Source organism: Narcine bancroftii, chromosome 8 (assembly GCF_036971445.1).
Source record: "Narcine bancroftii isolate sNarBan1 chromosome 8, sNarBan1.hap1, whole genome shotgun sequence".
NCBI lineage: Eukaryota > Metazoa > Chordata > Chondrichthyes > Torpediniformes > Narcinidae > Narcine > Narcine bancroftii.
In genome coordinates, this window is record NC_091476.1 from 148,564,954 (window position 1) to 148,637,042 (window position 72,089).

General features: G+C 40.7%; 2 protein-coding genes across 10 annotated transcripts in view; both read right to left on the bottom strand.

Moving 5' to 3' along the window:
• Nucleotides 1-4,525: 4,525 nt before the first annotated feature.
• On the bottom strand, nucleotides 4,526-50,429 carry stx12 (syntaxin 12). 6 transcript variants are annotated; one of them, XM_069895283.1, is made up of 10 exons: nucleotides 49,704-49,784; nucleotides 46,129-46,306; nucleotides 44,364-44,433; nucleotides 42,625-42,718; nucleotides 41,460-41,597; nucleotides 40,071-40,123; nucleotides 38,417-38,522; nucleotides 37,426-37,498; nucleotides 31,733-31,815; nucleotides 4,526-4,587 (listed from the first exon to the last, which is right to left on the bottom strand). In XM_069895283.1, the coding sequence occupies exons 2-10, from the start codon at nucleotides 46,238-46,240 to the stop codon at nucleotides 4,531-4,533; spliced, it is 786 nt and encodes a 261-aa protein (XP_069751384.1). In that variant the 5' UTR covers nucleotides 46,241-46,306; nucleotides 49,704-49,784; the 3' UTR covers nucleotides 4,526-4,530. The 6 variants fall into 6 exon arrangements, with proteins under 6 accessions (XP_069751384.1, XP_069751383.1, XP_069751379.1 ...); XM_069895282.1 differs by lacking the exons at nucleotides 4,526-4,587; nucleotides 49,704-49,784 and adding exons at nucleotides 28,915-31,046; nucleotides 50,337-50,429; XM_069895278.1 differs by lacking the exon at nucleotides 4,526-4,587 and adding an exon at nucleotides 28,915-31,046.
• Nucleotides 50,430-56,541: 6,112 nt separating this feature from the next.
• LOC138741354 (tRNA selenocysteine 1-associated protein 1-like) overlaps nucleotides 56,542-72,089 on the bottom strand; it is a 22,905-nt gene continuing 7,357 nt past the window's right edge. For 2 of the 4 annotated variants that reach the window (XM_069895285.1, XM_069895284.1), the window contains exons 6-9: nucleotides 69,968-70,087; nucleotides 68,262-68,427; nucleotides 66,937-66,970; nucleotides 56,542-57,366 (exon numbers count right to left, since the gene is read on the bottom strand). In XM_069895285.1, coding sequence (XP_069751386.1) covers nucleotides 57,200-57,366; nucleotides 66,937-66,970; nucleotides 68,262-68,427; nucleotides 69,968-70,087 — 487 coding nt within the window. In that variant the 3' untranslated portion in view covers nucleotides 56,542-57,199. Of the gene's footprint in view, nucleotides 57,367-58,593; nucleotides 60,119-66,936; nucleotides 66,971-68,261; nucleotides 68,428-69,967; nucleotides 70,088-72,089 lie in introns of those variants that run through there. The other 2 variants (XM_069895288.1, XM_069895286.1) reach the window with 1 other exon arrangement.

The following is a 72,089-nucleotide window of genomic DNA, read 5'->3' on the forward strand; positions in this document are numbered from 1 at the left end:
CAAATACAAGTCTACTTTTTCATTTGGAAACATCATGAGAGTTTGAAATAGTGAAATGTAGCTGCCATATTGGACATAACAAGATCCCATATAAGGCATTGGGAAAAATGACAAGATAAACTCTTCGAATGATATTGTTTTAAGAACATCAGTAGAATTTCTGCATTATTCTTCAGTACTGCTGCAGAATCCTTAGGATAGGCAGATATTCAGGTTAATAGTTCAATAAAAAACAGTTCCCCAAACTCCCTCAGTGCTGCATTGAAGTGCCATTCTGCATTTATGGTCCTGGAGTGGGTCTAGAACTAACAGATCAATCTAGGTGGCAGATCGAGTTAACAACCAGATCGGATATTGATTTTTTTTTTGTCACATGTACCGAAGGTTGTCAAGGGTTGAAAACAGGATATAGACAGGATGCAGAATTGGGCGGAAAAGTGGCAGATGGAGTTCAATCTGGATAAGTGTGAAGTGATGCATTTTGGAAGGTCAAACTTGAAGGTGGAGTACATGGTTAATGGGAAGATCCTTAACAGCGTGGAAGAATTGAGGGCCTTGTGGTCCAAATCCATAGATCTCTCAAGGTTGCCGCGGTAATAAAGAAGGCTTATGGTCACCCTATCTAAGGAAGGATGTTCTTGCAGAGGCGATTCACCAGTCTGATTCACCTGAAATGGCAGGAATGACTTATGAGGAAAGATTGCGCAAATTGGGATTGTTTAGAAGATTGAGAGGGGATCTCATAGAGACCTATAAAATTCTGGCAGGACTGGACAGAGTGGATGCAGATGGGATATTTCCAATGATGGGAAAATCCAGAACCCGGGGCCATGTTTTGAGGATAATAGGCAAACCATTTAGGACCGAGAGGAGGAAGAATTTCTTTACCCAGAGGGTGGTGAATCTGTGGAATTCATTGCCACAGAGGGCAGTAGAGGCAGGTTCATTAAATATATTTAAGAGGGAATTAGATCTATTTCTTCAGTATAAGGGTATTAAAGGTTACGGAGAGAAGGCGGGGACGGGGTACTGAACTTTAAGATCAGCCATGATCTCGTTGAATGGCGGAGCAGGCTCGAAGGGTCGAATGACCTACTCCTGCTCCTATCTTCTATGTTTCTATGTTTCTATGTTAAACAGTTTATTCTTAATGCTGGTGTATTAATCAAGCATTGTAAGAGTGAGTCTCGAGCAACCGGAAAATACACATCTGGCATCTTTCAATCCCCATATATGCCAGATACTAGGGTTTTTACTGTACAACAACAACAACATGGGCCAAAGGGGCTGTAGTGTGCTGTAGTGTTCTATGTTCACCTTTGCCTCTGGTGGGATGTAAACTGCTGGCAATACAGCTGATATGGAATCCATGGCAGGCAGTAGGTTCATCACTTCCTAGATTGGTTAAGAATTATTATTATTCAATCAGGATGTGTGGATGTCCTTAGCAAGCCTGGCATTTATTCTTTCTTGAACTTTTCTTGGCAGGTCAGAGGCTATCCATTCTCCTTGCTGCTAACTCCCCAAAGCTGTTAAATCACCTGTCAGGCATACCAGAAGGGTGAGGAAGTCTGCTTGCTGGATGAGTGCAGTTTCAATTATACTCGAGAAAGTCATTAGTGAGAAAACTAATTACAAGAACAGAAATACTGAAGATGGCAGATGCCGGAAATATGAAACAAAAGACTATGTATGGAGGATACCATTCAGGTCAGGAAGCATCTAATCTTCTGACGAGGTCGTCAAGATTCAACAGTGAGCTTAAGAATTTCAGATATCTTGCTTTGCAAGTTTCCTGTCCTGATGGAAGGTCATTGACCCATATCATTAACTCTGTTTTTCTCTCTTCACAGACATTGTTTGGTATTTCTAGCTTATTTTTTTTTATTTCCAACTTCTCACCACAACACTCGTCCAACCATACCCTCCCTTCTTTGCAACACAAAATGCATTCATTTCCTAGTTTTGCACAGTATTGATGGAAAGTCATCAATCTAAAGCATTAACTCTGATATTCTCTCTCCATAGGCGCTGTCTGACTTGCTGAGAAAGTTCTTTGAACTTTGTACTGAACTTTAAGATCAGCCATGATCTCGTTGAATGGCGAAGCAGGCTCGAAGGCTCGAATGACCTACTCCTGCTCCTATCTTCTATGTTTCTATGTTTCTATGTATATTGTTGGGTGATTGAGTTCAAGAGTGTTGAGGTAATGTTACAGCTCTATAAAACTCTGGTTAGAGCACAGTTAGAATATTGTGTTCATTTCTGGTCACCTCATTACAGGAAGGATGTGGAAGCTATGGAGGGGGAGCAGAGGAGAATTAACAGGATGTTGCCTGGATTGGAGAACGTGTCTCATGAGGCAAGGTTACAGTGCTTGGGCATTTCTCTTTGGAGCAAGGAAGGATGAGAGGTGACTTAATAGAAGTGTACAAGATTATGAGAGGCATAGATAGGGTGGACAGCGTATACCTTTTCCCCAGGGCAAGAGTAAAAAACATCAGAGAGAACATCAGTACAAGGTGAGGGGAGGAATGTTTAGGGAAGACATCAAGGGTAAGTATTTTACACAGATAGTATTGGGTGCCTGGAATGCTTGGCCAGGGGTAGTGGTAGAGGTTGCTACAATTTAAAAGACCCTTAGACTAGTACATGGATGCAAGAAAAATAGAGGGTAATGTGTGTGAGGTAGGGAAGGTTTAGTTTGTTGAACAGATCGGTATGGATCGGCACAACATCACGGGCCAAAGGATCTGCACTGTGCTGTAATGTTCTATGTAAAAAGCTTTGTTTTGCATGCCATCCAGGCAAGTCAACTCATATAGCATGTAGTGCAATAACACAATTAAACAAGGAAATTGATATCCAAGTAAACTAGACAACAGTGTCGGAAGTAGTGACACAATTGTCAAATAACATGGGGTATGCAAAATAAGTCCAAAAACAAAATGCAACATAAAGAGAAACCTCTAGTTTAAAAAAAAACAGTGTAAGGGCATCATATTTTGCCAGTACTCCTCTCAGCAGTTCAGAAACTATCTTTGAATCTGGCAGTTTGCGCTTTGAAACACATGCATCTTTTTTCCAATATTGATATAGTGATGAGATGAAGTTTCAACAACTGAACAACAAAGAAAAGTTTTGACCCTCTGACTGGTCCCTGAAACACATGCTGGCAGGTGATGATAACATAACTTTTTTTTAGACTGAACCATGTTCCAGTCACTGACTGGCCAAGCACATATTTCAGACAGCATGCAACACCTCAAGTAACCCATCTGCCTTTTGGCTATTGATGGAGAATCAGCAAGTTCCATCTTTCATCACTCAGGGCTGCAATGTGTACTGCTGCCCTGAAATCTCTATGCTAAATGTAGTCGCCCATGCTGATCTCTGCTTGGTACAAAGAACTCAGTATTCTCCCCATGTCACATCACCAGGAGGTACCATAGGCATCTGGTTTGCAGGTGCAGGTAGGCTCAATTAGGACTAACTCATCCTCCTTCACAGTCATATTTTTAACTTTCCATCTCTCTCTCACTCTCTCCCTTTCTTCCTCTCACTCCCCCTCTCAATTTCCTGGCAACTATTTTGATTGAACAGTTTCTTGCTCAAAAAAACATACAGGATCCTTTTTGAATGATGGGTCTAATCTCATATAAGCTCCCATGGTTCAAATAGCAGCGCTCGCTTATGAAAGGCTTCCAGATATAGCAAAGTATTGCAAGCATGGAAAGCAATAGGTGGTTGCAGTGTAATTACTTCTTGACAAGAAATTATATAACTGTGACAGTATTTTTGATCTATAAACAGTAGGCCATTTACTCTCAGCAACGCAAGTACATTCTTAGCAGCAAAGTAGCAGAATATAAATATTCAGCAAAGACCACGCAAACCTCAAATATCTGACATATTTTATGCTACATTTGAACTGCTTCCTCCTCTTTCCACCTGATGGAAGAGCAAAGAACGCTACGATTCTTTTATGAAAATGTTAAAATAGTATATATTCTCTTGAAGTTTTTTCATATTTTGTCTGTTTAAAAAAAAACCATTCAAATAACTGGCAAGATAGAAGAAAAGTGTTCAGTGAATTCCCTTGAAGACCCTTAGTAAGTGGGATCATGCAACTAGGAACACAGAAATGTTGGAAAAGCGATTGGATCTTTAGAGCCATATCTCCATGAAACAAATATTTGGTTGACCATAAACATCCGACACAGAGGCCACAATGAGCTGATGCCAACGGTTGACATCCTGAAATGTTGAGGCTCAAAATGCTTCCAATTGATGGAAAGAGGGTGTATCCAATTCCTTCTTTCAACCAATCCTGAATGTTGTGCTGCATAGTTTTATTTCTGATGTGAAAAGTAACAAGTGACATTAAATGCATCTTTCCTGACTAGGAAAATTCTTCCAAGTTGGACGCTCTTCTGATTTGGAAAATCATTGACTAATCCTGCAATTCCATCCTCAATAACACTGCGGCAATATCTCCACAGCAATGGAAGTTGACTCACCATTACCTTTTCAAGAAGACTTAACGGATGGACAATAAATTCCATCTTTGCCAGTGACACATGGATCCTGTAAAATGAACACACATGTCCAATTAAGCATCCTTGAAGACACAAACAAAAGTTTCTGCAATTAGGTTGGCACAGTTGACGTAGCAGTTAGCACAACACCTTTACAGCGCCAGCGATTGGGACCGGGGTTCAAATCTGCCATTCTCCCTGGGGGCTCCGGTATGTTAGACATACAGTACGGACTCGTAGGACGAAATGGCCAGTTACCATGCTGTATGTCTAAATCAGTGGGTTTCAAACTGCCCTCCTAAACTCACATTTCACCTTAAACAATCCCTATGCCATAAGTGTTCTGTGATTAGTAAGGAATTGCTTAAGGTGGTACGTGAATGGAAAGAAAAAATTTGAAAACCACTGTTTTAATCGTACCTAATTGAGTCATTATGTGCCCGGTTTCATAACTCCAAAGGAAATGAGTCAATGACAATTTTTCTCCAGCAAAATAATTAGGTCTAGAGCAGTGATTCTCAACCTTCCCTTCCCTTTCACATACCACCTTAAGCAATCCTTTACTAATCACAGAGCACTTATGGCATAGGGATTGCTTAAGGTGGAATGTGAGTTTAGGGGGGCAGTTTGAAAACCGCTGGTCTAAATTTAAATTTAAAAATAAAAAAAAAATACCCTGGAGATTAGATAGTGGCTGTGAGGAGAAAAGACACTCTTTCACCACAGAGGTTACCGGATTGGTTGAGATTTCTCCACATTTTCAGGTTTTGTTACACTCTCCAGTATTTGTCACATTTTGGAAATATTTTGAGGTTCAGTCACTTTTGCATAGTCGTCAAGTTTATTGTCATCTGATTGTACAAGTACAAACAGTGTTCTCTGGTTCAAGTATTTAATCTATACAAATAAATGAATGAATATTGTTTCATGAATATGAGAATCTCGAAGGGTCAGTGTGAGCAGTTCAACATTCTCACTTCCCGTGGGAAGAAGCTGTTCCTCAGCCTGGTGGCGCTGGCTCTGATCCTCCTGAATCTCTTCCCCAATGGGAGCAGCTGAAAGATGCTGTGTACAGGGTGGATGGTATCCTCAAAGATTTTGCACACCCTCTTCAGACAATGATCCCAGTAGATCATGTCGATGGGAGGGAGGGAAACAGGATGGGGAGGTGGGGGGGGGAGAAGATCCTCTTTGCAACTCCTGTAGATTGACCTCTGATCCATTTTTCCATGAGAATGTGCAAACAGTTGGATCCTACAAACAAGATGAATCAACAGATTGTTGATTGGTGAAGAATACACGAACTTGAATTGGTGCAATGAGTGAAGGGGATAACACTGACAAGAAGTATACTGAACTAGGAATCAACTAGCTATGTACTCATGTACTGCATTTTTCATTATTCCTTTCCATTCAGAATGCCATTCATTACCATTTAGGTTTGTTTGTAACCAGATCTGATCAAGCTGACTCTATCCCATCCATAAATATGCTTTAGAAAATATTCCAGGCTGGCTGCCATTAGAGACCCCAGTCATGTTAGATGTTCTTATTTTTGAAGCAGAAATACTTCTAAAACACACCCAGAACACATCATCAGGTGTGGATAAAAAAAATCTCATGAAACACTAAAGTCTGCAGACGCTGTGATTGCCATAAAAACATTGAAATGTGGAAGGAACTCAGCAAGTCAAGTTCAAAATTCAGATTTCAGATTTATTGTCAGAGTACATACAAGACATCACATACAACCCTGAGATTCTTTATTTTGCAGGTGAGACAGAAAAATGTGCTCAAGAAGATATATACACAAGTACACAAAGAAATGTAAAACTGTGTAGTACAGAGAGAGAAAAATTAATAAAGTGCAAAAGTAAGAATCCTTAAATGAGTCTCTAAGTTTGTTGTTGAGGAGTCTGATGCAGAAGGGGGAGCAGCTGTTCCTGAACCTGGTGGTGTGAGTCTTGTGGCACCTATACCTCTTTCCTGATGGTAGCAGCAAGAATAGAGCATGTGCTGGGTGGTGTGGATCCTTGATGATTGCTGCTATTCTCCGAAGGTAGCGTTCCCTGTAGATGTTCTCGATAGTGGAGAGGGTTTTGCCTGTGATGTCTTGGGCTACGTCCACTACCTTTTGCAGGGCTTTATGCTCAGGGGTATTGGTGTCCCCATACCAGACCATGATGCAACCGGTAAGCACACTTTCCACCACACATCTGTAGAAATTTGCTGGGGTTTCTGGTGTAATACTGAACTTCTGAAAACTCCTGACATGCTTTCTTCATGATGCCATTGGCGTGTTGGGTCCAGGAAAGATCCTCCGAGAGAGTGACTCCCAAAAACTTAAATTTGTTCACCCTCTCCACCTCTGATCCCACAATCATCACTGGATTGTAGACCTCTGTCTTTCCCTTCCTGAAGTCAACAATCAGCTCCTTAGTTTTGGTGACATTGAGCACAAAGTTATTGATGAGGCACCATCCAGCCAAGTTTCCAATCTCCCTCCTGTATCCTGGCTCATCCCCTTTCTTTATAAACCCACGACCATGGTATCATTGGCGAATTTGTAGATGGTTTTATTGTCGTACTGAGCCAAGTAGTTGTAGGCGTAAAGTGAGCAGAGCAGGGGGGCTAAGAACACAGCCCTGTGATGCTCCGGTACTGATGGAGATTTTCTTACCAATCCTCAATGATCGTGGTCTGGAGGTGAGAAAATCCAGGATCCAATTACACAGTGGGGTGTTGAGGCCCAGGTCTTGGAGTTTGCTGATCAGTTTTGAGGAAATCATGGTGTTGAATGCCAAACTGTAGTCAATAAAGTCAATTAATGCATCTTTACTGTCCAGGTGTTCCATGGCTTTGTGTAGAGCCAATGAGATGGCATCTGCAGTAGACCTGTTGCTATGATAGGCAAATTGGAACAGATCCATTTCACCACTCAGACAGGAGCTGATCTGCTTCATCATTAGCCTTTCAAGATGATCTTCTTCAAGAAGGATTCAGGCCCAAAACGTCGGTTATACATCTTTACCTCCTGTTGGTGCTGCGAGACCTGCTGAGTTCCTCTAACATTTTTGTTTTTATAAAAAACCCAGATCGATGGAATATTACAATGACATTTTTGATGTAACCAAAGTCTGAGACATTTTTCTTTAACTTTTATTAAAACCAGATCTATGTCTTTATTACAATCAATGCTCAATAAATAACAGATCCAGTAAAATCTTGTGTCTCAGTCAGAGCACAAGTTTGTATGTCTTTATTACAATCAATGCTCAATAAATAACAGATCCAGTAAAATCTTGTGTCTCAGTCAGAGCACAAGTTTGAAAAGAAAAGGAAAAGTTGTGAATAATGAACAATTTAACCTCCTGTCATTGTCACTCATGACGTGGTGAAGTCCGTGAGTATTTGAACTAGCTGGAAAAGCTTAGCATTTCGCAGTTATAATGTAAAATTAATTGGACAGAACATAAAGGCAACTTGAAAGAAACAGTCTACTGATCAATAAAACAAGTTATTTTATTTTAAAGCCGTGGCTGGTGGTTGAAGGACTCACTCCACGCTTCGGGCTGCTGGAGATTGGCTCATGGAAATGAGGTAAAAGGATTGGGATTTGAGAAAGTGCTGAGGGCAAGAAGGGCTCCCGATTCATAGGAGCATGATTATAGTGTGGACCATTGTGTCTTGACACCCTACCTCAATCGGTGCATTTGGGGGGGGGGGGGGTGGGGGTGGTGGTCCCATCCCATCCAGGAAAAGTCAAGAGAAGAAAACCGCCTGAGCACTGGCTGCCATGCCGTGACAAACCCATAAACCCCCGATATATGTTTCATACCTTTGTTGTGAGTGTCTTCAATGTCGTGTGTAACTGTGGTTAGTTAAGTGTTAAATGTTGAGGGTGTGAGGGTGTGTGGAAAGAGCTTTGAACTATGCAGAAAACTTTGTATAGAATTGATAATTGTAAACTGTAGTCAATGCTGATACTGTTAACGTTGACATTGATAACGTTGATAACTGAGTTTGTTTGGAAAATCATAAATAAAAATATTAAAGAAAAGAAGGGCTCCCGACAGGGCCTCAGGCACTGAACGCTTCCTGATAGATTTGGAGGTTTCAATCTGGGAGCTCAGGTTCACCAATGGATCGAACGGGAGGCCATGTGGCGAACCCACGGGCGCTCAGTATCTCTGAAGGGAGTCTCTATGCAAGAGCAAGTTGCAATGGTAGTGACACTTCCTTGTGTGTCTTTCAGGCAGGCAAAGGTTGATTAATTTTGTATATTATTACATATTGTTTATTAGTACATGACAAGAAAGCAATTTTGAAACGTAGTTCAAGCTATTAGTAAAGATTAACATATTCAATATTTGATGAGCAGGTGGCGTGATTAGTGTAGCGGTTAGTGCCACACTTTCACAGCGCCAGTGACCAGGGTTCGGATCTGGTGCTGTCTGTAAGGAGTTTGTATGTACTCCCCATATCTGGATTTCCTCTGGATGCTCTGGTTTCCTCCCACCATTCCAAACATACTGGGATTGTAGGGTTAATTGGGCGCAGGGGGTCATGGGCCTGTTAACATGCAGTATGTCTAAATTTAAATTTAATGATACTTTTGAGAATATTTACATTCAATAAGGTAAGTGAGGGACCTTCACTCTGTAGGATTATAGTGTGGAATGTTTTCTGTTTTTCTACTTTGAGTGACTGCCATCAAGAACTCTGGAGACATGTTCCTAGAATTCCATGGCATCTCAAGCCAAAATCTGTGGTAAAAGCCAATCGTGCTGCAGCAGAATGAGAGTTCCGCTTTACTACACTACTGAGTGGGCAGCATCATGAAATTTAAGTTTATTTATCACAAAATAGCTAGATCAGTGAGAAAGGTTCTTCTGTGCGCAGACTGACATGTTGTTTCTGACATGCTTACAACTGTGTAAAGGGCACAATTTCCACAGTGTAGCATGGTGAATGAAAGTTTTAAAGTAGAAGCCAAAATAATATCGTAGAGAACATTCCATGGTTTGTTTGGATAACTCTGCAAGGTCGAAGATCAACAATAATTCCTTATTTGGTAAGGTTGTAAAAGACTATTAACCACTGGGCAAGGGATACAGCCCTGATTAACAAAGCCCAAGAGAGACTCAAAGAAAAGGTGAGATGAGGACCAGGAGACACAGCCTCAAGATTAGGAGATGAGGAGGAATTGCTTTTTCCCCCAGAGAATAGTAAATCTGTGGAATTCTCTAGCCCAGAAAACAGTCAAGGCTACTTCATTAAATATACTTGAGCTGGTACACCACCGGCCTACTACAGGGGGCAATCTGTACCTGGAGGAGTGTAAGGGGGACAGGACAACACCTGCATTCAGCCTGAATGGATCAAGCCCCACCCAGTCGGGTGTCAATCACCCTCTGGGATATAAGCCTGCGCCAGCCTCCGAAGTCTCACTCAGTGTTACTGCAGCTACAGCCAGCCTGACTCTATGGAAGTCTTTATGGATTAAAGCCTGTTGTACAGTCTTTACCTTGTGTGTGTCTGATTCTGTCTAACAGCATACCACAATACTTTTAGATTTTTGCATAGTAGGGTAATTAAGGGTTATGGGGAAGAGGCGGGCAGATGGAGCAGAGAACACAGCCAGATTAGGGGCGGCACATAGCTATTGCAGTGTCAGTGACCCAGGTTCGAATCTGCCGCTGTCTATAAGGAATTTGTACGTTCTCCCTGTGTCTGTATGGGTTTCCTCCAGGTGCTCCAGTTTCCTCCCACCTTACAAAAAATGTACTGGGGGTCGTAGGTTAATTGGGGTATTTTGGACGGGCCTGTTACTGTACTGCATGACCAAATTTAAAAATTTAGATCAGCGTGATCTTACTGAGAGGCGGAGCAGGTTTGACAGGCCAGATGGCCGCTTTGTGTTCCTGTCTCTTATGTCCTTTTGGAGATAGGGTTTAGAGACTCTTTTCCCCAGAGTGGAAATGTCAAATACTGGAGGGAATCGGTTTAAAGTGAGGGGAGAGGGGTGGGAGAATTTTTAAAGGAAATGTGTGAGGCTTTTTCTCCCTCCCTAGAGAGTGGTGGGTACTTGGATCATTGCTGATAGAAGCAAATATGTTTAAGAAGCTTTTACAGAGGCAAGGAGTAGAGAGATGGGATTACTTTAGATTGGCATCGTGGTGAGCACAGACATGGTGGGACATAGAAGAGTCCAGCACAGGAACAGGCACTAAGTTCTAACTCATTCGATGCAAGTTACAAAAGCATGGCGCTTGGACCATTCCCATCTGTTAATTCAGAATCAGTATTGAGTGCACAATCACTTACAATATTGAACATGTAGAGAAAACCAGACAGTTTTAATCCTTTTGAACCTGGACAATAACCGGTTGAAGGAGAGAACTGCACCATATGGCACATCTCCTCTTTCTGTTACAAATTATTTATTGATGGAAAGCTGCAAGAATGAGTCATGTTCATTACCAGCACCTGCTACTACAACTTGATGCAAAGTACCCATGGCAACTGTCTGTGTTCTTACATAATGAGGAAACAGAAAACCTGGCTGATCCAGGACTGTGCATCAGCAATGAGCAAGCGTTAAAAGTAGAAACACATTTAATACATTGGTTCAATTTGGTCAAGGGGCATCTCACTACTGCAACTGTTAACATTTACTGCTACAGTGCTGTAATTTCGCAGGTTGGACTTTTATTATTCTCGCCTGTTTGGAGTGTCGCTACAAGCTGTGATGTGGAGGGATCCAATTCCGATTTATAGTTCTGGGTTAAAGAACTGTGCTGACATTTGCGGAGTGGTTGCGTTGCGACAGCAGGATAAAACTACAGAGATCGGAGGCTCTCTTCTGAACAGTAATGCATGCCTTCCTGCGGCAAGACAAAGACAGCTTTCAGGCACACAGGCTGATCTGTGGTCCATGTTAGTCCCTGACTGTTAAGCTACGAAGTGCCAGCCAATGACTCTCCCACAAGAGGGATTTGAACCATTTACAATCACCAGCCATCTCTTTATGCCTGGGAAAGTAAATGCAGTAGATTCTATCCATGATGTAGTGGCTGCTCTGCCCTTCGACCTGTTGATGAGACATGGAACAGAAATTCCTAGTGGGAATGTTGCACTAAGCGCATCAGGTGTTGGAGACAAACACTGTCAGAACATTTATGTAATGTCCATGCTGTCAACCTTCTACAGGAGCTCTATCTAGAGCGACCTGGCCGGCTGCATCAGTGTGGTACGGTTGCTGCAGAGAAATGGATTGGTGGTCAATCCACCGGACCATTAGAGTAGTAGAGGGACAGAGAGGATCATTGGAGTCTCCCACCCCCCCCAATCGATGTGATCGACTGGGATCATTGTCTGAAGAGGGTGCACAAAATAATTGAAGACCTCTACTACCCACCCCTCTACACAGCATCTTTCAGCTGCTCACATTGGGAAGAGATAGAGGCGTATCAGAGCCAGCACCACCAGGCTGAGGAGCAGCTTCTTCCCACGGGCAGTGAGAATGGTGAACGGCTATTAAAGGACTGCTCACATCAACCATCCGAGACTCTCATTTGTACAAAACAATACTTATTTATTTTTATAGATATACTTGTCCTGCATATGTATTATTTGTCTGTATATGTGTTATGTCTGGTTGTGTGTGTGCACATGTTTTTCCACTGAGGACTGGAGAATGCTATTTCATTGGGTTGTACTTGTACAATCAGATGACAATAAACTCGACTGATGCTTTGATCATTTTTATTCAATCTATACTTAGCTCCGCACCAGAGTGAAACATTCCAAATTGCCATTAGACATTGGATAGAGGAAGATTAAGGGATTTTCAAGCTTGCTTTTGAGAGCAGTGCTTCAAGACAGAGTAGTACTGAGGTAAGAAAATGAGATAGTTAAAAGAGGATTTCATTGCCCATCCTTAAATGCAATTCATGTTATTGTCATGAACATATCACAAAATTCATTGTTTTGTGACAGCATTACTATAAAATTACATTCAAAAAATAAATTAGTGCAAAAAATAAGAGAAAGAGAGGTAGTGTCTGTGGTTTACTATTCATTCAGAAATCTGATGGTGGAAGGGAAGGAACCATCCTTGAGCTGCTGGGTGCTCGTCTTCAGGCTCCTGTACCTCCTTCCTGATGGTAGCAGTATGAAGAGGGCATAGCCTGGTGGTGGGTGTCCTTGAGGATAGAGGCTGCTTTCTTAAGACACCACCTCCTGTGGATGTCCTTGATGGAGTGTAAACTGGTGCCCATGATGGTGCTGGGTGAGTTCTCAACTCTGTAGTTTTTTCCTGTCCTGTGCATTGGCACATCCATACCAGACAATGATGCAACCAGTCAGAGTGCTCTCCATAGTACATCTGTTGAAATTTGCCAAAGTCTTTGGTGACATCCCAAATCTCCTCAAACTCCTCATGAAGCTTCACCACTAACGAGCCTTCTTTGTGATTGCATCGACATGGAGGGTCCTGGACAGATCCTCAGAGATGTTGACACCCAGGAACTTGAATTTCTTAATCCTGTCCAGTGCTGATCCTATGATGAGGATTGTTTCATGTTCTCCTGATTTTTCCTTCCTGAACTCCACAATCATTTCCTTGGTTTTGCTGATGTTGAGTGAAAGATTGTTGTTGTTACACCATTTAACTGGCTGATCTATCTCCCTCCTGTACACTTCCTCATTGCTGTTTGTGATCTGGTGTCATCAGCAAATTTGCAGATAGCATTGGAATTGTGGCTGGCCACACAGCCATGGGTGTATAGGAGTAGAGCAATGGGCTGAGCACACATCTATGAGATGCACCTGTGTAGATCATCACTGAGGAGATGTTGTTTCCGATTCTTACTGGCTGTGGTCTTCCGATGAGTAAGTCAAGGATCCAGTTCCTGTAGAGGCCCAGGTTTTGGAGCTTGTTGACCAGTACTGAGCGTTTAAAAGCTGAGCTCTGGTCATTGAAATGTAGCCTGATGTACATGTGGCTGTCGTCTAGGTGATCCAGAGCTGAATGGAGAGCCAGAAATATTATTAACCGTAGGTTTTCTTTTTGCGTGTACAGGCAAACCCTGCTTCACACAATTAATTCATCCCAATCTTTACTCATGTGAGACCAATTCACGTTAAGTGATTTAATAGAATCAATGGGAATAATTACAATGAATCCCCGACCCTTCAGATTGTCCATCAAAACTTATAAAATTGCGTTTTAAAAACAACTTTTAGCTCCATATAATGCCAAAGCTGAAGTTTAATAAAATAATTATGATATTTTTTCATTCATTTCATAATTATATCATAACTAAACTTTTCTTAGAAAAATTTGTCCAAAGTTGACTGCACAGATTTTGATTTTTTTTCCCATTGTACAATCTCCTCTAGTTAGCGATGGCTTTTTCTAAATTGCTGCGGACGTCCATGCTTCTTTCCATGTTAGGATCGACATTCAGATAAAAATTCTCGGCGGCTTCAGCAAGTTCAAATCCTTTTTGAAAGATTTCTGGGAATTTTGCAGCAGCATTTTTTTTTAATCAGCGCTGGTAGCTTCCCCTGGAATTCTTACGTCGTGTAATCCCGTTCGATCTTTAAACCTGTCGAACCAACCCAAACTTGTAGCAAAAGTTTCTATATCCCCTTTAAATGTATTTTCCTTAAGCATTGAGATGTTTAAAGCTTTGATTTTGTTTTTTGTACAAAATGGTATTCACTTTTGGTTACAATCTTCAACCCAAAGATGAAGCAGCCCTTCCATTTCAATCATTAATAGATTTTTGTTTAGAGTAATTTGCGCTTAGAGAAACTTTATATTCATGCTTCTTACTTCAATTTGTGCGTAACGATTATGGCCCAGACTGTGTCCGATTTTCACATTGCTGGCACCATCCTCGTGTTGTTTAATAACTTCAAGTTTTTCTTCTAAAGTAATGGCTTTTCTTTTCCTTTTAATATCACTGTCTTATTCTTTTCCACATTTTCTTTTTTCCATATTTAATAAAGGGGGACACACTGAGTCTGACTGTCATTTGAACATATTTTATTTAGGGCCATTCACACATCTACTTGTAAATTGAGTTTTCCAGAAATTTCCAGAAAGATTTTGCAGAAGTTTAATAATTAGATGCATAAAACAGGAAATGGCTACAGTTTTCCAAATCACCAACGCCAGAACAGTTCCAGTGGCGTGGGTAAGGAAAACAGTCATTGCTCCCGTACTCCCACATTAAGCTGTCGCCGCAAACTGGAGCGGCATGTTGTGGTAGCAACCACTCCACCCCGTTCATGGCGGCAGCATGTCGTGCCCCCCCCCCGATCGTGGAAGCAGCACATTGCGCCAACCTCCTCCCCCCCCATCATGGAACCTCCTTTCCCCCGCCCACTCATGGCAGTGGCACTTCAGCCAGAGGTTTCTCTGTGATGTACACACGCAAGTGCTGCCGTCAGTAGAGTAAATGGGTCGGCCATTTCCCCTTTCAATTCACCAGAGCAGGACACCCAGATAAGTTTTACCGGGTCCCCTAACTGTAATGCCCGTTGAAAGGACCAAAGACTTGTCGATCCAAACCAAGGCTTTTATTAACTAAAAGATTGGAGCATATCACAAGTAGGTCGACCAGTCCAGAATGACCTGGTCTGGCTAGGAGCAATCCTTTAAGACCTGCTAGTAGGTGTGGCTACACTCTCAGCCAATCACAGTCATCTTACACTACCATCTGTACATATGAACATATACACATTGGTGATAGAATCTGTACTATCACACTGACCACCTCTGATGTAGGTATGAGACGTTTTTGGGTTTTGATCGAGTTGACCCAGTTGGACCCTTTCGAATAGCCATGTACGTGGGCCATCAACTGAGCAGATTGTCCGGTTAACCCCCATTTTACATGGCAACTTGAGAGGGCCTACTGACAGTGGCAGATCCACAACAGTGGATGGAAATGGAGATGGAGATGGAGCTGCTCATTAGCTCAGTCATCTGAAACCTGATACAATGGCTCCATCACCTGGCGACACATGGATTTAACAATCAGGTTCTTTTAAAGAGGCAGTGAGAGTATTAGTTAATGTAACAGCTATTGTCAAACTGCATGCCTGTTCTTGTTGGATTCTTGCTGAAAGGAATGTTTAGGCAAACCAGCGGCACCAGGATGTACTGGAGATAACACACTTTCCCTCCTTCCTTAACCTCTCCTGTAATAAATTCATGTCAATGTGTTATACCCTTGCGGTGTCAGTATGAAAAAGCAGAGTATTGGCCATTTAATTAATTCAATTAAACATGCCATTCCCAATGTGCATAATATACCCGGGGAAATAATGCAACCATAACTACCAGAAAACTGGATCAAAATTATGCAATTATAAAATCGAGAAAAAATGAATTACTCTACCACAACTATTTCTTTAATTTTGGATCTCAACTGAGGAGCCACAACACTCCATGCCTTTAGCAATATGCTGCTAAATTATCCCTTGTTTCTTTAAACATGATAACGACATTGAAAAACATCCTGTGGCATTTACAAGTATTCAGTGATACATCTAGACAAAAACTACAAGTTGAATATGTAACAGTGACAGGTTTCTTGATCAAACATGCCAGTGAAATGGGAGTATCAGTCAACTGCTGCATTTTAATTACTATCTCTGACTAGTTAATGAAATGATACATTTAACAAAACATTACTTCTTACAATACACTCTAAATTCTGTAAATGTCAAGTTTCACTTGAAATAATGGTGCTTTTATGGAATGGATTTCAGCTTTTCATAATTTTAATTTTGTTTTTCCAAAAAATTAACATAGTGACATTTTAAATATACAATATATTAAACTTTTTCTCACAAACACAACAAACCCAAACAAAACAGTCCCTCCCTCCCTTCCACTCACACAGATCCATTCACTATCAAAGCTTACATATATTTTAGGTATATAGACTCTTCTTCTTTGGCTTGGCTTCGCGGACGAATATTTATGGAGGGGGTAAAAGTCCACGTCAGCTGCAGGCTCGTTTGTGGCTGACAAGTCCGATGCGGGACAGGCAGACATGGTTGCAGCGGCTGCAGGGGAAAATTTGTTGGTTGGGGTTGGGTGTTGGGTTTTTCCTCCTTTGCCTTTTGTCAGTGAGGTGGGCTCTGCGGTCTTCTTCGAAGGAGGTTGCTGCCCGTCGAACTGTGAGGCGCCAAGATGCACGGTTGGAGGCGTTATCAGCCCACTGGCGGTGGTCAATGTGGCAGGCACCAAGAGATTTCTTTAGGCAGTCCTTGTACCTTTTCTTTGGTGCACCTCTGTCACGGTGGCCAGTGGAGAGCTCGCCATATAACACGATCTTGGGAAGGCGATGGTCCTCCATTCTGGAGACATGACCCATCCAGCGCAGCTGGATCTTCAGCAGCGTGGACTCGATGCTGTAGACCTCTGCCATCTCGAGTACTTCGACGTTAGGGATGAAAGCGCTCCAATGGATGTTGAGGATGGAGCGGAGACAATGCTGGTGGAAGCGTTCTAGGAGCCGTAGGTGGTGCCGGTAGAGGACCCATGATTCGGAGCCGAACAGGAATGTGGGTATGACAACGGCTCTGTATACGCTTATCTTTGTGAGGTTTTTCAGTTGGTTGATTTTCCAGACTCTTTTGTGTAGTCTTCCAAAGGCGCTATTTGCCTTGGCGAGTCTGTTGTCTATCTCATTGTCGATCCTTGCATCTGATGAAATGGTGCAGCCGAGATAGGTAAACTGGTTGACCGTTTTGAGTTTTGTGTGCCCGATGGAGATGTGGGGGGGCTGGTAGTCATGGTGGGGAGCTGGCTGATGGAGGACCTCAGTTTTCTTCAGGCTGACTTCCAGGCCAAACATTTTGGCAGTTTCCGCAAAGCAGGATGTCAAGCGCTGTTGGGGGAAACTACATTTTTTATAAATACAATAGTTACTTTAATACCCTTTTTTATTCTTTTTTAATGACAATATCTGGGCCCCTATATGGTCTAGATATGGCTGCCTGACCTTTACAAAAGTGTCATATTTATTCCTTTAAGTTATGTGATTTTCTTCCATAGGTATTCAGCTGTTCATTTCTGCAGTCCATCGTACTACAAGTTGGGGAAGTCAGACTTCCAAGTGATCACGATACATTTTCTCACTACAGTGAGTGCTATTTTTGTAAATGAGATTTTATATTTGGTCAATTTGTCGCTTATTTCCATGAAATTACCTAATAGATATAGTCCTGGATTTTCCTGTGAAGGCCACTTCTATGATCCTGGTTAATTTCTTTGTGATTTCTTGCCAAAATGGCCTCATTTCCATGCACGACCACATGGCTGGTAAAAAAAAAATTCCTGTCTCAGTCCTACATCAGAAACACATCTCTGAAATTTCAGCTTTTGATCTGTGTAATGTTTGTGAGGTAGGACATAACTGGTGTAAAAATTTATTCTGAACCACTCCATATCTTGCACACCCACATCTGTCTCCCACCTTTCCCTTAATGTCTGTAACCCTGGTTTTGCACTTCCGCTCTGGAGAGCACAGTACGTTTTTGTTATAAATTTGGGTGTATTCCCCATCCAGACTGTTCATTTAGTTTCATTTATTTCAGGTAGGGTCAAGGTTGGTCCCCATCTTTCAGATTTCAGTTTTGAAGGTTGAATTAAAAGTTAGATTGAAGAAATCTGGTTGTAACCCTTTGTAATTGAAGGATGAAGGGGATAGACTGAGGTGCCAATGGTTGCCCGGGCTAGATTAAAATAAAATATTTAAAAAAAACATGGAGCTATTAGAATAGAAATGGTAGTTGCTCTCTTGTGATAATCAGGTTTAACTCTGGGCATTTTTAACAAACTCTGGCTCAAGACTGCTGGAACTGGTAGAAAAGACATGGGAAGGACACTGAGCACCTTAAAAGCAGCACACAGTTTCAACAACCAATTGATTCATGGCAGAATCTGCCAATCCAGACAAGACTCATGAGGCAACACAGAACTATAATGAAAGTCCTTGACTCGGAGGGAAAAAACACAAAATGCTGGATGTGGTGATATATAATTACACCACTAGGTCACCAGGGTTCACCCCGGTGACCTTGTACATAAAGCAGTCCAGAGCTACAGTCTAGCCTTCCATGTTCGTCTTGCAGAGAGACAAGACCCTCTTAGTGTACATATTAGTTTATTAAAGCTGTCTTATACTCGTACTACTTTTGTGGTCATTGTCAGTACAGTGGAGAAACTCAGCAGGTCAAAGAGTGCCTTTATGTAGCAAAGGTAAAGATACATCACCAATGTTTCAGGCTTGAGCCCTTCATCAAGGTGTGGGGAACATGAGAGGTGTCCGAACAAAAGGGGGGGGGGTGGTGAGGGTGGGAGATGATAGGTAGAGGGAGGGGTGGAGACACTTCAGGAAGAGTGGAGGAGTCTAGGCTAGGTAGAGAGAGAAAGGAAGTAGGAACTGGAATAACTAGTTGACATTTTTACACTTCCATCAGAGCAGAAATTTTCTGCTGTTCAGTGACTGTGTAAGACTGCCTCATGTCTTTTATGTAGCAAAGGTTAAAAAAAACAAACAACCAATGTCTCGGGCTTGAGCCCTTCATCAAATTATTGTGATTTACTTCTTGACTCTGAGGGATTGGGTACCAAAAAAAAAACAAGACCTGGAGATTCAACAAAAGGAAAATAAATTGTTTCCATGTTAACTTTTCCCAGGATCAAACAGGCCTATTATCCAATAATTAAAAGCTTAATCCTACTCCTTTATAAAATTAATTAGCACACAAGAAGCTCAAGAGAAATATATTCTTACTATTTCACTTCTATTTATTCACTTGTGGTTGTGGATATTGCCGAAAATATCAGTTTTTAGTGTTCATCCATATCACACTGAACTGAGAAATAGTTAATGTAAGTGTCTGGGGTCTCATATAGGCCAGACCTGGTAAAAACAACAGAATGTTAACAAATGAGATGGATTCTTATACCAAATCTGAAGTTTCATGGCTACCATTGCTGAGGCCAACTTTAATTCCCAGATTTATTTAAAATTCCCCAGTTGATAGGCATTTAATTACAGCCTTGTATGCTGGCTGCTTGGTTCAGAATCGTGACCTCTACATTTGCATACCCTCTAATTATGCCATCCTGCTTTTCAGAATGTGAACAAATCTAACATGGCAAATTAAATCTTCTCCTGCATTCCTCAGGGATTATAGATAGTATTAATCAATGTCAGTGCTTGGAAGGGCTCTTCATTGGAAAATATTCCCCCAGCATTTGAGATGGATGATAAATAGGAAGTTTTAAACACTATAAATGTCGCAAGAACTAATCTCCATTTATTGACCCACCAGCACAGGATTGATTCAGAAAAGAGCATGTAATACACAAAATGCACAAATCAGACTGAAGGATTAATGATTATATTGAAAGGCATCTGAGCAGTTTGACTTTATATCCCCAAAAATAGCAGCTTTATTAATTAAGAAAAATCATTGATCATGGTAGTCTGAAATAAATTCTTATTTCATTAAGTATTTTCAATAAAAACAAAAAAAAAGTTTAAATATTTGAAATAAGAAAATTGGGCAGAATTTCTTGTTTGCTTGAAATACAGGATCTAAATATCCTTTATCTGTCCATTGTACACAAGCAATTTTTTTTAAAAGTCGGTTTACACATAAACAACTCCTCACAACAGGGAAAGGTCCCAAAAGCTTCAGAAAATGATGTGTTGGACATTGAAAAGAATATTAAAGGGCGGTACGGTTAGCGCCACAGGCTCGAATCCAACCCTGTCTGTAAGGAGTTCTCCCTGTGTCTGCGTGGGTTTTCTCCAGATGTTCTGGTTTCCTCCCACCCTTCAAACCTATGTGGGTGGGTCAATCGGGTGGCACGGGCTCGTGGGCCAGAATATCTACATTTTTTAAAAATTAGGAAAAGTTGTTTGCAAGTTTGGTTTTGCAGGAAGCAGAGACAGACATTTCAAGTTAAAACAGTACTGACATCAGAGGCACTGCTAACTGCCCCATCATTAGATGCAAAACATCAAACGATTCCATTTTGTAGCATAGCAGCAGGCTTCTCGCCAATATTCATCTCTCAATCAACATAAACAGGCTACCTGGTTATTATCATTCTGTTCCCAAAGGTGTGGGGAGATCTGATTAAAAATAATGAGGAGGAAACAGGAGACTGCAGATGCTGGAATCTGAAGCTAAACACTGGAGAGACTCAGTGGGTCAAGTGAGCAAAACTTGACCAAGAGTTTCAGCTCGAACATTGACCAGTGGCAGATCCACAAGGGGAGATGGGGCTGCTCCTCAGCCAAAAATGTAAAATCTGATGGAATGGCTCCATCTCCTGGAGACATATTGATTTAACAATCTCGGGTTCTTTTACAGCAGTGAGAGAGGTAGTTGTCAATTTAACAGCTATTGTTAAACTGCACACCTGTTCTTGTTACATTTCTGGTCAATTTTTCCAAGGTATGACTGTTGCCAAAAGGACTGTTGCCAAAACCAGCAGCACCAGAAGATACTGGAGATAACACCTTTTCCTTCCCTCTTCAACTCTGCTGTAATAAATTCAAGTCAAGTTTGTTATTATCACCTGATTACACAAGTACAACCTGACAAAACAGCATTCTCCAATCCTCAGTGCAGGCACACAATCAGACTGGACACACATGCCACAGTGCATATACAGGACAAGTATTTTTATATATATATTCACAGCATCAGTACAAACAAGCAAAGCATTGGACATATAACTCAATTCAATAGGTCATTGCTTTCAAACATGACCCCATCACTGAAAAACTCTCACTGTGGCATTTAAAACAAGTATTCAGTGATATAACTGCATAAAAACCACAAGTTGCACATGTTACTGTGATGTCTTGATAAATTGTGCCAACGAAATGGGAAAAGCAGCCAACTGATGCTTTTTAATCACTATTCCTGTCTAGTTCATGAAATAATACTTCTACCAAAACATTGCTTCCTGTATTATCTAAATTCTATAAAATGTCATGTTTCACTCAAAATAATGATCCTTCTATGGAACAGATTTCAGTTTTGAAGGTTGAATGAAAAGTTAGATTGCAGAAACCTGGTTAAAGGATAAAGGTGACAGATTGAGGTGCCAAAATATTCCGATGATTGCTCAGGGTGGATGTAAGACATTGGTGGGGATTTTAGAAAAATAGAACTATTAGATAGAAATCAGATTTGCTCTCTTGTGATAATCAGGTTGCACTCAAGATTCCTTTATAATCATGTAATAGTACAGAACATGTAATATTACACAAAATTGCTTTGGCAGACAATAGGTGTTTTCAAATTGCAGCATCTGGGTATACTGAATCCTAATAGCTCTATTTTTCTAAAATCCCCACCAATGTCTTACATCCACCCTGAGCAATCATCGGAATATTTTGGCACCTCAATCTGTCACCTTTATCCTTTAACCAGGTTTCTGCAATCTAACTTTTCATTCAACCTTCAAAACTGAAATCTGTTCCATAGAAGGATCATTATTTTGAGTGAAACATGACATTTTATAGAATTTAGATAATACAGGAAGCAATGTTTTGGTAGAAGTATTATTTCATGAACTAGACAGGAATAGTGATTAAAAAGCATCAGTTGGCTGCTTTTCCCATTTCGTTGGCACAATTTATCAAGACATCACAGTAACATGTGCAACTTGTGGTTTTTATGCAGTTATATCACTGAATACTTGTTTTAAATGCCACAGTGAGAGTTTTTCAGTGATGGGGTCATGTTTGAAAGCAATGACCTATTGAATTGAGTTATATGTCCAATGCTTTGCTTGTTTGTACTGATGCTGTGAATATATATAAAAATACTTGTCCTGTATATGCACCTGGGACCCCGGTGCGATTACTGGGTTGTGGGTGCAAGATCAAATTGTAGACGGACCTACCTGTTAAATCACAAACCCGGAGATTTAAGGGGGATCCTGCCCCTGCAATGAGTGATACGTCAATGCACACACGGGAAGTACCGGCCAACAGTAGCTCACCTCCCGTCAGTTGCCACCCGCCCATCAGTCACCACCCTCCAACAGACGCCACCCACATGTTGCCCCCTTCATCAGTCATCCCCCCATTCGTCCCCACATCCCCCCTCCTGTGATGTGCCACTGCCGTGACCGGAGTTTGGGGGGGAGGGGAGATGTGGTTGCTGCCGTGATGTGCCATTCCGGTTTGCGGCGATGGCTAAATGCGGGAGCAATGGCTGACTTCTTTACCCACAATCCCCCATGTCGCTGGAATGGCTCTGCCAGCGCCAGAGTGGTTCCAGCAGCATGTGGGATTATGAGTAAGGAACAGACATTGCTTCCACACCCCCGCATTGAGCTGTCACCGCGAACTGGAGCAGCATTCACAGCAGTGACACATCGCAGCCCCTCAGTCTCCCCCCGATCACAGCAGTGACCTTTCTCCCCCTGATCGCAGCAGCAGGACTTCAGCCAGGGGTTTCCCTGTGGCACAAGCATACAAGGGCTGACGTCACCTGAGTAACCGGGTCAGCCATTTCCCTTTTCAAATCGCTGGAGCAGGACACCAAGGTAAGTTTTACTGGGTTCCCTAACCACCTCTAAGGTAGGTCAGGGACCACAGGTTGGACCCTTTTAAATTGCCATGCAACTGGGTCGCTAACCGTGCAAATTACCCAGTTAACCCCATTTTAATCATGGCAGTTTGAAAGGGCCTAAACAGTCACCATTAATGAGAAAAAGATGCAAAAGAGAGACCTTTCAGAGTCACCGAGTGTCCATGCATTTGCCTCCAGCGCTCCCACAACCTCTACAATTGCAGATCCATCGATAACCTGAGTTTTAGATCCAAACCTCCGACACAATCAGGAAGCCTTCTGTGCCTGAGGGCCTCCAGGCATTTTTAGCAAACACTCTGGCTCAAGACTGCTAGAACTGGTAAAGACATGGGAGGTACACTGAGCACCATAAGTCTCAGCAGAGGTAGCATGTGGAGAAACAGCGCACAATTTCAACAACCAATCGACCTGTGGCAGAGTCTGCAGATTCCGAACAGGAGTCCTTATGTACCACTGATGTAGTGGAAATCCTCGTCTCTTAAGGGATTGTCCAAGAAAGAAATATATCTTGCCTGAAGTCTCAACAAAGGGAATAAGATTGGTTTCCCTTCTTAATTTTCTTGAGAACATTTTCTTGCACTACTGATAAGTAGAAATTCTGCCCGGCCCACAGGAAAAAGAATCTCAGTCTTGTATGTGCTGTCATGTATGTACTGACAGTAAATCTGAACTTTAAATTTTAATTTCTCTAGGACCAGGGATGGACTACCATCAAATAATTAGAGAGAACAACCCAATCGCATTACCAAATTGATCTGCAAGATGCAGAAGATCACATGATAGTCCATCATAAACAGTGGTGCTTTTCTAACAAGTGTCCTGGTTAAGATACATCCCCCATTCAACAAGGGCAGGACTGTTCTCCTGCAAAGCTGACTGCACTCTGAAAGTTTATACTTTAAAGGCTGTTCAGTGTTTTAGGACAACAGTAGCGTGAAAGAGGTGAAATGTAATCGTTTCCTTCACTTGGTGTACAGCGTAAATGCAAGCTGCAGTTGCGTTATTTACCAACCTAGAAGGGAATTGAATTCTAAACAAAGGAAAAGTAGAAATGTGCCATGAATAGTGTTTTCTCCACCCTGTAGCAGCTCCCTCAACAGCCCCTAAGGCTAGAGCTGGATGAGGTTCCCACCCTGGATGAGACATATAAGGCAATCGAACAACTGAAAAGTGGCAAAGCAGCAGGTATGGATGGAATCCCCCCAGAAGTCTGGAAGGCTGGCGGCAAAACTCTGCATGCCAAACTGCATGAGTTTTTCAAGCTTTGTTGGGACCAAGGTAAACTGCCTCAGGATCTTCGTGATGCCACCATCATCACCCTGTACAAAAACAAAGGCGAGAAATCAGACTGCTCAAACTACAGGGGAATCACGTTGCTCTCCATTGCAGGCAAAATCTTCGCTAGGATTCTACTAAATAGAATAATACCTAGTGTCGCTGAGAATATTCTCCCAGAATCACAGTGCGGCTTACGCGCTAACAGAGGAACCACTGACATGGTCTTTGCCCTCAGACAGCTCCAAGAAAAGTGTAGAGAACAAAACAAAGGACTCTACATCACCTTTGTTGACCTCACCAAAGCCTTCGACACCGTGAGCAGGAAAGGGCTTTGGCAAATACTAGAGCGCATCGGATGTCCCCCAAAGTTCCTCAACATGATTATCCAACTGCACGAAAACCAACAAGGTCGGGTCAGATACAGCAATGAGCTCTCTGAACCCTTCTCCATTAACAATGGCGTGAAGCAAGGCTGTGTTCTCGCACCAACCCTCTTTTCAATCTTCTTCAGCATGATGCTGAACCAAGCCATGAAAGACCCCAACAATGAAGACGCTGTTTACATCCGGTACCGCACGGATGGCAGTCTCTTCAATCTGAGGCGCCTGCAAGCTCACACCAAGACACAAGAGAAACTTGTCCGTGAACTACTCTTTGCAGATGATGCCGCTTTAGTTGCCCATTCAGAGCCAGCTCTTCAGCGCTTGACGTCCTGCTTTGCGGAAACTGCCAAAATGTTTGGCCTGGAAGTCAGCCTGAAGAAAACTGAGGTCCTCCATCAGCCAGCTCCCCACCATGACTACCAGCCCCCCCACATCTCCATCGGGCACACAAAACTCAAAACGGTCAACCAGTTTACCTATCTCGGCTGCACCATTTCATCAGATGCAAGGATCGACAATGAGATAGACAACAGACTCGCCAAGGCAAATAGCGCCTTTGGAAGACTACACAAAAGAGTCTGGAAAAACAACCAACTGAAAAACCTCACAAAGATAAGCGTATACAGAGCCGTTGTCATACCCACACTCCTGTTCGGCTCCGAATCATGGGTCCTCTACCGGCACCACCTACGGCTCCTAGAACGCTTCCACCAGCGTTGTCTCCGCTCCATCCTCAACATCCATTGGAGCGCTCACACCCCTAACGTCGAGGTACTCGAGATGGCAGAGGTCGACAGCATCGAGTCCACGCTGCTGAAGATCCAGCTGCGCTGGATGGGTCACGTCTCCAGAATGGAGGACCATCGCCTTCCCAAGATCGTATTATATGGCGAGCTCTCCACTGGCCACCGTGACAGAGGTGCACCAAAGAAAAGGTACAAGGACTGCCTAAAGAAATCTCTTGGTGCCTGCCACATTGACCACCGCCAGTGGGCTGATAACGCCTCAAACCGTGCATCTTGGCGCCTCACAGTTTGGCGGGCAGCAGCCTCCTTTGAAGAAGACCGCAGAGCCCACCTCACTGACAAAAGGCAAAGGAGGAAAAACCCAACACCCAACCCCAACCAACCAATTTTCCCTTGCAACCGCTGCAATCGTGTCTGCCTGTCCCGCATCGGACTGGTCAGCCACAAACGAGCCTGCAGCTGACGTGGACTTTTTACCCCCTCCATAAATCTTTGTCCGCGAAGCCAAGCCAAAGAAAAAAAGAAGCAGTAAAAGTCTGGGCAGATGAGTGGGAGGATGGCAGACCAGACTTGATAGGCCCAATGGGCCTATTTCTGCTCTTTTATATCTTGTGATCTTGTTTTTGACACCAGGTTGTGCAAATGTACTTTGCATTCTAAAAATTGCAGCAGTTTAAAAAAAAATAACAAATTAACCAAACGCTACTCTATCACTGTTATTTAATATCACTAATCACCTCAAAAGCATTAAAAGGGATTTTGGTTATTTGCACCTCACTCTGGCACCCATTAAGTGTTTTGGCTCATGACATTCTGTTCCATTAAAATATACATTTATTCTCATCCATTGCCATGTTATTGTGACAGCAGAGTGCTAAACAGCCCATTAGCTTTCAGGGGAAGTGAAGAATATTTACCTTCCCGCATTCAGAAAAATCCCATTAGCCCTCAACAGTGTACTATACACTCAGAACAGATTGGCTGAACTGCCAGTAATACATGATGAAATGGATCAGAGAAAGGGCAAGAGAAGAGAAGCAGCATATTAAATAAATGGATTCCAAATGTCAGAAAGAGTTGATTCAATTATTATAGCTTATTATAAAAAGTTAAGATGATTACCAGATGGGAGTATTTGCTTGCAGTAAATCATACTGGTCAAAATATTCTCCAAATTAAAATGAATCCAAATTTCTTCAAACTCATCTAGCTCCTTCTCAATCCTTCAAATATGTTGGAAGCTTTCCAGGGCAGGGAGCAGAATACAAGAAATAGGAGCAGGTGCAGGCCATCTGGGCTATCAAACCTGCTCTGCCACTCAATAAAATAATGGTTGACCAGAGCATTCAGCTCCTCTTACCCGCCTGTTCTCGATAACCCTTAATTCTCCTGTGCAAAAAAAAATCTTAAATTGAATGAGACAGCCTCTTCTGCTTCCTCAAAGAGTTCCACAGATGCACTAATATTGGCAAAACAGTTCTTCATTCCCATCCCAAATCTACTCCCCACACCTTCAAGTCAAGTTTATTGTACAACCTGACAGTGTTTTCCAGTCCTCAGCGCAAGACTCAGACACACAACCAGACATAACATACATAGACAAGCAATACATAGGCAGGACATGCATTCATATATACAAATGAATAAATATGGTTCTGTGATTGAGTCTCAGATGGCTAGTGTGAGCAGTTCCCTTGGCCGTTCAGCATTCTCAGCCTATAGAAAGAAGCCATTCGTCAGCCTGGTGGTGCTGGGTCTAATACTCTTTTATGAGGCTATGTGCTCTAGTTTTAGTCTGACTACCACTGGAAATAACTTTTGATTCCCTTGCATTCTTCTTAATTCCACTCCCTGGCATCCATATAGCTGTACAATTGTTGACTGCAAGGGAAATTCAGAGTAAATTATGAGGACATTGACCTTGCACAGTGTCTGAATGGAGGTGAAGAGCCAAAGTACTTGTTTTGAGGGTGTCTTTAAGTGAGGACCATTGTCAAGGTTACCAGAAAAGGTGACAAAGGAAAGACTGTGAATGTTGTCTATATGGTCTCTAGTAGGCCTTTGCCAAGGTCCCAGAATGGAAGGTTAGTCAGGAAGGTTCAGATGCTAGGTATTCATAGTGAAGTAGTGAACTGGATTCAACAATGGCTGGACAGGAGAAGCCAGAGAGTAGTGGTGGATGATTGCTTCGCAGACTGGAGGCCTGTGACTAGTGCTCTACCTCAGCAATCAGTGCTGGGACCATTGTGGTTTGTCATCTATATCAATGATCTGGATGATAATTTGGTAAATTGGATCAGCAATTTTGCAGCTGACACCAAGATTGGAGGTGCTGTGAACAGAGGTTTTCAAAGCTCACAGAGGGATCTGGACCAGCTGGAAAAATGGGCTGAAAAATAGCAGATGGAATTTAATGCAGACAAGTGTGAGGTGTTGTACTTTTGAAGGACAAAACAAGGACACACATGGCAAATAGTAGGGCACTGAGGAGTGAGGTAATACAGAGGGACCTGGGGAAAAAAAAATACATAATTCCCTGAAAGTGGCATCTCAGGATAGGGTTATAAAGTACGCTTTTGACATATAGGCCTTCATAAATCAAGTATTGAGTATAGGAGTTGGGATGTTATGGTAAAGTTGTATAAGACATTGGTGAAGCCAAATTAGGAGTATTGTGTACAGTTTTGGTCACTTAACTGAAGGAAAGACATCAATAAGATAGAAAGAGTGCAGAGATTTACTAGGATGATTGGACTTCAGGAACTGAGTTACTGGGAAAGGTTGATCAGGTTAGGACTTTATTCCCTGGAGCATAGAAGAATGAGGGGAGATTTGATAGAGGTATTTAAAATTATGAGGGGGATAGACTGAGTAAATGTAGATAGCCTTTTTTCACTGAGGGTAGGTGAGATACAGAGGACATGGGTTAAGAGTGAAAGGGGCGTTTAGGGGGAACATGAAGGGAGAAGTTCACACAGTGGTGGGAGTGTGGAACGAACTTCCAGCTGAAGTGGTGAATGCGGGCTATTTTTACATTTAAGAGAAATTTGGATAGGTACATGGATGGGAGAGGTATGAGGGCTATGGACTGGATGCAGGTCAGTGGGACTAGGCAAAAATAAAAATGGGTTGTTACAGACTAGAAGAGGCAAAAAGGCCCATTTCTATGCAGTAATGTTCTATGGTTCTAGTCACATGGCCTCCAGTGCAAGACCAGCCTAGATTTGGACTCGATCTCCATCAGATGGTTGGAGAGACAAAATCTGAAAATTCTGAAATCTTAAGTAAATAAAGATAAGCTGGAGAGACTGTGCCAATGTTTTTATTGGGATGCTTTATCCAGACTAAAGTATAGCTGGGAGATTAGCTGTTTTCCATCAAAATAATGATTGCCAAATTGAATTATAACCATTGCTAAACACCTCCATCAAGGTTGATGTTTTACTTGGTTTTCATTGGATGCAAATAAAGTTTCAAAATGAACACAGGTGGCCTAAACATTGGGTCAATTAATCAATTATTTAAACAGGTTGAAGAAGGACACTTCTGCTCACTAAGTTAATATACCAAGGACTGTAGGAAAACACTCAAGTTTCATTATCAGCTCATTTAACAAAGGGGTTTAAATCTACATCCTGCCGTGTAACACTCTACAGGACTCTTATCTGTGGTATTAATGCACCTTTATTCTCAATCTTCCTAAAATTTTAAATATACATGGGTGACAAAATCATTTACACAGAAAATGCAAACTCCTTTTCATAATGTCAAATGCAATATAATGTAATAATACACAAAGTAGAATAGTGTTAGACATTTTCAGATTCCTACAGAGGATATCCACAAAGCCAAGGAACTCTTAGCTGAAGACCGTTTTTGCAGAGAATATAAATAACTGCCAATAGGGTACAAAATATATTCAAGCTGTGAAAATATGTTGAGCAAAACACTAAAACCCAAATAGTTAATGATTTTTTTTAAAAAAGTGCTTGATGAGATAAAACCTTCTAACTTTGAATTTTAAATTTCCCTTATTTTTTTCCAAGTGCAGTTGTTCCTACTCATCCTTTTGCTCAGGAAGATGCAGAAGGATAACCTAGTGTGGAATATTCCCAAATCACGCCTTCTTTCTTTCTCTTGTCAGTTTCAAGACTGGGTAAGAACAAGAAAAGCCTTAAAAAAATCTGGGAGGAGTTTGAATCCACATGGCCTGGCCATTTTACAAAGCATCGATGCACCCCAGGTAAATATAGTGATGACACCTTGGCATACCCAACTCAATCTGCATTTTCAGCTCAAAGCTCAGATGTCCCTCAGTAAATCTATTCCAATGTTCTAATGGGAAGGAAAAGTATTTAGCATTGAAAAATTTACAGTTATGGTACTGATGTACATAAACAATCAGCTCTTTTGAATAAAGCAATAAGGGCATGTCAATTTTCCACTCCCATGAGGTAAAAATATTATTCCTGCATCACAATAATTGATAATCATTGTATTTTCTAGTAATTCCTTTTCAATGTTGCATTGCTTTTTATGTAGTTCTCCAACCAGGCACAGGAGACACAAAGACCTCAAACAGACAATGTAGTCCATGCAAGAATTAGGTCAGCTTTAAAATTTTCACATTTTGACCTTGGTGTATCATTTATGTTAATTAAAAAAAAACACAAAAATGAATTAGAATTTGAAATCAAGACAATAGGTTACCAAAAGGAAGATTTCAATTATGGTATGAATGCATGAGAAAAAAATAAAATTCTGAAAGTAACTTGTTAATAATATGACTCATTTCAGTTTTCATGAATTATTGCTATTTGCCATTAACATTATATGCCTCCAAACTGCACAGTTAAACTGACAGAATGCAAAAAATTATTCCATTGTGAAAAATGCACATTTAACAATTTTGCTTCCAAGAAAACAATGTCCATGTTTAAACAAACCAGTGATAGTTGACTTTGTGGATAGTGGTGGTAGGTTCTTGATTTGTAAAACTAATGAGAATCATTGCCCCACAAAGTGAAAACTGACTGGATGATACTGAAAATCTGCATCATTTGCACACTATTGCAAAATGTATTTGATAAAGCAATGAAATTATGCAGGTAAAATTTAAATGCATACAATGTACAGTGCACAGAAATGTTATTAAATCTTACTGCCTTTACATCAATTAATAAATAACTAATTTCTTGGTGCTTGGTCACAATCTATAACATTTCTATTCATCAAATTGTAGTCCCTTAGAGCACAGATGGAGGAAAGTGCCCACTGACATCAGCTGGCGTACAGTTCCAATTTTTCTCAAGTACAGAAGCACCAGTATTTTGCAAGGAAGCTCATCGTGTGGTTGACCACCAAATGATAATGCCCAAAATTACACCAACAACTGCGAAAAATACAATTAGAATGCATATTTTCTTGCGGGATTTTTTCTGGAAAAAAAAAATCAAATCAATTTCATATCAACAATAACGCAAGGGCTCAGACCTGAAAAGATGGTTATACATTTTTAACTTCAAAGAATGTTGCAGGACCCAAGTTCCTCCAGCATTATTGCATTTTAACTTCAATAATTCAGTCATTTTACTATTCGACAAGGAGCATAGCCTTTTGTGCACTCACCAAGCACTCCAATACCATATTGTATACATTAGTCATTGCCCAAACCCATAGTCATTCTATATTATACAAATAAAAAAATTACTATGACCAGGAACATTAAAATCAGAACAGAAACCAAGGGAAATTACAGTAGAGAGCAGACTTACTGCATTAAAAGGCCCAAAAGAAAATGAGTCAAAGTTATTGCTTTGGTTCAGGAATCAGGAACAAGGAGTCAATTTACAATACGAGACTGAAGAATTATTGAGAAGTGTACTTGTGCATATGTTGACACAGACTGTCACAATTGTTTAAAGGGAACAATGAAAAGAGGTGAGAGAAGAAATGCAATTTAATTTAAATTGGTCCAGTAGAGAAATGGCATACAATGCCTCAAAACATCTATGTACCAAAAACCTGCATGATACCAAAGGCTCAAAGGCCATGAGAATATTATTGATGGAAAATTTAAAAGCAAATCATATTCAAAATTTGTTCGAGAATAGCACAATGGTACCTGATAATACGCTGCCCTCTGCAATTGGTGAGATCCCTGCTCAACATGCACTTCTGCACTTTCCACATTTGCTTCTATACTATCTGTAGGAAACGATAGGGAAAAAAAGCTTCAATATAGTTTTCTAAACTTTTTACTATTACAAAGCAAACCTTTTAAATGAAAAAATCTGGACCTATTACCATAATTGTTTCAAAAACAATTACAGTAGTAAAAGGAGCAGTTATCACTAGTGAGTTGAGTCAGAGTTTGGCGATAGAATGGGGGGGGGGGGCACGCAGGGAGGAGATGAAAGGACGAGGAGTGGCATTGCTCCTCAGAAAATCTCAAAATTGCGCTCAGGCAGGACAGACCAGAAGGCTCGTCTACTGGGTGGAGCTGAGGAACAGTAAAGACGTTATCACACTCATGAGATTGTATTATAGACTGCCCAATCGTCAACGAGAATTAGAAGAGCAAATCTGTAGAGGGATATCAGACAGCTGCAGAAAACAAAGTTGTGATAGTAGGTGATTTTAATTTTCCACATAATGACTGGACTCCCATACTGTAAAAGGGCTTGGAATTTGTCAAATGTGTTCAGTGAAGTTTTCTAAATCAATGTATAGAGGTACCAACTAGACTGAATGCAATACTGGATCTCCTTTTAGGGAACGCCAGGACAGGTGACAGATGTGTAGGGGAACATTTTGGGTCCAGTGATCATAATACCATTAATTTAAAGTTAATTGCAGAGAAAGACAAGTCTGGAGCTTGGGTTAAGATTCTAAATTAGAGAAAGGCTAATTTTGAGAATATGAGAAAGGATCTAGAATGCATGGATTGGGACATGGTTTTCGGGCAAGGATGTGCAAGGCAAGTGGAGGTCCTTCAAAGGTGAAATTTTGAGAGTAGAATTTGTATGTTCCTATCAGAATTAAAGGCAGCGTTAGCAGACATAGGGAACCTTGGTTTTCAAGGGATATTGGGGATCTGGTTCAGAAGAAGAGAGGGGTGTACAACAGGTCTAGGCAACATGGAGCAAATGAGCTACTTGAGGAGTAAAAGAAAAACCTCAAGAAAGAAATCAGAAAGGCAAAAAAAAATGAGGGTGAAGGAAAATCCTAAAGGTTTCTACAGATATCGTTATGTCACATACCAGCAGCAATAGAAATTAACCAAGACTATTATTTTTAAAATAATATTTATTAATAATTACTAGAGATTATTGGAGGTTGTTCCCAGAGATTATTGGAGGTTGTTCCCAGAGATTATTGGAGGTTGTTCCCAGAGATTATTGGAGGTTGTTCCCAGAGATTATTGGAGGTTGTTCCCAGAGATTATTGGAGGTTGTTCCCAGAGATTATTGGAGGTTGTTCCCAGAGATTATTGGAGGTTGTTCCCAGAGATTATTGGAGGTTGTTCCCAGAGATTATTGGAGGTTGTTCCCAGAGATTATTGGAGGTTGTTCCCAGAGATTATTGGAGGTTGTTCCCAGAGATTATTGGAGGTTGTTCCCAGAGATTATTGGAGGTTGTTCCCAGAGATTATTGGAGGTTGTTCCCAGAGATTATTGGAGGTTGTTCCCAGAGATTGGATATACAAATATTTGGGCAGCCAGAAACTGATTAGGGCTATTCAACATAGCTTTGTATGTAGTAGGTCATGTTTAACCAATATTGTAGAGTTTTGAGGAGATTACCAGGAAAGTTAACAAAGGAAGGGCTGTGGATACCGTCTACACGGACTTTAGAAAGACATTTGACAAGGTCCCACAAGGGAGGTTAGTCAGGAAGGTTCAGACATTAGGTATTCATGGTGGATTTGACAATGGCTGAACGGGAGAAGACAGAGAATAGTGGTGGATGATTAATTCTCAGACTGGAGGCCAGTGACTAGTGGTATACCTCAGGTATCAGTGCTGGGAGCATTGTTGTTTGTCATCTATATCAATAATCTGAATGATCATGTGGTAATTGGATTAAAATGTTTGTAGATGACACTAAGATTGAAAGTTTTCAAAGCTTGCAGAGAGATCTGGATCAGCTGGATAAATAGCCAATGGAATTTAATGCAAACAAGTGTGGGGTGTGGCATTTTGGAAGGACAAACCAAGAGAGGACAAACCAAGAGAGGACAAACCAAGAGAGGACAAACCAAGAGAGGACAAACCAAGAGAGGACAAACCAAGAGAGGACAAACCAAGAGAGGACAAACCAAGAGAGGACAAACCAAGAGAGGACAAACCAAGAGAGGACAAACCAAGAGAGGACAAACCAAGAGAGGACAAACCAAGAGAGGACAAACCAAGAGAGGACAAACCAAGAGAGGACAAACCAAGAGAGGACAAACCAAGAGAGGACAAACCAAGAGAGGACAAACCAAGAGAGGACAAACCAAGAGAGGACAAACCAAGAGAGGACAAACCAAGAGAGGACAAACCAAGAGAGGACAAACCAAGAGAGGACAAACCAAGAGAGGACAAACCAAGAGAGGACAAACCAAGAGAGGACAAACCAAGAGAGGACAAACCAAGAGAGGACAAACCAAGAGAGGACAAACCAAGAGAGGACAAACCAAGAGAGGACAAACCAAGAGAGGACAAACCAAGAGAGGACAAACCAAGAGAGGACAAACCAAGAGAGGACAAACCAAGAGAGGACAAACCAAGAGAGGACAAACCAAGAGAGGACAAACCAAGAGAGGACAAACCAAGAGAGGACAAACCAAGAGAGGACAAACCAAGAGAGGACAAACCAAGAGAGGACAAACCAAGAGAGGACAAACCAAGAGAGGACAAACCAAGAGAGGACAAACCAAGAGAGGACAAACCAAGAGAGGACAAACCAAGAGAGGACAAACCAAGAGAGGACAAACCAAGAGAGGACAAACCAAGAGAGGACAAACCAAGAGAGGACAAACCAAGAGAGGACAAACCAAGAGAGGACAAACCAAGAGAGGACAAACCAAGAGAGGACAAACCAAGAGAGGACAAACCAAGAGAGGACAAACCAAGAGAGGACAAACCAAGAGAGGACAAACCAAGAGAGGACAAACCAAGAGAGGACAAACCAAGAGAGGACAAACCAAGAGAGGACAAACCAAGAGAGGACAAACCAAGAGAGGACAAACCAAGAGAGGACAAACCAAGAGAGGACAAACCAAGAGAGGACAAACCAAGAGAGGACAAACCAAGAGAGGACAAACCAAGAGAGGACAAACCAAGAGAGGACAAACCAAGAGAGGACAAACCAAGAGAGGACAAACCAAGAGAGGACAAACCAAGAGAGGACAAACCAAGAGAGGACAAACCAAGAGAGGACAAACCAAGAGAGGACAAACCAAGAGAGGACAAACCAAGAGAGGACAAACCAAGAGAGGACAAACCAAGAGAGGACAAACCAAGAGAGGACAAACCAAGAGAGGACAAACCAAGAGAGGACAAACCAAGAGAGGACAAACCAAGAGAGGACAAACCAAGAGAGGACAAACCAAGAGAGGACAAACCAAGAGAGGACAAACCAAGAGAGGACAAACCAAGAGAGGACAAACCAAGAGAGGACAAACCAAGAGAGGACAAACCAAGAGAGGACAAACCAAGAGAGGACAAACCAAGAGAGGACAAACCAAGAGAGGACAAACCAAGAGAGGACAAACCAAGAGAGGACAAACCAAGAGAGGACAAACCAAGAGAGGACAAACCAAGAGAGGACAAACCAAGAGAGGACAAACCAAGAGAGGACAAACCAAGAGAGGACAAACCAAGAGAGGACAAACCAAGAGAGGACAAACCAAGAGAGGACAAACCAAGAGAGGACAAACCAAGAGAGGACAAACCAAGAGAGGACAAACCAAGAGAGGACAAACCAAGAGAGGACAAACCAAGAGAGGACAAACCAAGAGAGGACAAACCAAGAGAGGACAAACCAAGAGAGGACAAACCAAGAGAGGACAAACCAAGAGAGGACAAACCAAGAGAGGACAAACCAAGAGAGGACAAACCAAGAGAGGACAAACCAAGAGAGGACAAACCAAGAGAGGACAAACCAAGAGAGGACAAACCAAGAGAGGACAAACCAAGAGAGGACAAACCAAGAGAGGACAAACCAAGAGAGGACAAACCAAGAGAGGACAAACCAAGAGAGGACAAACCAAGAGAGGACAAACCAAGAGAGGACAAACCAAGAGAGGACAAACCAAGAGAGGACAAACCAAGAGAGGACAAACCAAGAGAGGACAAACCAAGAGAGGACAAACAAAGAAAGGACATAGGACACTGAGAAGTACGGAAGAAGAGGATCTGGGAATACAGATACACAATTTCCTGAAAGAGGTGTCACAGATGGAAAGGTTTTGGCATAGTGGCCTTCATAAATCACATTATTGAGTACAGGAATTGGGACGCTATGGTAAATTGTATAAGAAATTGGTGAGGCCAAAGAAGATTTACTAGGATGTTACCTGGACTTCATGAACTGAGTTACAGAGAAAAGGTTAAACAGTTTAGGACTTTATTCCTTGGAACGTAGAAGAATGAGGGGAGATTTGATAGATATTTAAAATTATGAGGGGAACAGTAAATGTAGATAGGCTTTCTTCACTGAGGGTAGGTGAGATACAAACTAGAGGACATGGGTTAAGGGTACAAGAGCAAAAATCTAGGGGGAAACTTCATACAGAGGGTGGTGGGATGAGCTGCCAGCTGAGGTGGTGAATACAGGCTCAATTTTAAGATTTAAGAAGAATTAGACAGTATATGGATGGAAGAGAAATGGAGGGCTATGGTCAGGATGCAGGTCAGTGGGGCATGAGAGAATAATAGTCCAGCATGGAGTAACCATAACCATATAACCATTTACGGAGCGGAAACAGGCCATGTTGGCCTTTCGAGTCCGCACCGGTTCACTGATTTTGTGCGCCCTCTTCAGACATTGGTCCCAGTAGATCTTCATTCAATAACGATGGGCGAATTCAATGCAGGTGGAATCGTCCTTATTCTTCAGGGGCCTCACTAAGAAGGGCTGAAGGGCCTGCTTCTGTGCTATAATGTTCTATGGTTCTAAAGCACATTTAAAATTCATACTCTGATATCGGGACATTACTTGCAAGGCCATCATTTATTTGTCACTCCCACACACACTTTCAATCTTCTTTGAGGAAGCATTCCTCACATGGCCCTGTTGCCTTTGTCCTTCTTGTTGATGGTTGCTGTGGGCAAAGGAGATCCCCATAGGATGGCACAAGTGCTCTTATGGTTAGTAAGGGATTACTTAAGGTAATATGCAAGTGGAAAGAAAAAAGTTGAGAAACACTGTTCTCAATGTGCACACCAGAAGGTGCAGGAACATTTCTGGCACGCGGAGCCAATCAAGCAAGCTGCCTTGTCTGAATGTCATGCGGCTCCCTCTTGTTGATGTTCAATGCCTGTATCATCGGTGGCATGAATCTAGTACAGACTACTCTTGCTGAGGAATTGCAAGAGAAATTGAATATTTTGCAAATTAACATCAACAATCATGGAGTTCCAGAACAGCACTTGGATAAGTGAAAGCACTTCTTCCTTGTAATTATGCAGAAAATGCCAAATCATTACAATTGAGTGCAAAACTACACTTTAGGTCTGAGACAAATTATAATGTATGCAGAGCAAAATCAGCACCTCAACTGGATGATCAAAAGTCAATTCAAAAGAATCAATGAAAGGTAGAACTTGCCGATCATATCTCCTTGATCATGAATCATTATTGCCAAGTCTTTAAAAATCTGGTTGACATCCAAGATGTTAGCCTGGATAAGAGAAGAGGGTGAAAGTACTGGTAATGAAATCCACAGGAAATCGGGTTATGCAAATTTTAATTATGGTTTCAGTTTACTCTACAAAGGCTATTTCTAGTATTTTCTATCTGACAATGCTCAAAAATCCCATTTTTTGTGTGCAAGTGACGTGGAATAAGATGATGACAACAAAATGACCAAGAGTTTAATTCAAATAAAGTGAAGTAATAATCAACCAAATGTCTTCCCCTCCTTAATTTGTTAAAATGGGATGGCACGGTTAGGGCAATACTGTTACTGCACCAGCAACCGGGGTTCAAATCCACTGCTGTTTGTACATTTTCCCCATGTCTGCATGGGCTTCGTCCAGGTGCTCTAGTTTCCTCCCACCTTTTAAAAACATACCGGGTTGTAGGTCAATTGGGCGGCACGGCTCGTGGCCCGAAAAGGCCTGTTACCATGCTACATGTCTAAATGTAAAATGTAGAATTCATGGATTCAAATGCAAAGATACAGACTGATTTGTGTGAGCAAAAGTGTGCATTCAAAGTTCATTCCCAGCTGTCCCAACAGATACAAGCACAAAGATCTCGGTAGACAATAATGTAGGACTGAGGGAAGTGCCACATTTTGGGAGCTGTCTTTTAAAGACAACCCGAGGCATCATATGTTCAAGTGAATACAAAAGATCTCATGGTGCTATTTGGAGGAGGAACATTTTCCCACAACCCATATCAGATATTTGTTTCTGGGCTCTTGTCTGCATTCCCCATGTTGTAGCATGGCTACACAGCATTGGCTAAAAAAGCTTGGAGAGGAACAGACAGCACTAAATAATGGAAATATCTTTTTAAAAATACAACTATTTTGGTCAATATTAAACACAACCCAAATATTACAAAACTAAAATTGATAAAATGAAAAACTAACCTCAAGTTGCCGGATTGCAGTTTCTCGTTCCTTAATCAGTTCCAGGTCTTCTTCAGTTACTGTCACGTCTTGAGACTGAGCTTGCATCCGATTCCAATCTTCATTGCTAAAAAGTCAAATTCATTCAACATGATGAGCTGACATGTTTATTAAGTGTTTGAAGACAAATTGTGCCCCCAGAATTTTACCCCAATTGGTTTATTCACACTTTAGAAAAAATATCCCCACAAAAGTTGAGAGTTAGAGCACTGGTCTTGTCAACCAGGGGTCACGGGTTTGTTCCTCACTGGGGCCTCATTTCTATGAGGGCCGCTGAACAAAGTGGTGACTCTGTCTTCTTTACAGTAGACAAAGAATTTCATGTATGTAACATTCTAGATGTAGTATAATGTGACAATAATTGAACCTTTACCAACTCATGAGATTAAAAAAATTTTTTTTTTTTTTTGCAAAAGTTTCTTGCATAATTCTGGCATCAAATGTCTGTCAATTCATTTACAAATCACTGCACTTGATATACCCAAGCCGATCGAAGATAGGGGAGATGTGCTTATGCAGAGACAAAAACAAATAAAAATAGAAGCAGAATCATCCCAAAATACTTCTGTACATTTATTTTTAAATTGTATCTTTACATTTATGTGATTTTTGTATATCGTATGTATGTGCATTGAGTTCGGGAGAGATGCTGTTGTCAGGTTATACATGTACAGTCAGTTAATATTGAACTTGAAGATGAGGGGAAGATTTGAAGGAGACCCAAGTTCTTATACAATCCAAGAATTTGTCCCCTATACTATTACTAATTGGAGTGTGTCCAGTCAATAAAGCAGGTTTAACACCACCATGACTATTATATTGGCATTATTATGTGTACCTTCAATCTCCAGATTTATACAATGCCCTGTATTAATTATGTCTACTGTCTGAAAAACTATGTACATCTAAAACATTTTTTTTGCTTCCAACCTCATCTTCACCTAAACTAATTCCATATGATTTTCAGTCAAAAATGCTTCCTTTATCCAATTCCTCAATCACAGGGCTGCATCTGTAGTGGTAGTTAAGAGGGGGAAAACGAGAAAAGAGACTACTGTTTATTTTAAAAAGGCCGTGCTACACCTTATAAAGTCACCAAGTCTCACCTCTGCATTGGCGGTGACGTAACAATGCAGCCAAGTGCGTGTGTGCGGGCCCTCTGCCCACAAGGGAAGCAAAACCCAGCAGCGCCATCTTGACGCGGCTGTTCCGCTGCCACAGCCATGACAAACACGGAGCCGGTTCGCCTGCATCGCAATGTGTGCTGCCACACACATCTTTTTTCCTTACTTTGCTCATCTCTTCTGAATGTTTAGCATCCTAGAGTATTCAATTCCCAACCCTGATCATTTTGAAACCATGTTTTAGTAATGGCCACAAGGCTATACCCATTCAATTCGGTTTGTGCTATCAAATCACTTTCCTAGTTATTTATGAATACTCCTCACATTCAAAGAATATATTCAGTTTTGGCTTTGGTCCATTTTCCCTTTATCCATGTAGACAGAACAGAGTTAAAATGACTCAAGCAGTGAAAGAGTGAGTAATTGCCCACTTCAGTGTTGCAAGTAACACAAATAAAATACTTCCCTTGTCTAAAAATTTCTGCTTTTACCTTTCAAATGATACAAGCTGTTCTTCTTTGTGCTCATCTTCAATGAAAGCACTCTGGAAACAAAACAATTCTACTTCAGATAAATGTGATGATTCATCAGTCAGGACAAGGACAAAGAATCTATACTCCTAAGAACTTGTCCTGATCCAATGTGATCCATATACAAATTAGTGTTTGATATATTATCTCACTATTGGCAGTATAATACACAGTAACAGAGAGCTAAATTTGAAATGTGAATATTATCTATTTTTTTTCCAGTTATTTTCTTTTTAATTCAATTAAGTACACTAGTATTTTTTAATGCAACGTATCTGGCTGCACAGAAATAATTTTGGGTACACATGTGCATTGTACAATGTACACAATAAACTAATCATGACTTTCATGTATTAACTTTGAAAATCAAAAAAATTAGATGATGGAAATACAAAAGTTGACAAGGTTACAATTATTTTAAAAAGCACAAGAAAGCTGCAGCTATTTCTTCAGTCACCTAAAATTGTTAAATTCAAGATCAAGATCAGACGGCTGCAACAAACCTACATAAGGGATGAGCTGTTGCTTGAGCTTATTTTGGGTATTGTTGGAACATCGCATGAGGCTGAAGACAGATCAGAGTAAAATGAACTGATAGACAATTGGCTATTCAAAGTTATCCTTGCATACTGAATGGAATTGGATGCAAGGCTTGCAGGCAACTGTGGGAAATGCAACTACTGCTTTTTTTTGCCACTTCCCTTCACACCATCCTGATAAAATGCCACTTGCATTTCTCCCAATAGATGCATTTGGAACCCACAATGTGGTCTCCAACACTGGAGTGACCAAGTGCTGGTTGAGCAACCAGTTTGTGGAACAACTCCATTACCTTGACATCTTTGATGTGCATCTTATTGCTGTTCACTTCACATCTTAAGAAACTGGTTTTCTCACATCTCCAATTCTGATACCTCCTTGCCTTCAAAGCCAACTGCTGTTCTCTCCACAGATGTCAGCATTTTGTTTGGGTGCCTGCTGACATTTTTTTTCATACCTTGAAGGGCTCAAGCCCTAAATGTTGGTTATGCATCCTCATCTTTGCTACGTTCACGGTTTGACCAGCTTAGCTTCTCCAGCATTGTTTTTACCAAAATGTTTATAATTCCTTCCCACCCACTGATGCTGCTCAACCTGCTGAATTCCTCCAGCAGGTTGTTTTTTGTTCCAGATTCCAGCATTTTGTCTCCAATTTACAACAATCCAATAGTTTTCTGGTCATCATTGCCAATGGGAAGTTTTAACCCTTGGTAACGTTGCTTTCCCATGATCACGTGCCAGCTTGCCAGTGTGGCAACACCTCCATTATAGCAGTGCACAAGGTAGACTTTATGGTCTATTTTCACTCACTGAGAGGCGGGATGCAGCTCTTGCTCTGGCTACAGATTCTTTTTCTTTATCCGCAGCTTTCCGTTGTGCTGCTTGGAAGTTGTTCAAGGCTGCAGAAAATTCATTCATGAGACGCTCCTTCTGTATTCTCTGCTGGCGCTGAAAGTACAAAAGAAAAACAGTTGGGAGCTTTTAATTTACAATCCAAGTTATATCAAGACTGTCATAAAATGGTATCAAATCATTAGATCAGCACCAACTCTTGAATGAGGTACTTTAAAAAAAAATCACCAGAATATAAAGAGCCAAGACATGCTGTTCTCACTGCTACCACCAAGAAAGAGGTAGAGTGCCAAAAGACTCACAGTACCAGGTTCAGGAACAGCTGCTCCCCCTCCACCAGACTCCTCAAAAACAAACTCTATTCTCGACTCTTAGCAACTCTTACTTTGCACACATTTTTCCGTATTGCAGATTGTTTGCATTTCTCACTTTTGTATACATATCTTTTCTTAGATACGGATTTTTTGCACGACTGACAAGTAGAAATTCCGCCTGGTCTGCAGATAAAGGAATCTCAGGGTTGTTTGTGATGTCATGTACCTTCTCTGACAATAAATCTGAACTTTGAACCATTTTAAGCAACGTAGTGTAAAGCAGAAGATAATACATCAATATGGAAAAGTAGTAAACAGGCTGAAATATCTGTTAAGGGAACAGTCTCCATATAAATTACAGTATGGAAAACAGGCCACATCGGCCCCTCAAGTCCGCACCAATTTAAGTGAACCCCACTAGTGCCACCTACCTGCTCCCTGCCCGTAACCCCCCCCCCCCCCCCCCCAACCCCCTCACATTGTTCGATGTTCTGCTGCCAATCCGGACAGATTGTAGTCTTCCCATTAGGAAGTCCAGAATCCAGTTACAGAAAGGAGTGTTGAGTCCCCGCGAAGACAACTTCTCCACCAACCTTTGTGGAATGATCGTATTAAATGCCAAGCTGAAATTCCATCTGATCAGGGACTTTCCGAATCAATATTGACCCTCGTATACTCCACATTCCTTGCATAGATAAGCAGTTAAGTTCAGGAGATAGAATTGATCCAGATATTTCAAGGATCAATACTATTAGAGAGTGCAATTCAGGGTCCAGATGTGGTAGAGTATGTTCTGTACAACCACTCACCTGTTCAGTATACGTTAAAGGCAATGATCCAAGCTCCTTCAGGTGTTTATTGGTTTCCTTCGCCAGCTGGTTTGTGTAGTGTTGAAGCTGCTGCCTGCAAAGATGGATTCAACAATTTAACGTGGAAATAAAGTCATTTTCATGTTTGTCTTTTTTATTGGAAAGATTTTTTTTTCCTCCCTCACTAGAACTGGGAACTACTGTGGACAAATATATCCTGCAATAAATCAACAATGATGGTAGCTAAAAGTTCAGTTTCATATCATTGATAGTAGTGGGTCTATCCATCTGACTAATTTCTGTACAGGAATTTAACCAAATGAAGAAATCAGGGCAAGAACATCACCATTTCTTTACCAATAATGATCTTTATAAACCTTGTGTACCCTCTAAAATACACTTCCACAAATAAAGCTCTCAGATTTTTCTGACCCATGTTGTTCTTTGGTTTCTTTTTCTTATCAACTTGCCAAGTACATCTCATCCATTATGTTGATTGCTATTTTCCTTAATCAAGATAGTAAATTTTCCACAAGACAACTCGCTCCAGGCTTCATTGATAGCCAATATAATAAATGGTTCCAACTGACAATCTCCACTCCTTCAAACCCACTCAACTAAATTAATATTGATGTTTCTCCCCAATCTGTTCATTCAAATTCTTAATTAATTTGAACATCTCCACACTCCATGTTGTTCAAATTCATTCTCTACAATCTGCTCTTGTTCACCTTATCAACAGAGCTCCCTTAATTGCAAAGGATCCAAAAATTCTAACCAAACAAATTGACAATTATACCCATGACTGAACACATCACATCTTTATGATTTGTAGTCAACAAGGTAGATCTCCTTTAATTATTTCCTCCACTGACCAGCCTTTGCTTAGTCCGACTCTCATCTCAGTCACAACTGTTCTCAGGCTTCCAAGCATCTGTAACAGTGGCATCAATCCTCTCACTGAAGGAAATCTATTTTTTTAAAAATTATATTATCTGTAGTCACAAATTCAACGTCACACTCTGCCAGCTCAACATCCAGCTTTGGAATGAATACAGCTAAACAATGGCAAGGACATGAACCAACAGCTTCAATCAGGAAAGTCCACTAGCCCAGATTCCCTATTCCTTCCAATTTGTTAAATTGAAAGGCTACAAAATGCTGCAGCCTACTCAACCCAGAGTACAAACCCTGTATTCATTTTAAGCAAAAAAGCCAGTTTCTGAAATTTGCCAGCCAACATCAAAATGAATCACAAGTAATCATAGAAATCTAAACATTCTGGGTGTTTACACAATATTGTAAAATCCTCAGTTAGTCAAGATGACCCAAAAAGATTTCATACAAATGACTAGAAAGCAGCACTGGTGCAAGAGTAATTTCAAAGGAATAAACTTTAAAAAAAAAAGTGGTGTTTTAACCCGAAACATGGCATGGCAATAAATTGGAATATTTAAAAAAAACCTCTTGCCACTCTTTCCTCACGCACCCCCCCCCCCCCACCCCCAACCCAGGGATTTCTCTTTACTTCTAACTGACAGCATTGGAAAAGGCTCCAAGGCTAATGTTTTACACTTCAGACAAAATCTCAAATGCTCATAAAAAATGAATTAGTGAGTTTGTAAATTGGATAGATCAATGATTAAAACGTACAATTTCTAGTAATAATCTATAAAACTGTTCCAAATTTATAGTGCAATTGGTAGCTTCATTATCTTACCAGACAAAAACAAACTTACAATCGATCCTGAAGTTCGCTTGTATCTTGCTGTGTTCCTAGTTGTTGCACCAATGTATTTATCTGTGCAGCTGTTGACAACAATAAATAAAATCTATCTGGCAGTTAAAGCAAATTCCCAAGTCTGAAACTGTCTGGTCAGTGAAACTAGACATTTAAATAATTAGTTGATTATACTAACATGGAAAAATGAAATATCCAGAGTTAACTGCCAACCAAAAAACTACTCTTTATGAAAATTTACTATCAGAATTCAAAACAGTAGGATTCTGTTTAGTGTTAAATTTAACGTTTTTCAGAAATCAATTAGGTTTTGAAGTTGAAGAACTTATGAAAACAGCTTCCTAATCTCCCATTATTTAGCATCAAAGAGCAAATTTAAAACTTGTTCATTTATGCATCGACATGGAAATTTTCAGGACTCAAATGGGACTTTAACCATTTTCTCAAAGAATTAATCATTTTTATTAAAAAAAAATTAATACAAATACTTGACTGGACATCGCCGTATCTACATAAAATGCCAAGTTTGCTACAATTCACAGTCTGATCAGAAGTAGCACCACCGGTCCAGGATTTCTTCAAATTTGGATGAAGATTAAACTGAACTTAACTACGTCTGCTACCTTCTGCCCAAGATTTGCAGACTGTCTAAGCGGATTCACTCTTTCAGCCTGGTCTGACCCATCTTCCCTGTTTCAGGATTTTTGTACAACCAAAAGACTTGATGTCCACTGTCATTTTGACAGTTTCCAAATACCTGGTTCTAACAGGTTTGTCTACAGCACGAGCGTACAATCCCTTTACACATCCATCTCACATCAAGAGGGTATGAAGGCTCTCCCCTTTTTTTTTTACCCCCCTCAAAAGAGGAAACTAATTTTCCTCCATTATCACAATCATAGTCCTGCCTAAACTTGTCCTCTCACTGACTATCTTCTCCTTCTACCCTCTATAGATCAAAGGCTGTATGGGCCAAGGGCCCACTTTCCAAGCTTCAATGATTGCATTGGTGCCCTTTGCTGCATACCTCAAAAATATTTTGCCCCACGAGGAGATATTCAACTCAGGTTTCTCTAAAATGTCTTCCTTTCTCAAATCATGGCTTCTGCCCTCCAATAGCAGACTGAGGCCTTGACTACATCTGATCCATTTCTCGCACCACTGCTATCACCCATTCACCTCTTAAAGGAAAGACCAACCCCCCAGTCCTTGTGTTCCACCCAAACTAGACTCCATAATCATTCTTCATAATTTCTGCTACTTCCAACAAAATTCCATCATCACACACATACGTTTCCCTTTCAACATTTTGAAAGGATTGTTTTCTTTGTGACTTCCTGGGCAGATCTGACATAGTGGCATAGAACATTATAGCAAAGAAAATAGGCCCTATTGCTATTCTAGTCTGTGCTGAACTATTATCTTGCCTCATCCCTCTTAATTGCATCCAGTACTTCACCCTCCATACCTCTCCCATCACCACTTCACACTCCCACCATTATGTATGAAGAAGTTCCCCCTAAATGTTCCCCCTTTCACACTTAACCCATGACCTCTGGTTTATATCCTCAACCACCATTCCTGAAAGCACTTTCCCATGCAACTGCAGGAGACGAAACTGTTGTCCTTTCTTTAATTTTCCCACCATCCATAAGAGTCATTTCATTACAAATTAACTTCATCAATTGACAAAATAAGCATAACCAAAGCAGCTTTCCTTCAAACTTAAGATTTTCCACATTAAAGAAGACTCCAAGACTTACTATTCTGTGTAATTTTCTGTATGTTGACACTGCATGTTTGAATGAGGGCACTGAAATCCTGTGGTTGTGAGTGGTAGCTAAAGCGGCTGTCCTCAATTCTTCCGTACGACATGGCCGCGGACGAGACTGACACAAACCCAGCACAAAAGAGTGATTAGGAGTCCACAGTTCCCTTGATCTTATTCAAGAAGCAAAGTGGAGGAATAAAAGAAACAGCTTTTATTTATATGGAAACAAATGTTTAAGTATTTGTGAGACAAAAGTCAAATCCAAATTACATCAAATTACATTTCTGCCCTTAACTTCAAAAATAAAGCATTTTCGATCCATTGAAGTACTAAGGTAAATTATTTTAAAAAAGCATTCTAACCAATCTAATACAAAATTTCATAGGACATAAATCATCTGGTCCACTATTCCATCCCATTGGTTAAAACTGTGGATTCCCCCTAAGAGGATCAAGGAATTTTTCAGCAAGGCATTTCAAGACTTCGGATCAGCTGGAAGAGAGCGAGAAATTACTAAACAACTATCATTCTAACCACCTCCATAACGAGGCACTGAAACTACTTGGCAGCATCCTTAATTCTGTGTCTCTGATAACTATAAACACACTTGAAATGCAAAATCCACTTGAAATTAGCCAAGTTCCTATTTAGGTTTACAGTACATAAAACTCATATCCTAATGTGGCAATGACATCCTTTGTTCAGTCAGCACTTGTGTTTTGTTTAAGATATCATCTACCATTACTGTTGAAGACCAAAGATTTTAAATGTGTTCAACGAGACCAGCCAATTTCTCTTCTTGCCATTCCTCTTCCTTTTTCAAGTGTACATTTTGGCCTGCTGGCTACATTCCAGAAGGTCAGACTTCACAATATTACACACTCACACAGGAATATAACTGCCCATTTAATGGCTTTTTTTTTAAACCCCCAATTTTTTTTTCCTACCCACTTTCTCTGCTTCATTTTCTCTGTTTTAATCAAGGCCCCTTGATGTGAAATGTTTCTCTTTCCACAGATGCTGCCTGACCTGCTGGAATTTTTCCAGCATTGCTTTTTGACAATCTCAATCCACACTAGTGCAACAGCTCCCATTCCATGAGATTCATCAATCTCAATGCGCAACCTCTTAAAAGCCTTTAAAAAATCCAAATAATATAAACTGGTTTCCTCTTCAGTATTTAGTAGCCAATTCTTGGAAAACTAATAGATTAATAATGTATTTAAGACATAATTTTTGAATAGTAAATGAATTAAGGGTTACTGTGAATAGATGGACAAGCGGAGCCAAGTCCACAGCCAGAATCATATTGAATGGCAGAGAAGGCTCGATACATCAGATGGTCTATCCCACTATCAATGTTCAATGTCATTAAATAGGACCTCTTTCATACATCCACACTAAGTCATTATTGAGTGTCTATATCAGTGGTTCTCAACCTTTTTCCCCACTCACATACCACCTTAAGTAATACCTTACTAGCCACAAAGCCCTTGCAGCATAGGATGTCATAAGTCCTCTGTGGCTAGTAAGGTATTACTTAAGGTGGTATGTGCGAAGAAAGAAAGAGTTGAGAACCATTGATCGAGTTCTCATATCCTTTATCACAGATTTTGCAACAATTACTGCTCCCACTGTTAGGCTTAGTCAGCAGTTCGTCATTTTCTCTCTTAAATAGCAGAGTCACATTTTCTATCTTCAAATCTGCAGAAGCTATTCTGGAATCTTTATGCTGGCAAAAGCCAGCATATCCATTATATTTATAGTTACTCTTTTTGAAAGTCTGGGATGTTGATCAACCCCTTGCAATTTAGTAAGACAACTTCTCAGAGTATTTCTTCACCAATACTTACTTTTACTCTCTCAGTGGGGCATTGGAGCCTTGCTTTTACAGTGTTTCTAGGGAAGTTTTTGTGTCTTCTGCCATGAAACATTAAATCCTCTCAAATCCAAATTCCACTTTTACCAGCAAGAATTTACATTTGCCCTTGTCAATCTTTTCCTTTTTACATACAAAAACTCTTTAAAAGCTCCCAACACTCTATTGATTTTTCCTGCAAAAGCAGTCTCAAGATAAAAATTATTTTACCCATTCCCTCCCCCGCAGTAAATTTGCCTTAAATTTGGGGTGGCACAGTTAGCACAATGCTGTTTCAGCACCAAGGACCCAGGCATTGTCTACCAGGAGTTGGTACATTCCCCCTTTGTCTGTGTGGATTTCCTCAGGGTACTCCAGTTTCCTCCCACCCTTCAGCTGTAGGTTCATTGGGCAGCACAGGTTTGTTGGCCAAAAGAGCCTGTCACCATTCTGTAGGTCTAAAATTTAAATATTTCAATAAACACTTGCTGCATTTCTTCAAATGTCTTTTTTTTTTAACTGGAACAGAATTTTGAATGGGGGTAATAAGCACACCAATATACACATTAAATATTAGCTCTCTTCTTGAAAATCTCTGCTGTCCTGACCTCATTCCCAACAACAATCTGCATTCAAGGTTTATTTACAAAAGCCACTCCCCAACTTAGACATACAACTTGCTCTTTTTGAGGCTCAAACACTTTAATTTCGGTTCCCCCCCCACCCCCCCCCCCTCCCCCCCCCCCCCCCCCCCCCCCCCCCTCCCCCTCCCCCCCCCTCCCCCCCCCCCCCCTCCCCCCCCCCCCCCCTCCCCCCCCCCCCCCCTCCCCCTCCCCCCCCTCCCCCCCCCCCCCCCCCTCCCCCCCCCCCCTCCCCCCCCCCCCCCCCACTCCCCCACCCTCCCCCCCACCCCCCCCTCCCCCCCACCCCCCCCTCCCCCCTCCCCCCCACCCCCTTCCCCCCACCCCCTTCCCCCCCCACCCCCTTCCCCCCCACCCCCTTCCCCCCCCACCCCCTCCCCTCCCCCACCCCCCTTCCCCCCCACCCCCTTCCCCCCCACCCCCTTCCCCCCCCACCCCCTCCCCTCCCCCACCCCCCACCCCCCCCTCCCCCCTCCCCCCCACCCCCTTCCCCCCACCCCCTTCCCCCCCACCCCCTTCCCCCCCACCCCCTTCCCCCCCCACCCCCTCCCCTCCCCCACCCCCCTTCCCCCCCACCCCCTCCCCTCCCCCACCCCCCTTCCCCCCCCACCCCCCCCCATTTTGAGTTTTGATGATTTCCCCTCCCTTCCCTCTTGGCCTTTAATTTAATGTTACTTATTCTACCCCTCCTCCACTTCGCAAATTCATTCTCGATACGGTGCAACCACTGCGTGGTTCTTTTCTGGCAACATCGTGGGGTTGGTTACATGACAAACGAGGAAGGTGCTATGCAAACGCAAGTCATTCTTTGCAAACCGGCTCAGCCCCCAACCTACCAGCTCAGTCACTCCGACGGCTGCGAAAGGCGGCGCCCTTCGCCGTTCCACGCATGCGCGGCACCACCCGCCCATCGTCCCATTATTTGGCAAGCCCCCCCCCCCCCCCAATCATCCCATTATTTGGCAAAGCCCCCCCTCCCCCGCGCCGAAAGGACAGGCGACCCACCGCCACACGGCGACCCCCCTCACCCCACGCTCGGTGACACCGCCTCCAGCCAAACCTTCATACCCGAGATCGTCCTCTCCCTTCACTCCCCAAACCGATCAAAGGATCCCGTTGGGATGACGTGTGACGCAGCGTCACCCTCCCTGTGAACCCCGCCCCCCCGGTCGAGCGATGACGTAATCATCACTCAACCCCCCAGCTGCTGCAATCTCGAAGCCCTCTGCCCTTGAAATGGAAACGGTGGCGAAGCCTTCGCAAAATCGGTTCGGATTCGGTTCGTGCCTCTTTGGGACAGAGGATGCATTGAGTCCCCCTTCGTGAAAATAAGACAATCTTCCTCCTAGGAATCCCTAGCCCATAAGGAGTAGAGCACAGCATTTCAGGTTTATTGTCAGAGGACAAATAACATCACATACAACCCTGAGATCCTTTTTCCTGTGGGCCAGGCACTTACTGGTAGAAAACAAAAATCTGGTACTGTAAACAAACTGTGCAAAACAGAGAGTCAACATGGTGGAAAAGAAAGACTCCTGATTAAGTTTGTTGTGGAGGAGTCTGATGAGGGGGGGGGGGGGGGTTGCAGCTGCTCTTGAACCTGGTGGTGCGAGTCTTGCGGCACCTAGACCTCTTTCCTGATGGCAGCAGTGAGAACAGAGCGTGTGCTGGGTGGCGTGGACCCTTGATGATTGCTCCTACCCTCTGATGGCAACATTCCTTGTAGATGTTCTCTCTGGTGGGGAGGGTTTTGTCTGTGATGTCCTGGGCTGTGTTCATAACCTTTTGTGGTCCTTTCCACTCATGGGTATTGGTGTCACCATACCGTGATGCAGCCAGTCGTCTCCCGTCTGTAGAAATTTGCCAAGGTTTCTGATATCATAAATTACCCACCTCCCGTCACAACTGTGACAGATCTTCAGAGAAAACAAGTCATATTTGACCCCGAGGGACTGCACAAGAAGGAGGTACTATGAGACCAAGTGCTTTACAGTGAAAAAGTTTTTCTGAAGGGAACTTACTGCTGAAATGTCAGAGGCCAGGGGAACAAATCAGTCCTTGAGTGGTCAGCAGTGAAGAGGGCAAGAAACTTTAAATTCCTGAGCGTCAACATCTCTGATGGCTCATCCTGCAATCATGAAGAAGGCAAGCCAGTTGTGATATTTTGTTCGGAGTTTGTGGAGATTTGTTATGGCCCCAAAGCCTCTTGTAAATTTCTACAGATGTACCATGCAGAGCATTCTGACCAGTTGCATGACTGTCTAGTATGGAGGTGCCAATGCAACAGACAGGAAAAGGCTACACCATCATGGGCATTAGTCTTCATTTCATTAAGGACATCTTTAGGAGGTGGTGCCTCAAGAAAGCGGCCTCAATTATCTAGGACCCTCAGCAGCCAGGCCATGCCCTCTTCTAATTGCTACCATCAGGAAGGAAGCATGGGAGATTGAAGGTGAGCACTTAATGTTACAAAAACAGTATTGCCCCCTCATCATCAAATTTCAGAACAGACAATTAACCCATGGGCACTACCTCACTTTTTCTCATTTTTACACTAATTATTTTTTTAAAATCTTCCATTTATAGCAATTTTGCATTTGTAATGCAAAATGACAAATTTCATGCCACGTTTCTAATAATAAACCTGATTCTGAAATGTGCAGCAATCACTAATGAAATGAATGTTTTGAAACATTAAATGAGGAATAAGCATTTAAAATGGAACAGTGAGAATAACTGCTTTCATTTTTCAAGGTAATGTCATGGAATCGATTGAGATTAAGTGGGAGAGCATTTAGTTCATTGTTTGAATATCTTATCCAAAAATGTACTTCAGTTCAAGTTTATTGGTCAACCGATTGTACAATCTGACCAAACAGCATTCTCCAGTCCACTTTCTTTTTTTTTAAATTTTTTTTTCACACCATAAATCACATTAACCATGGTACACACTTTTTCCTTTTCACACATATACAGTGCCGTTTTCTCCCCCCCCCCCCCCCACCTCCCTCCTCCCAACCCCCCCCCCCCCTCCCCACCCCCCCTCCTGTCCATTTAAGGTATACAATCTAGGATACATTTAACCAGTCAGATAATGTTGTCACTCAACAAAAATACACCAGAAATTCTACTGAGTCCATTCTTTTCATTTCCTTCTCCTTCCATCAACTTAGGTAATGATTGTCTCCGGTAGGTTTTCGCTATTGTATTTAATGTAAGGCTCCCATATTTGTTCGAATATTTCAATATTATTTCTTAAACTATATGTTATTTTTTCCAATGGAATACATTTATTCATTTCTATATACCATTGTTGTATTTTCAAATTATCTTCCGATTTCCAGGTTGACATAATACATTTTTTTGCTACGGCTAGAGCTATCTTAACAAATCTTTTTTGTGCACCATCCAAATCAGTTCCAAATTCTTTGTTTTTTATGTTACTTAGGAGGAAGATCTCTGGATTTTTTGGTATATTGATTTCTGTAATTTTATTTAATATCTGGTTTAGATCTTCCCAAAATTTTTCTACTTTCTCACATGTCCAGATTGCATGAATTGTTGTTCCCATTTCTTTTTTACATCGAAAACATCTATCAGATACTGTTGGGTCCCATTTATTTAACTTTTGAGGTGTAATGTATAGCCTGTGTATCCAGTTATATTGTATCATACGTAACCTCGTATTTATTGTATTTCTCATCGTTCCAGAGCATAACTTCTCCCATGTTTCCTTCTTTATCTTTATATTTAAATCTTGTTCCCATTTTTCTTTAGTTTTACCATTTGTTTCCTCATTCTCCTTTTCTTGCAGTTTAATATACATATTTGTTATAAATCTTTTGATTATCATTGTATCTGTAATCACATATTCAAAGTTACTTGCCTCTGGCAAACTCAAACTGCTTCCTAATTTATCCTTCAAGTAGGATCTCAATTGGTAATATGCCAGCGCTGTATCTTGAGTTATATTGTACTTATCTTTCATTTGTTCAAAGGATAAGAATCTATTTCCTGAAAAACAATTTTCTATTCTTTTAATCCCTTTTTTTTCCCATTCTCTAAAGGAAAGGTTATCTATTGTAAAAGGGAGTAACTTGTTTTGCGTCAATATTAGTTTTGGTAATTGATAATTTGTTTTATTTCTTTCTACATGAATCTTCTTCCAAATATTGAGGAGATGATGTAATACTGGAGAACTTCTATGTTGTACCAATTTTTCATCCCATTTATATAATATGTGTTCAGGTATCTTTTCCCCTATTTTATCTAATTCTAATCTCGTCCAATCTGGCTTTTCCCTTGTTTGATAAAAATCTGATAGGTATCTTAATTGTGCGGCTCTATAATAATTTTTAAAGTTTGGCAGTTGTAAGCCTCCTTGTTTATACCATTCTGTTAATTTATCTAGTGCTATCTTCAGTTTCCCCCCTCTTCATAAAAATTTCCTTATTATTTTCTTTAACACCTTGAAGAATTTCTCTGTCAGTTGTATTGGCAATGCCTGAAATAAGTATAATATCCTTGGAAAAATGTTCATTTTAATACAGTTTATCCTTCCTATTAGTGTTAGTGGTAAATCTTTCCAATGCTCTAAATCGTCCTGTAATTTTTTCATTAGTGGATAATAATTGAGTTTATATAGTTGGCCGAGATTTTTGTTTATTTGTACACCTAGGTATCTTATTGCTTGCATTTGCCATCTAAATGGTGATTCCTTCTAAAATTTTGAGAAATCCGCATTATTCATAGGCATTGCTTCACTTTTATTTACGTTTATCTTGTAACCCGACACTTCTCCATATTCCTTCAATTTCTTATATAATTCTTTTATTGATAGTTCTGGTTCTGTTAAGTACACTATAACATCATCCGCAAATAAACTGATTTTATATTCCTTGTCTTTTATTTTTATTCCTTTTATATTATTATCTATTCTTATCAGTTCTGCTAGTGGTTCTATAGCTAACGCAAACAATAAAGGTGATAGTGGGCATCCCTGCCGTGTTGACCTGCTTAAGTTAAATTGCTTAGATACATGTCCATTTACTGTCACTTTCGCTAACGGTCCCTTATATAATGCTTTAATCCAATTAATATACTTCTCTGGTAAACTGAATTTTTGCAATACTTTGAACAAATAATTCCATTCTACTCTGTCAAAGGCCTTCTCTGCGTCTAAAGCAACTGCTACTGTAGGTGCTTTATTTCCTTCTACTGCATGAATTAAGTTAATAAATTTACAAATATTGTCTGTTGTGCGTCTTTTTTTGATAAATCCAGTTAGGTCTAAATTTACCATTTTCGGTACATGCTCTGCTAATCTGTTTGCTAATAGTTTAGCTATTATCTTATAATCTGTGTTAAGTAAGGATATTGGTCTATATGATGCTGGTGAGAGTGGATCTTTCCCTTGCTTTAGTATTACTGTAATTATTGCTGTTTTACATGAACCTGGTAAGCTTTGTGTTTCATCAATCTGGTTGATTACTTCCAGGAGGGGCGGAATTAATAAGTCTTTAAATGTTTTGTTGAATTCTATTGGGAATCCATCCTCTCCTGGTGTCTTATTATTTGGTAATTTTTTTATTATCTCTTGTATTTCTACTATTCCAAATGGTTCTGTTAATTTATTTTGTTCCTCTATTTGTAGTTTTGGTAGTTCAATTTTAGTCAGAAATTCATCTATTTTCCCTTCTTTCCCTTCGTTTTCAGTTCGGTATAATTGTTCATAGAATTCTCTAAAGTTTTCCTTAATTTCTTTTGGATTATATGTAATTTGTTTGTCTTTTTTCTTTGATGCCAATACCATTTTCTTAGCTTGTTCTGTCTTAAGCTGCCATGCTAGGATTTTGTGCGTTTTTTCACCTAGTTCATAATATTTCTGTTTTGTCTTCATTATATTTTTCTCCACCTTATATGTTTGTAGTGTTTCATATTTTATTTTTTTATCCGCCAATTCTCTTCTTTTAGTAATATCTTCCTTCATTACTAATTCTTTTTCTATATTTACTATTTCCCTTTCCAACTGCTCTGTTTCCTGATTATAGTCCTTCTTCATCTTGGTTACATAACTTATTATTTGCCCTCTAATGAATGCTTTCATTGCATCCCATAGTATAAACTTATCTTCCACTGATTCCGTATTTATTTCAAAATACATTTTAATTTGTTTTTCAATAAATTCTCTAAAATCCTGCCTTTTAAGCAACATGGGGTTTAATCTCCATCTATACATTCTTGGAGGGATGACCTCTAACTTTATTGTCAATATTAAGGGTGAATGGTCTGATAGTATTCTAGCTTTATATTCTGTTTTTTTTACTCTATCTTGCATACGAGCTGATAACAAAAATAGGTCTATTCTTGAATATGTTTTATGTCTAGCCGAGTAATATGAATATTCCTTTTCCTTTGGGTGTTGTTTCCTCCATATATACAAAAGTTGCATTTCTTCCATCGATTTAATTATAAATTTGGTTACTTTGTTCTTTCTGTTAATTTTTTTCCCAGTTTTGTCCATATTTGAATCCATTCCAGTCCACTTTCAATGATACAAGTACTTCCCCAGAGACTCAATCCATACTGTTGTACTTTTATTTTAGATTTACATCCACCAGTGGATGTACCACCAGCGTTGTCTCCAATCCATCCTCAACATTCATTGGAGCGACTTCATCACCAACATCGAAGTACTCGAGATGGCAGAGGCCGACAGCATCGAATCCACGCTGCTGAAGATCCAACTGCGCTGGGTGGGTCACGTCTCCAGAATGGAGGACCATCGCCTTCCCAAGATCGTGTTATATGGCGAGCTCTCCACTGGCCACCGAGACAGAGGTGCACCAAAGAAGAGGTACAAGGACTGCCTAAAGAAATCTCTTGGTGCCTGCCACATTGACCACCGCCAGTGGGCTGATATCGCCTCCAACTGTGCATCTTGGCGCCTCACAGTTCGGCAGGCAGCAACCTCCTTTGAAGAAGACCGCAGAGCCCACCTCACTGACAAAAGACAAAGGAGGAAAAACCCAACACCCAACCCCAAACAACCAATTTTCCCTTGCAACCGCTGCAACCGTGTCTGCCTGTCCCGCATCAGACTTGTCAGCCACAAACGAGCCTGCAACTGACGTGGACATTACCCCTCCATAAATCTTCGTCTGCGAAGCCAAGCCAAAGACATCCACCAGTTTTGCATTATTGTTCAGCTGGCCCTTTGGAAGATTTACTCCCAGTCTCTTCCCATTTTTCCATGAACCTGAATGATAAGACTGTAAAATCTAGTTACAAAAAAATCTAGTTGTAAATTGGCAATTTTCATGATTTCTGTTAATCTCCATGAGATACTGATTAATTCAGCCATTGTCAGAAGTAATGCATATGCTCTGCAATATAGTTATAAGAAAGTGTTATTGAATCTTTTCATTTATTTGTAAAATACTGAAGACAGAAAAAAAAGCTTTGATAATATTGAGTGGTTAGATGTTGTAGGTTATGTGTCAGAGAATTGTATAGCACAGAAACAAGCCGTTTGGCTCAGTGCATCTATGGTGACCATCATACTCATCTTCTCGAGCTGAATTACACCTTTTCTGTAGGGTGGCAACCCAATTCTCTAGTAGAGCCTAACCAATTATATCGTGAAATCTTAACAGCCAATGAAGGGAAGCATGCCATCTGCCTTGTTGAAGGAACAACACCTTTCCGACTTGGCATCCTCCAGTCACATGGCATGAACATTGACTTTACTACTTTCCACTAAACCTGCTTGTCTTTTCTTCCCCCTCCCCTTTCCTGTCCTTCTAGTTCTCTCAAATAGCTATACCATCCCCTCTTCCCCCCTCATTGCTGCTGTCCCTGCCCTTCTTTCTCCACCTAACATCTCCTGCCTTTGCCACCCCCCTTTACCCCTCCTACTCTTTTGTTCAGACACTTGCCAGCATTTTCTCATTCCTTGATGAAGGGCTCTAACCCGAAACGTCAGTTCTGTATCTTTGCCATTGCTATATAAAGGACACTGTTTTAGCTGCTGAGCTTCTCCTGCAGTTTGTGTTTTTACTTCAGACGTGGTGTCTACAGAATTTTGGAATTTACATCTGCCTTGTTCAATACCCTGTCTCCCTGCATTGCTACTTTTAGGGAACAATACACACATACCCCTGCATGTCTTTCTCTTTTGTTTCTCTGAGAATACCTCCCCACCCCCTCCAGGTCCTACCATTCACTGGTCTTGCCTTGGTTTAACATCCCAAAATGCTTAGAATCAGAATTTCACCGAGTTGAGGGTCTTCCAGTAATTCTGGATGTCTATGTGTGAGACCCTGGAAAAAGCCCATAAATCAGAGTTCTCTGTCACCCTGCTGCTGGAGATAAACCATGACAGGATACTTGTATCCTTTTTCCAGACTCTTTGTGAATCTGCATTGTGCAAGGAGATGGGCAACTGTCTCCGCTCCACCACAGTTGATTCAGGGACAATGCGAGATGTAGGTGATATTCCTATTATACAGGAAGAATCCGACAGGGAAGGCTCCTCTCACCGCCACCCAGGTCAATCCTGGTGCTTATTTGTGAGCACCAGTGATGAGGCATTCTTCCAGATGACCAGGACTGTCTGCGCCAGGAACCACCCAAATATGTCCATCGAGTCCTTGTTTCTCAGTGTCTGGGGGACATTCTGTGCTGATTTCTGCTTGATGATGGCCTGGTAGTTGAAGGTAGTCTGAAAAACCTTTTTCATGAAGGATAAAAAGAATTGTCAATGGGTGGGGTTGACAATGCTTCATCAAAACTGAATGTGCAGTGGGGAGATTGCCAGTAAAATGAGGACAGGGTGGGAGGGGTTTGACGGGGGCCAGACGGGGACTGGTTAATCAGGGAGAGATAAAGTATGATGGACATTTCGTTGGCATAGTTGGTGATGCATAATTCATAAGGTCCAATTATTTAAAATATTAAGATATGCAATATGCTAATAAGTTAGGATGTTGCAGAGTAGTATTTGACTCCAGTTAAAAGATGTATATCTAATAATTCAATAACAATTGAAACTCACTAGTTTACAATTTTCATTGTGATGACAGAGTAAATATTGTGAGGTTGCCATATTTTCACTTGTATTTATGTATCATTGTGTAACTATAAAGACGTTGACTGACATCTGTCAGCTATCAAACCATTGCTGAGACTGCGGTAGGGTTGAGTTGGATGAACACGGCGCAAGGTGTATGGCACAGACTTTGCTGAATATGGGGGCTTTCCATCCAAGCGAAGCTTACTGTGGTGATGCACTTTGAATTACTGCACTGTACCACGTTGAAGATACCTTGCGAGAGACTTTCAGGAAGGGAGGGTAGGGGTGGGGAGGAGGAGTTGGGGGTGGTAGTTGTGGGGGGAGTGGTTATTAAACTGTGTTGAGATTCTCCTGGGGATAGGGAGAAGTTTTTTCATAAACTGAGTTCATGTGCAGCAATATGCAGGATTGTGGGAGCGCGATCGCTATTGCTGGTCATTTAACGTCTTGACAATGGGAAACATATTGGGGTATCTCTGAAAGCCACAAGAGGCTGCAGTCACGAAGCATAACCGCAACACTGAATTTTATTCATGGCTCTGCTCTGATTTATTTTTTCAGTTTTTAAACTGCTGAAACTAATTTTAATTAGTCACTTATTTGGCCTGAAAACATTTCAAAGACATGATTGATTTGTTCTTCATATGGGACACCTGTAAAAGTGTCCCATATGAAAATTACCATGAAAATCATATTGTAATATATCTGTATATTAAACTCCAGTCTGTATATTATGCTTCAATTCATGACCTGTGCATCATTAATGAAAATGTGAGCTATAACAGAGCAATTAAGCTTCCCATGGAGATCTTGGGCCGTAATCAAGTTCAATAAATTTGCAACATGCAGTGAAGAACTCAATATAAATAATGCTCATAATATTCATAACTTTTATTTAAAATGCCTTTATTTTATTTTACAAAATAAATAAGCTTTTATAAGCTTCTGGATATCATAAAATTAGAAATTTAACAATGGCATAACTAGGAAAATGTAAACATCAACATTTGCTTTCAGGACTTAATGGCCTGTCAGATTTTCTGTAGTTCCCACTTTGCCATATCCTTTTTTTATTAATTTACAATTGCAGAGTCCTACTCAGTAGTGAAAATGCAACCAGCTCATAGAGACAAGTGGGAAAAATACCCAAATAAAACACGGAGAGGCGCAGGAGCAGAATTAAAATATTTTTCATTAATCTTCTTCTTTTCCTTATCATTTTATTTGTAATCTTAGCTGAGGTGAATTGTTTCTCTTTTCCACCAAAAAAAATGTAGTCTCCTGTATGCATTTCTCAAAACTGGAAGCAAATCTGACTCTGTGCCTCAACATTTGTAATCTCACAACTGTGTATAGGAGGTAGATGTTTTGACAAACTTATACCAGTACCAATGTCCTACACTCACTTTGATCACAACTTCTATTTTGTCCTCAATTTTAATCATCTTAATAACACAAAAAAATACTGTATTGTTCAAAGGTTCATAATGCTGAATGATAACACCTTTTTAGCTACCTCTGGCCAGCTAAAAAGGTGTTATCATTCAGCATTATGAACCTTTGAATAGTACAGGATTTTTTTGGTGTAACTGTACTAACATTAAAAAAACCCAAAGGATTAGCAATATCAAAATTAATGACATAAACAAACAGACACAAAAAGATGTGGTGGATAAACCAGTACTCTATCAGACTGTAAATGCAAATAGTAATATTGTAAAACTTGAATAGACGAATGCCATACTTTTAGCAAAAATACAGAACTTATGTAGGGAATCTTTGTAACTGTGGGCATTTGAATTGCTTAGATTTACAACTCAATATTGCTTAAAACGAAGAACCTAAGCAAAAAAAAAAAGAAATTCCAAAGGCACTCTCCAGTGGCATGATCCATATAATGCTATGAACCTCTACTCTGTGTGAGGAGAACACCACTTAACATTTCAATCTGATCTACTCCTACTTATAATCACATTTTAAAACATTTCAAATCTATGAATTAACTATTTGGACAGCCCTAACTTTTACATTTTGGGAAAGAGATCCATTTTCTTAAAAATAGCATCTGCCTTGAAATGATTGTTTGCTTAAAATCCTGGACAAAATTGTAACAAGATGATGCAGCATTTGTTATATCTGTTTTGTCACAGTTCGAACCATATTAATCAAGAATTATGCCACATCCAGAATAACAGAATATCATGAGTGAAAAACTCCCCATTGATTATCTGGAATTTTTATAGTTTTGTAGTCATGATATTAATCTGCTAGGCCATGGCTGAGGCAGGAATTTCAGATGCGACACTGTCCAATGGCTGCCAATGGCAATTCATCAGGGCATCGTAGAATTCCTCACTCTGTTCCATGAATTGTGCATTGGCTTCTTCAACATCTACGTTGGGAACTGGATCTGGAACGTGGCATTATGATAGTTACACTTCAGTAAACAAATAACACAATGGAGAACTTTTGTGATAATCCAAGTAAGAGAAACTTCATAATTTAATAGCAAAATAAGTTGGTGAAGATGTGGAAATGCTTAAAAGACATTTTAGACAAGTCCATGGATAAGAAAGGGTAAGAGGAACATGGGGGATTAGCTTGCTCGGCATGGACAAGATGGGCCAAAAGGCCTCTTTCCATACTGCAAAATTATTTGACTCTATAAAAGGTTTTGGCGACATCTAGATATAGAATCAAGCCTGCTGAGACTATGCTAATCCTCAACTACCCATTTACTCTCATACTACATTTTTTCCATTTTCCCCATATTTTCATCAATTTCTCCCAGATTTTACTGCTCTCCTCAAAAGGGGCCATTTACAACAGCCAGTTAACCTACCAACCTCACATCTTTGTATTTTGGGAGCAAACCCATGCAGTCACAGGAAGAACATGCAAACTTCACACAGATAGCACCTGAAGTCAGAATTAAACCCAGGTCTCTGAAGCTGAGACAGCAGGTCTATAGATTTTAAACTATGGTGTTTGTTAGCCACTACATTACTTAAATACAAATAAATCAAGTCTCACCATTCTCTTTCCCTCCTCCCAAAATCTGTGCACACACCCTCTATTTTGTATTTCACTCCTCATGTCATTTACGGATTCCTCTTTACACATGTTAGAATTATCATTCTTTCCCAATCAGTTCCTATGGTCTGCTCTCACCTCAGAAGAAACAAAAGATCAGAAAAGAACTACAAGTAAATAAAGGGCATTGAATTTGTGTTAAAAAGTTGGAGATTGTACAGCTGATAAGTTCCAACGGATTCAATTGCTGCAGATGGTTTGGACTGAACTATGAGTTGGCTGCGGGGTCTGCTAAAGTGCTCAAGGTGAATCCACAGACACACAGTGTCTCTGAGGGGACTCACTTTGGCTTCTCTTTCTCTGACAGTAAGAGAGGCTTCAGGCAATTTCTGCCGATGGTGCATGTGTCTGCCTTATGGCAAACAAAAACAAATTCCGTGTGATGTTACGCTGTTTTTATACATGACAATAAATAAATTGAATAAAAGGAATGGCTAAAGGCACTTCTTTATAAAAACTTTCAGTCACATCATGGAATGAGGGGACTCTGAAAAATCCCACTGTCACAGTCTAAAGAGCCATAATGTAGATTGCACAACAATCCTGTAATTAAACTGCCCCATTACTGATACCTGCATGTGTAAATATTCAGGAGTCACAATAGAATCATGAAATCTAAAGGAAAACAAACAGAATATTCCAACTCCTTATAAAGTTATGCTTAATATTGTGAAAATCAATTTTCTATCAGTGGGTGCTTGAACATATTTCAAAAATGAGATAGTAATTCTTAACTTACTGCAAAAGTAAGCTCAGTAAATTTGTACAACTTAAATCTCATATTTGAACACAAACTTTCAGATGACAACTTCCTGCATATTTTCCTTAATTAGTATGTACCCAACATCTAACAATTATTATCTGCAACCACCATAAAAAATGACCAAAACCTTGTCACATACTAGGAAATTTATTTGTACATTGGGGATAATGTTTCCTATAAATGATCCTGTCATGAGAGCCAGGAATTAATAAGACAACTTTTGTCTTATTAAGAATTTTTTTTAAACAATTCCTTTGAACATTACTGCTTTGAATCCTCAAAATCAATGCAATTCTGCAGGTGTATAAGAATTGATATTGATTCTAGTCAACTGGCACATAAGATTTTACTTAAATGTTGGCAGTGAGATAACTGACAGCGAGCCGATTGGCAAGACCACCAAGCCAAGATTCAGGTTGCATGAGACTGACAGAATATTTCACTGGGATAAGAACCAAACATGTAATGCACACAAAGTCAATTTGTTTTAAAATAATTCCATCATTCAAAGTTATTAGCTTCTATTTGCTTAGTATAGTTACCAGGTATCAGGAAACAAAGATGTTATGTTTCTAGAAGTAGGAAGACATATTGCCATAATTTCTTTGCCTTCATACTAATTCATTTATATTTAAAAATAGATCTCTTACTTGATTAAAAACAACTTTATCATATATAATAATAAATGGATATTCCAAAATATTTGAGTGTAGCCACTGAAAACACAAAATAACTACACACACAGTTGCAGGTAAATCAGAACTCGCTACTCGAGTCACATGCAGATTCTTTTAAAACATTGAACCAGGTGCAGGCCACGTAATGACGTCCCATGCTGGTTCGCTAGACTTCTGGGAGTTGTAATTTATCTATAGCACCGCTACACAACCCCCCTCCAAAGAACCTGCAGATTTTTGGGAGGTCAACCCCTTTGTCGGACTGCTGGCTGTTGAATAGGGGCAGCTTTGTCAACATGGGCAGATTTGAGCCTGTCAATTGTGAAAGTCAGACTGCCCATCAATGTCCAAGATGCAGGTTGACCTCGCTCATCTTATCATCCTGTATGGTCCCTTGTATGGCGCCTGCAAGGGCTGTCTACGTACGAACACATATTCACAGTCCTTCAGTTCATGTGGTACAAAAGAAACATGTTTGTCATATGATGCTGGTGATACAGGGATAATTTGCCTATGGTATCCCTTGGTATGTTTGGCAGCTCTTTGGGAACTTTATCTTTACTGGATCTGTGTGGAATGAATTTTCCTGGAACCACCAAAAGCTCAGAGATGAAGTGTGAAGGTCTTCTTTTGGAATTGTCCTAATGCCGAGCAATACCCATGAAAATTTGTCTACCCAGTTAGGACCATCCATAACAAAGATGTAAATTGAGGTCCTTTGTCAGAAGTGATGTGTGCCAGAAAGCCGAAGTGAGCCACCCAGGAATTAAGGAATACTCGTGCACAAGAATCCGTAGAAGCATCCGCCATGAAGACTGCCTCAAGCCATCAATTAAACCTATTGATCACTGTGAAGATATAGTGCTAGCCTTGTGAAACTGGAATTGGTCCCACAATGACCAAATGGACACGGTCGAAACGGCGCGTTACGGGTGGGAAGGATTGTAGCAGTGCATGGATTTTGACTTTTTGACAAGCCATACAAGATCTGGCCATTTGCATGACGCCTTTCTTCAGATCATGCCAAACAAATTTGTCTGAAATCAGACAAACGGTCGATCTGATGCTTGGATGAGAAAGATCATGGACAGAATCAAATATGTGACATCTCCACAAAGCTGGAACCACTGGCTGTAGATGTCTTGTTGACACATCGCAAAAGAGCAGCTTGCTGTCAGCATCGATTTGCACATCACTCCATCTCACCATCTTGTGCTTGGTCCATAGCTTACATCTCGAGCGCAACTGAATGGGAAAGTGCATCAGCCACTACATTGTCTTTTCCAAAAATTATTCTGACAGAGAATTCCAAAATGAAGGATAACTGCCGCTGTTGTTGAGCTGACCAGGGCCTTCAAAAATGCGAAGGTCAAGGGTTTATGGTCTGTGAATGTGGTGAAGCGTCTGCCTTCCAAAAAGTAATGGAAGTGATGGACAAATATATGGTTAGGAGCCCTTTTTCAAAGATGCAGTATTTTTTCTCAGCTTCACAGATGTGGCGGCTAAAGAATGCCAATGTCTTCCATTGCCCATTGAAATACTGCTGCAGAGCAGCCCCTATGGCCACATCAGATACGTCTGTTGAAAGGGCAGTGGCTGCGTTTAGAACTGGATAACTGAGCATGGTTGCTTGAAAGCATTTCATCTGTCCAATGAATAGATTTGGCAGACAGCAGATTGAACAGAGGCTTCATAACATGAGTTGCTGCACAATAAAAATTAACTATGCCCAAGAACTCTCGCAGATCTTTGACAGAGTTTGATCTGGAATATTCAGTAATGGCATCGATCTTGGAAGGCAATAGAACCACGATCTTGTCGTTAATTGTATGCCCCAGGAATTCTAATGACTGTTGTCCCAAAACACATTTTTCTGGATTGATGGTCAGTCCAAATTCTTGCATATGACTAAAGAGTGTAGGCAGATGTTCCATGTGCTCTTCTTTAGTTTTGCTGGCGATTAATATGTCGTATAGATAAATGAAGACGTTGGCCATGCCACGCCCTACTGCATCCATAACTCACTGAAAGGTCTAAGCTGCATTTTTTAACCCAAAAGCACACATAAAAATTTAAACAATCCGAAAGGGGTAATTATTGCCGTTTTCAGGATGTCGTCTGGTTCCAATGGTACCTGGTGATATCTGCGCACCAAGCCCACTTTTGATATGATTTTCGGACCATGCAGTTTCACTGAAAAATCTCAAATATGGGGAATAGGGTAGTGATCCTGTACAGTGGCGTTGTTGAGTCTTCTATATTCTCCACAAGGTCTCCACCCTCTGGTGCATTTTTGGACTAAATGTAATGGAGATGCCAATGGACTGTTGGACATGTGAATTTGCCCCAACATTTTGGGGAATTCTTGTTTAGCTAACTGCAATTTCTCTGGAGGCAAGCGACATGTCTTAGCATGAATGGGAGAGCCCTTGGTAGAAATATGGAGAGTTACTCCATGTTTCGCGATGGGGGTCGAAAACTGCAGAATTGTAATTTCGGGAAACTCTTCTACAAGTCTGGAGAACTTATCAACAGTCTTTTTCAGGGATAAAAGACATAGCGCAGGAACATGCGATTCTGCCAGGTAAATAGTTTGAAAGGTGGTATATCCACCAGCCGACACCCTTTTAAATCCACCATGAACGAATGAGCTCGAAGGAAATTGGCCCTGAATACCGATCGTGACACTGTTGCTATAAATAAAAGACCACGTGTAAATGTTCCCCTCGAACTGAACATTCATTTTTTTGATGCCATATGTGGGTATGTTGGAACTATTGACTGCGGTGAGTTGGAGGTTAGGGGTAGGATAATGTGTATCGAAACCAATTAGTGGAAAATCACTACCTCTAATCCTGCGTCAACCAAAAATTTACGTTGGGATAACTGATCCTAAACATGTAGAAGGCTTGTAGATTTTCAGCAACCATCACAGCCAGGGTGTTTCCTGAGAACGCACAGGGTGGCAGGCACCTACCAACATTGACTGCCCAACACCGGAGGTAAAAGTAACAGGTGGAAGTGTCGAGAGGCTGTCTGCCTAACTTGAGACGTTGCCTCATTATAGGAGTTGGTGTGTTGAGACTGTTGACTTGGGAAGTAGTGTCAACAATGGAGGTGCTGGGTGCAGACAGCTGTGATGCTTTAGCATTGTCCAAAGACCTTTTGGTGTATTTTATTTGCTAGCCTCAGGACATCTGCCTCTGCAGCTACTGTCTAGGGTCTTCAAAAGAACTCTGCAATAAGAGTGTAATGTCTTCTGGCATCCTCTCCAGGAAGAGCAGTTTGAATAACATATCTGGCCGTTAGCTGGGTGCCAGGCACAGCATGTCGCCCATTATTTCGGATGGGGTGTGGTCACCCAACTCCTCCATGTGTAACAGTCTGGCGGCCCTCTCTCTGTGGGTCATGCTGTAAATTCGCAGCACAGCGCTTTTAGAGTGTTATACTCTGCAGGTTCCAGTGGATCGTTCAGGACGTCACGACTCGCTTGGCAGTGGCTTGGTCCAAGGCACTGGCAAGGTGATAATAGCAAGTCGTGTCCACCTCGATCTTCCTAAGGTGAAATCGTGCATATTCTTTTAAAACACTGAACCATGTGCGCCACATCATGACGTTATGATGTCCTCTGCCGGTTTGCTAGACTTCTGGGAGTTGTAGTCTATCTATAGCGCCACCACACAAGATCTTTTTTGTATTGCGAACTAAACAAATAAGCTTAAGTATCGAGCAAACAAGTCACTAAAATAATACTTTTAAATCAGTAAGGGACTGACATAAAAGTAACTTGGTTCTGAGAATAACAGTTGTCATTGATTTTAACTGGGGGAGGAGTGTAATAATGAACATACAGACATGGGAAGCAATGAAGTGGTTTAAAGGGACCATATGGTATATCACTTACTCCATAATTTTCTCTTTGTTTTGCACTTTTATAAAGTACATCATAGAGGCAAAATCTCCAGGAAAATCTGGGTCAGTGTATTTAAGGTACTATTTGTAATGGCTTAAAGCAGCAACAACATTAATGGGGGTATGGAATGCATTATCAAATCAACCATAGGTGAATTTGAAACATAATATGAGAGCAAACTGAATAAATGAAGAAATTAAGAAAATGAAAGTCAAAAGAATGAATGGACTGTTCTAATTTGAAATGTCGAATAGATATGAAATGAGAAATGGACTCCTTTTGTGATGAAATTATAGATTTTTTTTCCTCAAAGAACATGAAATAAAGAAAAAAAAATGGAGCCAGAAACAAGATATTTGAACGGTAGGGTTGGTGTAGCAGTTAGTGCAACGCCGTTTCAATGCCAGTGACCGAGGTTTGAATCCCGTGCTGTCTGTAAAGAGTTTGTACATTCTCTTCGTGTCTGCATGGATTTTCCCTGGGGCTCTGGTTTCCTCCCATGTACTGGGGTTGTAGGTTAATCAGGTGTAATTGGGCAGCATGGGCTCGTGGGCCGAAACGGCCTGTTACCGAGCTGTATGTGTAAATTTAAATTTAAGATATCCCAAGTGGGAAGCTTTCCCATGGGCTGCTTTTGCTCAATGAATTTATTATTTTTTATTCTTCAGGACTATAATAACTTTTGCATGTTTTCTTATTGTAAACTGAGCTCAATTAAAAATATCATCAAACCAACTTTGATTACAATTAAATTGGACACGGAAAAGAAATATTGATCTTACCTTCAAGAGCATCATCTCCAAATTCTTCATAAGTCTGTAAATAGTAAGTATTTTGTTTCAAATCTACATATCCCAACATACTCCTGGTCCTCTCATTAACCTAACATACTTCTTGTTATTTTGTCTGTTTGCCACCTTCCCACACAAACTCGGTTTTAGAAGATCGTATCAATGGTCACTATGAACCATGTGAAATTATTAACAGTAATAAAAGCAACACACTGAATTACTTTGTTGACAGTTGGGAGAAGTTGACGTAACAGAAATGAGTGGAAGCAATGCTTTGAAGCAAGGCCAAGTTTAGTAATCAAGCGCTGTGCAGTTTTAAAACTTCAAGAAAACATCAAGAGGGCAGTGGAACAATGGATAGAGTAGTATAAAGGATATGTAAAGAACTAATGATCCAGACTAATGATCTGGACACAGTTCCAATTGGAATAAGAGCAAATTAATCAATTAACTAATTCAGGAATTAAAATAAATGACAAATAATAACAATTGAACTACCAGTAGTGCTAAAAATATTTAGAGCATATGTCCTGCAGCAGAGGAATTTTGCCTTTTTTTTCGATTCCCTATAATCCAAAAATCTGACAGCCTCAATGCTTCTGGGGGAGAGAAATTCAAAGACTCATAATCTTCTAGTGAAATAACACTGCAACTCAATTTTAAATGGGCATCCCTTTATCCTGAAACGATATTGTTTAGTCATAGATTTCCCACTGTGAAATACGTTTCCCTTTTCAAGCTACCTCATATTTCAATAATATTTCAATGCTGTAGGTAGTCTTCCCTTCTCCTATTCTAACCTCTAAAAGGCCAGCATTTAACTTGCCTTTCTAATTAAATGCTAAACCTATGCTAATTGCTGTTTTTGGTACATGTAGCCCACATCTCTATGATCACCAGCATTCATTAGTGTAATACCATCAAAAATAATATTCGACTTTTTCTGCTCTTCCCATTAAAGTGGATTGAAAATTCCCTTGCATTGTTTACCATTACCATCTGGTTCTTCATTCACTTTAATTAGTCAAGTGGCCTCCAAATTGTTGAATAACCTCCAAACTAAACATTAAAATCAAACTAATATAACTTTATTAATTCTTTATAGTTGCCTACTATAAACGAATGCAGGAGATTGGGAGGTAGCAAAACCAAAATCACTCATAGCAATAACAAAAAAAAGGAAAGTAGAGGGCCTATGCAATTGTCAACAAAATTCGCTGTTTAGGAGATATTCAGAAATGAAATATTTTTGTTCTATGTGACATATTGTGGCCCTGGAGGTGATATTCTAGTTCTCCAGCTTTTGATAATTTTACCTGCATGGTACTTGGTGTATAACCATATTGTTGGTAGCTGTAGCTGTAACTGCCAGTGTACTGATCATATCCCCAATGGGTATAATAATTCTGGTATGGTTGGTAATACTGGCTGTAGTTATAGGCATATGCCTGGCTGTAGTCTGGTAGCTTCACTGCACGATTTCTGAAAGTTAAAAGTAATTTTACTTGTTACATAATGGTAAAAGTTACAAAATTATAGAGTATATGCTAAAAAAAAATTGAGACCTAGTATTTTATTGTTGACTATATGTACTAATTAGTAAAATTATAAGTACAGTTAAATATAGACACTACAGCAAACAGTTCTTTTTAGCTCAGTGCTGACTATAATTATTGGCTCTAGAACATGGATATATTTTACTAATTAAATATACACTGAAGCATACTTCTGTGAAATGCGTTATTTACAGAGCCTCAACTGTTATCACGCACAGATACAAAGGGTTCTGGATAATTCACAATCCTAAAGTATTCTTCACAGTTTAGGAGATAAATTGGGGCAGGTTTTCTAGTGTAGGCCACAAACAAACACTTCAAAACAGATCTCATTTAAAATACTGGAGCTCTGCTCAAGCTAGACAAGGAGGCTCCATGGGGGCCTTTGCAAAAACTTTAAAGAGTGCCCAAGAGACTTCACTAATGGATTGTTGTTTTGAAAAGCAACAGATGAAAGAGATCGGAGGAGTAGTTCAGAGCCACAGACTGTCTGGAGTGTAGCTTGCTGTTCTAAGAGGGACATGTGGTTTTGCAAGCAGAGAGTCAAACAGGCTTTTTCTCTGTGAGAGATCAGTTCTGCAGTGCTACAGACAGCAGAAGCAGCTGGGACTGGGATAGGACAAGCTGGAAAGCTTGTGGAAAAACCCCATTTGGAAGACTGGTTGTGAGTGCTCAGTTCATCCTAGTCAAAGCCCTTGGGTTCATGCAAGAGGAGAGGATTGGCTGCCTAATGTTTCACTTGAAATAAAAGAAACAAAAAGGAACTCTGTAGTGACCTAAAAGAGGTTATCATTTGGAAACCCTGATGGTGCAAGTTTCTTAGGCAAAACACTGATGTGGCTGATTAAAGGGGATCAGCTTGTGTCCAGAAACAACAAATCTCTCTCTGAAAACTGACAAGAACCTTCCTGAGTGGTAACCTTTCAAACAACAAAGCTTGGTGAAATTCGTAAATGTTAAATTTTGTGCACAGTATAAGAATTGCCTGCAACCAGTAAACTTGGAGGAATGAGAAGTGAGATTGAACTGTGAATCAAATAACTTTTTTGAACTTACATACACATTACGTGCGCTTAGAATTACAAGGGGTTGTTAGGTTAGTTAATAGTGATAAGTTAAAGTGCGATCCTGTTTTCATGTTTAAAGATAATTAAAAGCAACTTTTGTTTCAGTAACCGTTTGTCTTGGTGAATATCTATTGCTGCTGGGTTTTGGGGTCCTCTGGGCTCGTAACAACAGCTTCTAACTACTTCGCTAAAACTAATCATTGCAGAAGGACCTTTAGAAGCACTGATATATTTCAGTGGCACAATGATATTAATCTAATGCATATTTAACTTCTTGTGGACAATGCAAAACATTTCTAAAGGAGGACAGTATTAAATGCAGTGGTGTAGATAAAAGGTTCAGAAAGATAGTGTAGAAAGTGCAACACCCAACCTTTGTGGTTCTCCAATGTTGCTTACGTTTTTGGTATTGCCACACTTAGCCTTAAAGCCTTTCCTCCGATGCCAATCACACCTTGACACTCAGAAAGTGCTCGTTTCTGTTCATTTTCATCTGAGAACTTCACAAAGCCATAGCCTCTATAAAAATTGGAAGAAAAATGCATTTTATCTCTAATGTGATTATTTACAACAGGGTGTGGCAGCTTCTGGATTGGATAACTGGAGGGCCTCTAATATCTTACCATGCAATCCAAAGCAATGTACTTAATAATGTAGAGCATTTCTCCTCCATTACTCAGGAAGTGAATTAGGGGCAGGAGCATATGGATGAAGGGGAGGAAGATGGGTCAAAGGGTAGTCACAGAGATGGCACAGGGAGGTGGATGGCACAAAGAGGATCAGTGGACAAAATAGGAAACTGAAGATCATTTGGCCAAGGGCAAGTTGAGGAGACAATGAAGTAAGAGGTGCCGCGAAGACAAACGAAGACTGTCAACAGTGAAAGGATGATTGGGTAGTTTGGGGTGAAAAGCCTCAACATAATATTAATTAAGGCAACTACTATCTGAAGATGGACATACTGTATCCTAATCTGGCAAGGCCCAAAATGAAGCCATTTAACCAAGGCTAAACCAGTCTTCAACCTTCCAGTTAAGGCTTGTTTCAATATTCTCTCAAGCATAGTGCACACAGAAGAACTTTGTGCAAGTAATGAACATTTGATTTAACTTCACACCCCAGCACGTTCCATGCAACAAACAACCCATTCAATAATTTCAGCCCAAGGTTTTCTCAGGTTTGCAATCAACTCACCAAAGACAGGTGTTGGATTATAGATCCATGTAGAATTAAATACAATCTTATATTGTCCTTCATTTAAAATTATTACACTCAGTTGTAAAACAAGAGTTCTGTGAGTGTGTTAGTTCTACCAATGCAAATAGTGCAAATAGAATGGGAAGAAAAAGTAAAATTCTCATTAAAGATTATCCTGAAACATTAATTTTGTTTCTTTCTCCAGGGGTTGTCAGATCTATGTGTATTTTCACAATTTTTTGTTTTTATTTATGATGTTGAACATCTATGGATTTTCTGCAGTGGGTACTACCTTCTATATCACCCATACCACCTACAACTATTTTAAAACGGCTTATTTTGAAAAAGGTGGGATAATCCTAATTTTGCATGGATGATCACTGTTATTTGGAAAAAAAAAGGAGTCACAGCAATGGAATTGTTAGTGTTGTTCCTCAAGTTTCAGGGATCCATAAATGGGGTTTTCCCCATGAACATGTTGGCTTCTGCTGCAACCCAAATATGGGCTGGGAAGTTAACTGGTACCAGTTAAACATTCATTTCTGTGGATATTTGGCAAAAGAATCAAAAGAAGAATAGGTTTGAGGATTATGAGAAAAAAAGGACATGGAATGGGACTTGAAAACTAGCATGGAACTGATGGGCTGAATGGCCACAAAGTGGATTGCAGGCCTACTTCAAACCTGATTGTAGATTGTCCACAACTAAAAAGGAAAAGTAACCAGAATTTTTTCCATTTTGTCTCTTGATCTCATTGAAAGACATATTCTGGCAACTATTTCATGAATCCCCATGTGTCACAGGAGGCCATTTGTCCCACCGAATCTATGCCAGCTCTAAAATCCATCCCATTGCCCAATTTATATCCCTGGTAATTATCTCACATATACCTATCATCATTCCTGATTCTGCCTGCATAAACTTGAGGATTAATTCACAGTAGCCAATTAACCTTACAACCAGCATATCTTTGGAATGTAGGTGGAAACAGAGCTCCCAGAGGAAAACCACGTGGTCACAGGAAGAACATATGAACTCTGGACAGGAATAAGGGAGGACTGAAGACTTGAGATGCAAGACTGCCGCACTACCTGAAGCAAAATGATGTCCTTTGACGCTGGTTAATGACTAGTGGTTGGTATGATGAACTGTGAGGGCCAACTTATCTGTGGCACACTGTCGATAGCACCAATACATCGTGCTGCTCCATTCAAACACTATCGTGCATGTAACTTATTTGGCATTAAGATATTACAACAAAAGCTATTGACCATTATTAATTTTTAAAAATTTTTAAATTTAGACATACAGCACAGTAATGGGC

Excerpts from the sequence above, each read along its gene's own strand:
- stx12 (XM_069895282.1), bottom strand. The coding sequence starts at position 46,240 with ATGTCGTACGGAAGAATTGAGGACAGCCGCTTTAGCTACCACTCACAA. Across the intron at positions 40,124-41,459 it reads GAGCTGCATCCCGCCTCTCA|AGTGCTTTCATTGAAGATGA; the intron begins GTGAGTGAAAAT and ends TTTTGTTTCCAG. Across the intron at positions 31,047-31,732 it reads AGAGGGCAGCGTATTATCAG|AAAAAATCCCGCAAGAAAAT; the intron begins GTACCATTGTGC and ends TTTTTTTTCCAG.